Genomic DNA, 52243 nt, shown 5'->3' with positions numbered 1-52243 from the left:
ATTATGTGAGGCATTAACAAGAGTCTTATAGGAAATGTATATCAGGTACAATATGCCCTTCACACATTATGTATTCTCATGAAAATGCTCCGGACAGCGGTCAGATGTACGAGCTTTGCATTGACCGTAGTATTCACCTCCGTGTCAATTAGATAGGGTTAGTTCTTCGTTTTCTTTTGTACGTATTCACTTCATGATACTGAATCTTGATTTAAAATTCACAGATTAGATTTTCAGTTATATGTTTTCGCTTTGAAAGTACTTTATGAGAGCTTTCCATATTTTGTAAATACTTTGTTTCTATTTATGCAAATGGATTTAAAGCTTCCAGATGCAATAATTTTGTGCCCTCGGTGTGGATAAGTATATATATTCTTATTGCTCAAATATGCTAATGGTGTTGACTACCTGGTTTTGTTGAGTAGAAGATTTACTTATACAATTGTAATATGATTTCTGATCTAACATGATGCTTTTTCTGTAAGGTAACAAGTTGGCCTGTATAAAGTTTTAATATAAAGGATCATAGCTGAAATCGGGTGATGATTATTAGAAAAATTCCAACAATCAAATATGCGCCAACACAAATGCAGGTGACCAGAAATCACCACAAAAGCCAAGCTATGAATACGCATTATAAGATTACTTCTCTTCACTACTATAAGATTACAAAATCTGTTGTTGTTTGTTATATGATTTGGAACATCTGTCAATGTCAGAACAAATTTTGTAACAAATAAAAGGTCATATGTTTCAGAAAAAAAGACTATGCTTTTCCTAAAACAAAAACAAAATAATAATACAATGCTACCACTGTGTCAGTGCAAACGATTCATCTCAAAAACAAACAAAATATATACAACCAACTTATATATATATATATAATAAAATGAAATATAGAATAAAACAAAACAAAAACAAACAAAATAATAATACAATTCTATGCAAACGATTCATATCAGTCTAAAAGACTTTAAAATATCCAATAAACAAAATAACCCATATTAAAATTTCTGCTTCAGCTTACAAAAAAAAAGAAAAAAAAAATTCTGTTTCAGTGCATATATGAAAGACAGTTCATTAATATGTATATGATCAGACTTGAGTACAAATTTATGTGAAAACTACATTTTTTCCAATGGTATACACAAAATGTACATCACATTTTTGCATATTAGATCATTTATCATGTTTTGTAAGAACTAAGTTTTCCAAGTTAGAAAAGCAAAATATGTTATATATTTTTCTATCGATGCTAATAAACTTAGAAAATAAACTTTTATTGAAGACACAAAGATATATGTCTTCGATAAAAGTTTATTTTCTAAGATACCATAAATTTTTTTAAAAAATTTATAAAGCAACATAAAAACTCCGTGTTAACAACCAAACCATATATTTAGATTATATATCAAAATAACTAAATAATATTATAAAACCGGCGCCGAGCGCCGGCAAGCCCCTAGTATTTTTAAAAATAAAACGTTGTTGATTTTCATGTTTAAAATGTTTATTTACATTAAAGAGGACACACGCATGGCAGTGCAGTGCCTACACATTTTATTGACTTTGATTCCTAAATGCATCATTATCGCTTTTATTACTATTATACAAGAAATTGAACTTGTTATTTGTTTATTAAAGTGACATTGTTATATGTTTTTATTGGACATCTAAGACTTAAAAAACAACAAAGTGAAATTGTTATATGTTTTTATCTGACATCCAAGCTTAAAAAACAACAAAGTGAATGAATAAGGTACGCATGGCAGTGCCTGCCTAGTGCTTACACATTTTGTTGACTTTTAACTCGTAAATGCGTAATTATCGCCTTACTATTACATGAAAGTGAAATTGTTATATGTTTATTAAAGTCCGCGATCTATAATTCAATCATCCTGTTTGGTAAATGTATGACTTATGTCTGCTTCTGCTCATTGACTGATCGATTTTTTAAACTCATCAATTTCTTTGGTAAACAAATTTCAAATTAATTATAATATTTTGAAGCTGTAAACAGTCTAGTTTTAATACGAAAACATTGTCTCTATATATTCATAGTAACAACTGACAAACTTAGATCAAGAAAAGAAAATTAAATTATTGAAGTTGGACCAATGACAGTAAAAATTACGGCCTCTGACAAACTAGCATATATATATATGGAAGATGCTTTTTATAACAACGACCTATTATCAAATTATTCAAAAGACATTCCTCATATATATACAAAACTAAATTACTAAATTAGTTTATCATTTACATACGTATTAGTTATTTTTCCTATCTAAGTTCTCACATAAATTAATACAACAAGACAAAATTTGCCCTATGTAATTCACTTTTTCCTCAAATGAAAACTTTAAAATGAAATAAATATGTTACGTATCATTTGTTGTGAAGTGGGTTTGGACCGCCCGGAATTTTCTTAAGTGAAACTCCGTAGATCTGCTTGTACTTCTCGCCGGGGCTAACTGTTCGTAGCATTCTCTCACTGTGAAATCTTAATTGTCGGAACCGTTCTTGAAACTCCTTCATCGCCGTCGTGCTTGGTAGCTTGCGGCCTCCTGAGGAGAAATGAAGCCCGGGGAAAATAACGATCACAATGATTATAAACGATAATCTTGTGTTCCAAAGCTTCATTTTCTTTATTCCGGGAAGAGCTTTTTGTTTCTTGACGGACTTTGTGTTTATGTTAAGATGTGGATGAGTTAAGCTTAAGATTTGTTTAGTAACGAGATCTTGGCATGGACTTGTATTATATGAGAAGGAAACAAACAAAATTCCTATTAAATATTAGTTGTTTTGACGAAGTTGACCTTTCTTGACGTATAAGAAATACTGATCTTATACGTGTATAATCCAATGATTGTGTCAATAATTGAAGTAGCGGCGAAAAAATTAGATGATAGATGGATTTTTATATCCTGCAAGGATTTTCACCTACGTCACGTTTGCTTTTTTGTTTTAACCTATTGATGATTAATATCACTGCAAAAAGTGTTAACATAAATTAGTTCAGTCTCAATCTTTCATATTATTAGTTCAAAAAAAAAATGTTTCATATAACTTCATGATACATATTCACAATACAAACGATCCAAAGATTGCGTTATCCAATGAAGAGGATACAAAACTTTAATAATAGACTTTGAACGTAAGTGTAATGAGTTTATTTTTTCTATCTTTATAGTTAGTTTTTTACCGTCTTCGTGAAGCGTAGAGTGTACTTTATGTCATTTGAGACTTGAAAAACAAGAATTTGATGGTGCTATGATAATTTGGTTCGCTACAAGATAACCGAGAAAAAGAATATGTTTTGTAATTTGTGTTATTGTCAGTCATAATTATAAAACAATAAGCTCTGAAGTTACATTCATTTTAAAAATGGTTTTTTTGTTTAAATAAATTTAACATTCTTTCGAAAAATAAACAAAAAAAAAAGAGAAACAACAATTAGATCTAAGGGTATTCATGTAAATACCTCAACGGGTGGAGTGCTCGCGTTGGTCACTCCGGTTCGTCAATATCTTAATCACACACCATTGACTTGCGAAATAAGTGTTTTGGCACAATTGTTTATGTAACTTTTACAACAGGTTGCTTAGGCGTTATTCGTTAACATATCAGTTAAAAACTGCAAAACGTTGTCCAACAGCTATAGGTTTTGCCGGGGTTTTGTTGATCCAACTCCACTATTTTCGCCAACGGATTAGGAATTGACAGATTTTATCAGTTATGTTAACTTTTTCTGCTATATTTTATTTCATCCCAAAACAATCAGATTTTATTTTCTAATGAATCAAAACCCGGGTGATATACATATAAATTTATAATCATATTGCTTGTCATGATACATAATTTAAACTGACTTATTGTTTGTTTTATTTTTTGGTAAGTGGTTAACTTTATTTACTATAATAACAGTTTACACTTTGTTATATGCTAAGCAAATTGAATAAAGAGATTGAAACAGAAATTAAATCCATTTTGAAAAACATTAATGGTGATGATTGGTTCGACTGTGGCTTTAAAAATTTATTTGTAGATGTTTAGCTGTATATAAATTGGTTGTAGCTGTAAAGTTGTTACTCTAAACTTTTTATGCAGAGACTTTTGATGTATTTAAATTTGTTATAGCTGTAAATTATAGGCTGTAGATATTTTAAAATAAAATATATGAAACATTGTATATATAAAATTATTATTTTATATGAATTAAAATAATTTATATTAATATTTTTTTTATAAATTATCAAAATTTATTGTAATTTAAAATGTGATATGTAAAGAATATTTTTATTATTTAAATATCTTAATAATTAAAAAAACTCAAATTCAAAATTAAAATATTTATAAAAGTTTTTATTATGATTATATAATTTATTTGATATTGTAGATATTTTTTTCATTTTACAGATTCTACAACCTATAAAAAGATGATGTAGCATTTTTGCCTAAAATACATAAGAAAAAGTTTTGCTTTATTTTTTTTGTTGTAGCTTTAAAAATATAGCTAAAGCATGATTAGTAAAACTAAATAAAAACTTGATGTAGACTTTAATTTTTAAAAGTAAAGCTACAGCATGATTAGTAAAATTTAGTGATTTAAAAATAAATAAAGCTAAATTAAGGAGATAAAACCCAACCAATCACCCCCATTATTTTTTTTGTTATTTCCTTCTGAAAATGTAACTTTGTATATTTTTTTGGAAATGAGTTTTTTTTTTTTAATTTAGAAAAGATCTTTATATTAAGGTTCTTTCTCATAATACAATATTAAAAACATATGAAAAGTATTTGCCATTTACTTCTTATACGTGTCAATCTTGGCCATTGACGCATCAACAAATGCGTTCGATTAGATCACAATGCAAGAGATTATTCACGTTACAGTCAAGTGAAGGAGGAAGAAGAAAAGTGATTACAGACTAATAGAAAGAGAGAACTGGACTTATTCGACCCACGGCATAAGAAAGCTGAGGTTTGAATCATCATCATCGAGTATGTCCTCCTTACAATGTAAAATTTTCGGTTACAAGTTTTGAAATAATGTAATTATTTTAGGTTACGTTTTGTATGTCTGCAATAAAGAGGATGAGGATCAACAATATAAGTTCTGTAACGTAATTAACAAACAAACAAAACCAATAGTCTATAATGGTAAGAGAAGAGCTTTTAGTCTTTATAATGAATCATAAAATAAACCCACACTGTCATCGTAACAGCCACATGGTGCTTAGGAATGATCCTTTGAAGGTAAAAGAGTAGAAAAAAAAACAACTCAAGACAGATGAAATCTTCTAGACACACAAGAAGACAAGAAGTTGTTCTTTACCCTTTAAAAAGGCTAATCACCTTAAGGGAAAAGAGGCTGGTGTAGGAGTCCCGTTGTTTCGGGTAATCCCAACATTATGTTAAGATTCTGCAACGCTTGCCCTGAAGCTCCTTTCACAAGATTATCAATCTGCAACACACACAAATAGATAAGTACATTCTATTTCTATACACTAAGTTTATAGGAGATGATGGAGGGTTATGCCATAGTTTACCACTGAGATTATGATAGCTCGTCCAGGTATACGATCAGGAAACACATTCATGAAACAATAGTTTGATCCTCTAACATTGTGTGTCCGAGGAACAACTCCTTCCTCCAACACTTTGACAAATTCTTCATCCTACAAAACGTTTTCGAAAACATAAATAACTAAACAAAACTAGTAATTGACTTGGTGTACAACACAGAGTAAACCATCACCTCATAAGACGATTTTAACTGCTGGTGTAAGTCTTCAGTTCTAACTCCAGGAGCCATTTCCACATATATAGTCGATTGCATTCCGCGGATCTACTCAAACAACGAGGATTATTTTTGAATGTTTTACAGTGAAAACTGTAGAGAAGAGGCTTGAGATTGTTGTACCATAGGCATGAGATGCGGCGTGAAACTGACTGTTACTTTAGATTGTGTAACATCAGACAACCCTTGTTCAATTTCAGGAACTGCAAAAAACATAATTAAGAAACAATGAACTTAATATACATTCTTTACTCAACTGTGATAATCAGTTTCTGAATAATATACCATGGCGATGCCTTGTGACACCATAAGAAGAGATGCCTTCGGCTATCTCAGAGTACAGATTCGCCTCCTTAGCACCACGTCCTGATTGGAAAGATTATGTTAAGATTCTACTGCATTCATGTTTTCAATGGATAATGACCGCAAAGTAAAGATCAAACCTGCTCCACTAACACCAGATTTTGCATCGATGATTATGTTTTCATGTTTGATGAGATTTGCCTGCACCAAAACCAACACATTGTCTAGAGATGAAGTGAAAACAAGACAGTCTGATTAGAGGAAATAGGAAAAGAAACCTTTAGTAGAGGAACAAGAGGAAGCTGAACTGAAGTTGGGTAACAGCCTGGATTAGCCACAAGGCGAGCCTTTCTGATGTCGTCCCTTAGTAACTCTGTTAAGCCATACACAACTTCTTTCTGAACCAAGCAAGAGACCCAGTAAGTGTAAACATTATGAACACAAGAGACCAACAATCAAGAGAACAAAAGTACCTGTAACTCTACTGCCTTGTGTGGCTGACCATACCATTCTTCATATTCAGAGATATCACGCAACCGGAAGTCCTAGAGAAAGCATTCTATAAATAAGGCATATCACAGAAAGAAAGAATATATTAAAAAACCATTTCTTTAGAGCATTACCGCAGAAAGATCAACAATTTTTAAAGCGGTGGGAAGTCCCTTGATGATTTCCTGTGAGAAATACAAACTCATTTCCATTGGGCTACGAGAAGCTTAGGAACAAAGTTTGCAATGGGAAGAATCAAAAAAACAAAAAAAGGACCTGAGTTGTTCCGTGAGGTAAGCAGCAGAAGACAGCATCGACAGTAGAGAAATCTGCATCCTTTACTGAGACCAATCTAGGTAGTTTCTGAGGACAGAAAGAAAATGGTTTTAAGCATCTATACACCACACCCACAAAGTATCATTGGAACAGGTAGAAGAAATGAGTTATATACTTGAGCTCTGAGGTGAGGGAAAACGCTATCCATAGACTGGCCAGCTTTTCTATCTGCAGTCATCAGAGTGACACCAAAATGCGGATGGTTTGCAAGAAGCCTAACGATCTGCCATTCAAAAATAAAATAAAAAGCATCGTTTTGTTAGCAAGAAGAACCTTCTCCAAAGCAAATGTACACTGCTTAGAAGCTACCTAGACTGGATATATCACACATGAAACTTTTCAGTATTTCACATGTAATAGTGTAGAACCTTAAAACGGGTGACACTATAACACAGCTAAACTCACAGGTTTGCATATGTACAGTGCTTCAGCTAAACAAAGAGGCAAACACCTATAAAGCCACAAACTTGCAACAAAATGCATACCATTACTTAAGCTTTAATTCGTTTCAAAATAAAAAGATATCACTTAAACAAGCAAAGATTACAAATGAAAGTAAGACTTGAAACATAGAAGTTGAGAATGTACAAAACCGACCTCAGCACCAGTGTAGCCACTTGCACCAAGAAGACCAATACGAATATCCTTTTCAGAACTATTCGCTGAAACTCTGAAGCTCATCGAAGATGGCCTCTTCACTCGCTTATCCGCTACCACCCGTATCTTCCTTTCACCCTTTTGGGAAACAGAGAAAATTAATCTAAGCAGAAAGTGAACACACATTTGCATAATCAATATGGAAACTGCAAATACAAAAAAGGTTGTGAATTTGAGAACAAAAACCTTGGACCAGCATCCTTGTTCCAAGCAAACTGAACTCAATGTCGACAAGCTACTCATTCTCGATTGGTTTCTGCAACAATCAAAAGTCAAGACTAGATTTGAATAAGAAGAAGAGATTGATTTCCAAAATTGCATAACACATGTCTCTACAAACCTCTTAACTCTCTCGACGACAGAAAAAAAGAGAGAGAGAGAGAGAGAGAGACTATGCGACGAAAACCTAAAAACGACCAGTCGAACCCGCTTCTCTGTTCGGTCTGTGATTTATATATTAAACCGTTCAAAAACCCGGTTTTCTCATTTATTTTTATGATTGCTTTTCTAGTAATTCTGTAATTGACTTGATCTTGCAAAGAGAGAAACCAATAATAACACAAGCAAAGGTTTATAGAAAGCCAGAAACATGCTTACAAAAAAAAAGCCAGAAACATAGATAGACGTTGCAACAGTGACTAACTCTTCTGATCAGACATAAAATGTCGGAAAAGAAGCAAAACCGTGACTTTTTTTCGAAGATTTAAGCATCACTGTCTCAGTTTCTTTAGTCTAACACTTAACCAAAACGGCCAAACTTAAACGCCTTGGCTATCCGGGACGCAATCTACCGGAGAGTCATCATCTATATCGGGTTGTGACTGAGCTCTAATTAAAGCCTTCTTGTAACTGCTTGATCTTCTCAGCAAATCTTGTAGGCTCCCTTCAAACCTGTGTGTTCAAACAAGACATCTAAGTTTTCATGACCATATATAAGTATCAAAATAATACCACTAACTGGTCTCACTTACTTATTTGCTCCTCCAGCCGGATTGTTTCCTGTCCAAATCAACCATGGAAAACTTAGCATATCTGCTAGAGAAAGTAAGAGCATATTATGTTAGTTTGCGATTCATATGGTCGGTTACCTTGCAGCTTCCTAGACATAGAAGTCACATCACTATCATTGTCTGATGAATAATCTGATGGTGTTTTGGTGGAGACATCAGAAGTCTTTTTATATTCATCCTCTGACGAATTACACTTCTCAGCATTCTCAAAGAAATTTGTCTTCCTCTTGTCCACTGCCACCACCGGTTTAGAGCTTTTCTTCACCTCTTGTTTCTTGCTGCTGACAGTAGCTTTCACTGATCCACTGCGTCCACTCTTAACCCTTGACTGCAAATGACTAGCACCCGAACTAGCTGGTTGTTGACCTCTAAATTTTTTCTCTTTCGGTCTCACTGAGTTCAATGACCCCGCAATGGAACCGCTTGGATGAAGATCAAGCCCCTTCTTCTTCTTCTCCTTTTTAGATTTAGCTCCACCAGCCACTTGATCTTGCTTCTCTTTATTTGGGCTGCAACCAAAATTATCTCCCATATCAACCTTCCCTATTGGACTTTTCTTGGAAAGGCTATTATCCTCAGCAATCTCAGAACTTTTTTTCAAAAGTGAAGCATCACTCTCGGCATCTTTCTTAACTGGCGTGAATAATGCATCAGTGTCTTTAGGGTTGTTGATGAGAGGAGTCTCCTCAAGGGCAGCATTGTTTACCTCAACTGGCAATACTTGGGACTCTACAACTTTTGAAGAGTGTTTCTTCTTCGATTTCTTGCTTGATTTCTTCACAGTTGTGTCCACATTTCCCGCAGTTTCATCATTTTCCTGCAAAGAATCTAATACATTTCTGATAACATTATCAGTCCCTTCTCCATCTACGGCTTCGATAGCTTCAACATTCTGTGCACCAGAAGCAAACATTGTATCTTCTTTAGCTGGGGTCTTGGTTCTTTTTGACTTTTTCTTCTTAGTAGTCTTCACAGATTTAGCATCGTCAGCATCATCCATTTCAACGTTTTCGGTCTGAATATTCTCTGCAGCACTTGGTATAGCTTTTCCACTTCCAACATCGTCATCAGTCTTCTCAACCATCTCATCTCCTACACAAGCAATTACATCATATAAGTTGACCGAAACACTCAGTGTTATGTTAGTTCATACAAACCTCAAACAAGAGTCAACAATAACATTACGAGTTGATAACACAAACACTATTCAACAAAGAACGGAAAAGACCTTTCTGACTTGACTCTGCAAAGGTGCCTCCTGTCATAGGAAGAGATGCAGGAGTAGCGTCGACAGGATCTACATTAGCAGGAGTAGCGTCGACAGGATCTACATTAGCAGGAACTCCATTTATCTCATTCACAATATCCATTGAAGTTGTAATAGCAGCAGAAGATTGATTGATGTCATCCTTTGACCTCTTCTTTCGCTTTTTTTTCTTCTCTGTATCAGGTCTGGGTGTCAACCCACTGTTAGTCTCTAAAAGATTTTCTAGGCGGCTCGCTATATTGTCAGTTTCAGTATTATCTCTTCCCACATCTTCAACCGATTTCTCAACCATCTCATTTTCTACACAGAATCAACAAAAACATTATCAGTTAATGATAAAAACATTACCAGAATGCATTATGCATATATGAAAATAAAATTCAGTAACAAACTGGATTTACCTTTCTGACTTGCTTCTGCAAAATGAATATCAAGATTTTCTCCTCTTGAAATTGGAAGAGATTCAGGAGTAGCATCAACAAGATCTACATTTGCATGGACTTCATTTATCTGATTCACAACATCTCCTGAAGTTATAATAGTAGCACCAGCAGCAGAGGAAGACTGATTGATGTCATCGTTTGAGTTTTTCTCTGTCTCTTTCTCGAAATTGTTAGAGTCCAGATGAATTGCCGTGTGACTCTCTAGATTGTCGGTTTCAGTTTTATCTCTTGCTACATCGTCAACAGAATTCTCAGCCATATCATTTTCTACAAGAATCACCAATAACATTATGAGTTGATAATACAACCTATCCGAGAACTGAACGTAGATAGAAACGAGCTGAAATTACCTTGCTGACTTGCTTCTGCAAGAGGATTGCCTCTTGAGATCAGAAAAGATTCAGGAGTTGCCTCAACAGGATCTACATTTGCAGGAAGTTCGTTTATCTCGCTCACAGTAGCAGCAGCAGAAGACTGATTGATGTCATTTTCTGATCTCTTCTTTCGCTTTTTCTTCTTCTCTGTATCTGGCCTGGCTGTCAACCCACTGTTAGTGTCCAAAATGTTTTCCGAGTGGCTCACCAGATCATTGTTCTCCGTTTTATCTCCTTCCAAATCTTCCACAGATTTCTCCCCCATCTCAATCTCTACATAAAGTCAGAAATAGCATTACGACTTCACAGTATAACAAGAATCACTATCTATACCATATAACTTTTAAAAAGAGGTTACCTTTTCCTGTTGCTTCCGTAAGAATATCATCCAGTTTTTCTCTGGGTGAAGATTCAGAAGCAACATTTCCACATAACTCATGACTCCCATCAACATCAGTCGTAGCAGCAGCTGCAGCAGGAGATTGACTGACATCAACCACAGGTTTCTTCAGACTTGATTCTCCATCCAAAGTGTTCAGCTTCCTCTTCTTTCTCGTCTTCTCAACTACTGGAGTTTCCAAATCTTCTTCAGGAGTCTGGTTCTTCGTAAACCCTTCCAAAAGCAGAGAATAAGTTTCAATCTCCTTGTCTTTCTCATGATTGGGAGGTTTCTTCCCACTTTTTCCACCATCCGAACTTCTCAGCTTCCTCTTCTTTGTTGTCTTCTCAGCTCCCAAATCTTGTTCAAGAGTCTGATTCATAGTATATCCATCTAAAGCCAGACAATCAGCCGCAATCTCCTTGTTCTTCTCAAGGTCTGAACACTTTTCATCAGCATCCATAAGCTCAGCCTTGTCAACCACACTCACGGCGGCCTCGAGAGACACAAACCAGCAGTTATGACTGACACCCTCGAAAGCCATACTCAGATACATAGAATCTGGCAAGTGATAATCGAAAAGGAGACCCCTTGTATTCTGACGTTCAACCTGAAACAAAATAGTTGTTTACTAAACCAAAACATTCATAATATGAAAACAACGAAGACGTTACTACCTTAACCGCATAGACACTGATTTCTCCAAATTTTGGGAAACACTGATGATGCTCCTTGCAAAGTTTCTCTACATGCAAAACCACAATCATGAGATTCGATGGAGTGAGTATACAAGACGAGAGTAAGTGGGGTTCTCTCACCTTTGAAATCGGAGACGGTTTCATGGTTGTCAACGAGAATCAAGAGATGAGTGCCTAAGTTCGTATCTACATACACGCAGTTGAGCTCCGGCGATTCAGTTTCCGCCATTATCCAGGTTCAGGTAACGACGAAGAAGAAGACGAGCGCGGTGAGATATGAAGTGGTGGTGGCAGTCGAAAAGTTGTTTTAGGGTTTTTGATTTTTATGATAATAAGATGGTTTTTTAATAACAAAAATAATAAAATATAATAATTCCTCTGTTTTTTAATATAAGTTGTTTTAGAGAAATTTTTTTGTTTTAAATTATATATTGTTTTCAGTTTTTTATGTAAAATTTATTAATAATTAATATTATATAATTAAAGGTAATATATCTTCTATTTTTCTATTGGTTGAATTGTGGTTAGGTAAATAATTAATGACGTTTTTCTTTAAAAAATATAAAAAATTAATAGTTTTCTTAATCTACGTGCATAAATATAAAATGATTTATATTAAAAAACAGAGAAAGAATGGTTTCTTTTTGTACTGTAACATTTATTGGTTTTCTGTGATGACTTATTCTTAGGTCCATCCCTTAGACCATCTCCAATGTATTTCTCTATTTTTACCTCTAAAATAGAGGAACTCTATAATAGAGATGGGTTTTACTCCAATGTATTTCTCTAAAATAGAGATCTCTATATATAGAGCAAAATATAGAGGAATGCTATTTCTTCCCCTATAAATAGAGGAAAAAATAGCAATCTCTATTTTAGAGGCAAAAATAGAGATGGGTTGGAGTGATTTTGCCTCTAAATGCTATTATAGAGGTAGAAATAAAGGTGGGTTGGAGATGCTCTTAGGGCGAACCTCTAGATTCACCAACCAATATGATTGTTTTATTTTATATTCGATATCTTTTAAAAAAGGAAACAAAATATTGTCAAATTATATTATGTTTTTAAAATTAAAAGGTAAAAAAATAGTAGTAATTACAAAAAAAAATTTTACGTCATCAGCATAACATTAAACTCTAAATCATAATCCCTAAACCCTTAATCCTAAACCCTTGGATAAACCCTAAACTCTATGATAAATCCTCTAAATCAAAATCACTATACACTAAAACATTCAAGGGTTTAGGGTTTTAATGTTTTTTATTTAGAGTTTAGGATTTATCCAAAGGTTTAGGGTTTTAGTGTTTTTTATTTAGAGTTTAGGATTTATTCAAGGGTTTACGGTTTACCCAAAGGTTTAGGGTTTACCCAAAGATTTAGGGTTTAGAATTTAGGGTTTATGGATTAAGATTTAGGGCTTAGTGTTTTGTTGACAATGTTAAAAATATATTTTTTTTTTATTTTTTTTTCTGTAATTATTATCTTTTTTTACCTTTTTATTTTTAAAACATAATATAATTTGAGAATATTTTGTTTACTTTTTTAAAAGATATCGAATTTGAAATAATGAAATTCTATTGGTTGGTGAACCTAGAAGTTCATTGTAAGGAGTGAACCCAAGAATAACTCTTCTGTGATTTTCTAATAATAGCAATAGTTGAAAACATTCAACAATTAAAAATGACAATATCACATTTATATTTTCGAATTCAAAACTTAACATTTAACAAATAAAATAATGAAAATTAATAAATTTTGTATTCAACTCTTACATAACCCACATCTTTCACAGTCAATTTTGATACATTGGAGGAGATGATAATGTAAATCATCAAAACCCGGTTCGGTTTATTTTCGAATTGGAATACCGGAAATGCCTTTGAGACCCATCTTAACCGCGGTTTTACGGAACAAAGGAGGAGGTTTCTCTAAACCAATAGAATAACAAAACCGATTAGCTAACTCAGCCAACGTGGTTTTATCCCTACCGGTTTCTCGAACCGAATTGTAGTAACCCAGCCAAGCATGGTATGCTGCTTCTTTGATACTTGTATCAATCTTACCCATTGACTGATCAACCTGCTCACACAAAAACGATACTCATTATCAATGTCCGGTTAGAAGTACCAACACAGTAACAAGAACTCAAAACAAACCTCAAGTTTAAATCTTGAATCAAGATCAGGAACTGGAACTGGTTCAATTGGCAAATCTTTAAGCTCATCAAGAAAGTATCTCTCCCATGGAGCAATCAAAAGCAACCCTTTGCCTCCTTTGCCTTCTCTCCCGGTTCTACCAAGCCTATGTATATACTGTTCTCTATCACTCGGTATACCGACCTATACCAACAACATGATAACCAAGTTTTGATAAGAGATTGTTCTTGATATGAAACAAGTTTAGCCTGTGTGCTTTACCTGAATAACCAAAGTAACATCTGGATAGTTCATTCCACGGGCAGACACATCAGACGTGACAAGAATCAGTCTTTTGGATTCTTTGAACTCGTCTGACACACGTGTTCTATGGAGCTGAGGTTTTCTAGCGTGAATCTCCCTAACGTTTAGCTTCATTTCCCGGAGCAGAGTGTACATCAGTGATGTTACCATACCGGTTGAACAGAACACTATTATCTGAGAGAATGAAATTGAATAGTTGAGAATATTGTAAATGTTAGGACATGAGAAAGTGGTTGTTTACCTTATAATCGACTGTGTTGTTGATGTGCTCTTTCAAAAGATGAGGTACTAAGTGGAAATGAGATTCGTGTGGAGCAACAAGACAAGACTGCTTCACCTGAGAAACCAAAGAGCAAGAAACTCAATAACCAGACCCAAGAATCAGGCTTTTAAGACAAAAAAAAAAAGAAGAGTTTATGAGTTACCTTATCATGTGTCTCTACACAACCGAGACCAATTGTGTCGATATATGAGTGATCTCTTTTCAAAACAAGCTGAGATACTCGACGGACCTCTTTAGGAATGGTTGCAGAAAAGAGAAGAGATTGTCTTTGACGAGGCAAACAATCTATGATCTTTTCGACATCCCTCCTGAATCCTAAGTCTAGCAAGAGATCAGCCTCGTCGACTACAAACAACTTAAGCGCCATCAAACGTGACGTTATGTTAGACTTATTCTCTATATGATCCAAAAGCCTTCCCGGAGTTGCAATCAGTATCTGCAACAAAGATAACAAGATTAGCCACAACGAGTATAACACAAAGGAATCATGAGCGGTCAAACCTGGCACGGATCGGACTGTAGGCGTTGCTGGTCAAGTTTGAACCTGGTACCTCCAATCAGAGTCTGAACACCGATTCCTTCATGGTATTTGAGCAGAGCCTTGCCTTCTGCAGCTATCTGGCTTGCAAGTTCTCTTGTGGGGCAGAGGATAAGAACGAGTATTGGAGGAACTCTGTGAACGCCGTTGCTGATTTCCATAGCTTTCAGAACTGTTTCAATTGCAGGAAGCTGTTTTTCTCAATTTAACAGCGTTATCTAAAGAAACAACAAAAAGCTAATGCTCATCATATAGGAACAAGGGATTGTGAAATACCAAAAAGGCCATGCTTTTCCCTGTTCCGGTTTTGGCTTTGACCAATGCATCTTGACCTGCTTTACATAAAGAATGGTCAATTAAGCACAAAGAGCAATCAAGATACGAACAAGAAGGATACATACCCTCGAAGCACTCAGAGAGGGTGGCATCTTGTACTCTAGTCATCTTAACAATGCCAGAAGCAGAAAGAGCCTTCAGAGTCAAAGGAGATATACTAGACTCATCAAATCTGCAAAACAAAAAACCACATCAAGATCCAAACATGACGAACTAAAAGCCTTACACAGTGTGTTAACATACCTTCTTCCACTGTAAATTGAGTCACTTGGCTCTCCATCCACCTCCATTACATTTTCCACAGACTTTCTTTTACTAAGATCATCTCTAACGTCGTTGATATCCAAAGGAGGATAAAGCTCTTCATCAGTGACATTCCTTTGCACTCTTTTAATAAGTTTGAAATCATGGTTCCCTAACGACGCACTGCTCCCTGTTCTCCTCACATCCATCCACCCATTCATCTTCCCATCTTCCTCCTCGGAATCTTCTTCAGTGGAGCTATCGTTCTTCCTAAACTTCCTCCTCCCAAACAAACCTTTGTTCCTCATAACATTACTCACACTCTTCACTTTCTCCTTCTTACCAGCAAACCCAGAAGAAAAAGGACTCAAAGTATCAAACTTTTTAGAATCAAAATCCTCTCCTTCATCACAAGAACTCTCATTTCTCTTAAACCTACCTCTATGACTCATACTCGAAAAACCTCTCCTACCATTACCCATTACCATACTCCTCACATCAATTGGCGAATTTGACCGTGACCCTCCATGATTCAATCTCGGCCCTTGATTCGTTTTCTTAACAGGTCCATCGTCTTCGTTCCACAGATCCTCAGCTCCGGCTTTCATAAACCGATCAGCCAAGGATTTGATATGTTCTTGGGGACTCAACGGTCCGTGGCTCTGATTCGATTTCGCCTTTGTTTCGTTTGAATCGTGGTTTCCTCCCAGCATCTTGGCTCGGATCTCTGACCGGATCCGAGCCTCGTAGAGCTGCTTCTCTTGGTCTAAGAGCTTGTTCTCTTTCTCTCTGGCTTTCTTCTCGTGCATGCGTTTCCATTGCCACTTGTTGAGACCTCCCGGGAAGGTTCTGGGACCGCCGCCCATGTTACGAGAGAGGATTAGGCTCCATATGGATCCGGATCGTTCCCGGAGAATCGTTGAGTACATTTCCGGTGAGTGACGCTAGAAGAAAAGAAACAGAGTGAAGGAAGGTTTTAGCCTTTTTAGGGTTTAAGGTTGTAATTGTAAAGCGCTTCAGTGATGTTATCCGGTTTAGTTTTCATGAAAGAATCGGTATGTAATTGAACCGGTAGGAAAAATAATTAGTTATGCTATTGTGTCGAACCCTTGGCTGATCGGTTTTAAAAGAACCTATTTTGATGTCAATTCCTTAGTTGGTTAGCCTTTCCAGCCCGGTTTCATGAGACTTAGATCTCTAATTTAACCGGGAAAAACTAAACTGTTTGGTTATGTTTTAGGCATTAATTAGCCAACCAAAATCTCATTTACAAAGATTTTAGCAGTCTTTTTAACCTCACCTTTTTTTTTAACCTCACTTTCATTATCTCTGATGAATAAAACCTAGAATTTTGAAAAACTCCATCAAATTTTGATTTGTTAGTTCCATCTGTTTATAAGTTCATTGATTACATAGTAAAAAAGCATGAAGAGAAGTTGTTCTTGTGCCTCTCTAGACAGTCATCTTCCAAAACAATGGTTGTGGAGTGAATAAGGGAACATTTCAATAACAAGTAAAGAAAGAAAAAAGACATAATCAAGAACCATTATTCTGGAGTGTAAACTTCTGCTTACATCGTCACTGCCGCAGCCTATATAGCTTCACCCAAAAATTGTAATAGACAAGACATTACTATAGAGTTGCAGAAACAAAACAAACAAACATAAAAAGCTCGAAACTTTCACTCATTATTACAACTGGATCAGTGGAAATTCACTAGATTCGACAGAACCATAACCCAGAAACTAATTAGACAAACCAAATTCAAAGAATGAAGAGATCAAATGCAACTCTGAGAACTAAGATAGAGAGACAGGGAGGTCCTGTGTTTTAAAAGGCGATCGCCTTTTGCGCCAAGGCGCAAGGCGCACCGTGGCAATGGTCCCAGCGCCTCAGTCCTCTAAGGCGAGCCCTAGTTCCTCAAGGCGCTCGCCATGGTGCGCCATTGGCTTAAATATAAGCGCCTTGGTTCAAAGGCGCGCGTTTCCGTTAAAAAACTACTTTGACGGAACCCTTAAAACATCTTGGAACTCTATCACTACTTTCTCGACCATTTAAATATCCTTAAAACATAATGCTTAGATCTTCAGAGTTTTAGGTTTTGTTGGATTTGATCAATTGAATTTAGTTTTTTTTGTTTCAAGTTCTTTGTTTTGGTGTTTTGGGGTTTATATATCTGTACATAGCTGACTATATTAGTGTGCATGACTAACTTGTTGCTGACTATATTAGTGTGTATAAATAAGACAGTTTGGTATAGCTGACTGTACTAGTGTTATATACGAGTCTAGTCTATAACTATCCTCTGTATGTAACCATAGAAATAGTTACACGTCTGTAGCTAACACATACACTTCAAAGTTCTAACCTAAGAACATCTATCAATGCATATATAAGTTCTCTAAAGCTGTATATAACTAAACCACGTTTGAAAGCATTCTAACCATAAGGCGAGCGCCTTGTAGCGCCATGGCGCAAGGCGCATGGCTCCAACCTCCTCGCCTTAGAGCGCCATGCGCCATTTAAAACACAAGGTCAATGTCCAAACGTATACGTTTAACTCGTCCCAAATCCATTATTTGATTCCCTTACACAACAAGTACAAACAAAAAAAAAAAAGTACAAACAAAATAATCAAACAATCTTTTGATCCTAAGCTAAGAAATGTCAGCACGATCAAGCATATCAATCAAAGTCATCTTCCTAGGGAACCTAGGAGGAAGCCTCAAGATCAACGCATCCTCAATCTCAATCGGAAGATGAGTCGCCACAATCACAATCCCTCCTTTCTTCCTATGCTCCCCGATAACAAACTCAAGCAGCCTCACCCCTTCATCATCCAACGCAACGGAGGGCTCATCCAAAAGCCAAATGGGCCTATCAATCGCCAACAGCCTCGCGAGCTGCAGCCTCTTCCTCTGCCCCATCGACAGCATCCTCGACTTCTCCTTCACCAGCCTCCCTAGCCCCATCAGCTCCAGCGCCGGCTGCGCTTTCCCGATCTTGTTCTCCAGGAGCTCGAACCACTGGACGTTGTCGAGGACCGTGAACCTCTCCTTGATTGCGTCTTTCAGGGAGATCCAGTTGAGCTGGAGCTTGTACTGCTGGAAGATTCCTGACTGCGTGATGTCGTGGCCGTTCCAGAGGATTTCGCCCGCGGAGGGCTTTGAGAATCCGGCGAGCATTCGTAAGAAGGTTGATTTGCCGGATCCGTTGGTTCCGGTTAGGACGAGGGCTCCGCCGTCGTGGAGGGAGACGTTGACGTGGCGGAGGATCTGCTGCGCGTTTCTCATGCAGGAGACGTTTTTGAGGAGGAGGCGAGGGGTCGGAGGCTTCCATGGAGACATGTTTGGGGACAAGAAGAGTGTGAAAGAAGCAAACTGTTGAACGGAGCTGCTTCAGCGGCGGAGAGGACAGGATTCTCAAACAAAGGCGTTTCGTCGGCTGTGTTGTTATTGGGCTTGTTATGGGCTTTTATAAGTTCAAAGATTCTCAGAATTAGTTTTATGGTGTTGTTAGATTGATACTGGATCACTAGTAGCATTTTTTTTCCGCTGCATTTAAAAGCAAGTCAATAATAATAAGATTTAAGGTTGGAAAGTTATCGTCTGTTCCGTGTCTAATCTCTTGTAATTAAACTTCATTCCTGCGTCTTTGAGAAAATTATCCATCATTGATGATCTTTACTGGTTTTGTTCCTTAGTGTTGTGTATTTTATTTGGCTATGTTAAATCTTTTATAGCAATGTATTTCTCTACTTTCAGGTGACTCAAATTGTCTCTTATGTCCAGCTTAAGAAACCATTGACTCTGGACCCCATCTGTGATTATATATTGCTGAGGCTTTGAATAAATGTGTTTCTTGAGAAAGCACCCCAAATTGTATATGTAACTTACTTACTTCGGTTGTCTCATCTATGTGTTAAGCATGTATCTACGTTAAAAAGATGGGCAGTGCAATTGTAGAAGCTAAGAAAATGAAAATCCGCAAGAGAATTTATAATTGCATCGGTTCTCTATTGGTTGGAATATGACAATTCTGAAGCTCAGTTGTATGTGTTACGCATGTCTCTATGTTAAAACTCTTCTTTTTTTAAATGTTAAAACTCTGTATCCCATGTTTTTTTTCTCTTATGCTCTTACTTGAGAGCCTAATTGGGTATTGTGTTAGCTTGAAACTTTGCAGTTTTCTGATATTCTTCATTGTAATTTTTTTTTGAACATGAAAATAAGAAAAACTTTGAACCATTTCGCGATTTGTGTGTGTCATCCTTGCGCAGGGCCATGCTAATCTTCTCTGTACCGTTCTAATTTTATCGGATGTTCCAAAGGGACTCTTCATTGTAATCTTGAAGTGTCTTAACTAAGTATTCATATCTGGTTTAGTTAAACTCTTATGTTCATAACTGGTAATATCCATGAATTCATCTGGTATGTACCTGTCTACAGCATAAGAGTTCATCTCTATGATCATTCTATCAAAATATTTATGTATTTCAGGTATGATGCAGGTCAATGAGGGGCAAGGAAGCTTATAATCACTTAGTTTATCATTTCCAGCATAATGAAACATCCGTTCGCCTCATCAACCAAGTAAGAGGATCCACATCACTGTGCATAATGCACAGTTTCAAGATTTAACGTGATTATAAATCATGTTATTTATATTGAGAATATAGACTGTATATTAATAATTAGGGTAAGTTAAAACAACAAGCTTGAAGAGAAAGTAAAGTGCTTTGTCATGCACCACTTCTCTGATTATTTAGAGAAGATAAGAACGAAAAGAGAATTAAAACAGAAGCCAAAATGCTTTGTTCTTGAAATCACCAAATCAATCTGTGTGTTCAGATTCTCGACGATCTCTTCTAACAGGATTTTTGTCCTTCTTTCCCCTTGTTCCCCTCGCTGGTGCCTTCATCGAAGGTTTCTCCACATCTCCTGAGATGTCAAGATGAACGCCTGGATCATGAGTCTCGTACTTGGCGCCTATCATTAACGAGTTGTTCACAGCTTGGAAGTTGCTGTTAACAAAGGTGGTCAGAGAATCAAGCTCGTGGTCGCCATTTTTGTAGCTGTCTACATGGTTGTCGTCAAGCTCAGTCTTCATGGTGGCTCCAAGGTTGGTTCCAGAAAGCGTGATGACTCTGATGACATCTTCCTCCCCATTCTCCTGTTCTTCATATTGGCTCGGTCCTGCCTTGTCTGCTCCCATGTGGGTTAATGAGGATATCATGTTTTTAAGATCGTGGTCGAAGTGTTGTTGTCTCTTATGCTTCTCTGACTCGCTTAGCTTCATTCTTTATCTCAGATTTTTGTAACACTAAAAGAAAGGATGGGAATGCAAGTAATGCAAATATACATCTCTAAGTCTATATTTATAAAATATGAGAGCAAAAGCAGTGCCTTGTGTTGCAATTAAAGGATTGGGATGGAATAACTTTCAAGTGGGTTTAAGAATAACTTTTGGAGATTGACAAAAATGGTTAAGTATCATCATGATAAGATGTTGCATTTAATAATTTAAATACTTAGATGATGCATTGTGATCAAAACCGGTTTTGTTTTGCAGAACCTGAGGAGATGTCTTAACATAATTTTTCTTGTCCTTTTTCTTAACTAATGTGCACACTAGATTCTGCTCATGCGGAGTTTTGATAATTACATAGACATTTCAAACACAACAATTTAATGGTTTCATTTGGATTGGATCAGTTCGGTTAATGTCGAGGCTTAGATCGGGTTTCTGTTTTCTTTTTTTAAATCCAAAGTGGAATTGAATTATAAATAGTTTGGATTTGGTTTAAGTTTAAAACCAAAATTCCGAAAAATGCCCAAAAAGCTAAACTAAACCTAGAAAACTAGGAAAAAAACTCAGACAATTCAGGATTTTCGGATATCTTTTACTTATAAATATCAAAAAACCCTGAATTCGGGTAATTACTATTTTATTATATTTTAAATATTGAAGTACCCCGCTCGGTTTTGGTTTTTTGGGTTTTAGGAATCGATTGGGTTTGTAGATAGGAATTGATAGGATTTTTATCATGTATATGATATATATATATATCATGAATAATATTTCAAATCAAAAGGTTAAAGCTAAGTACTAATTGTATTTCAGTTTTAATAGTATAGATCTAAAGATAACATTTTGATTGTTTATATGTTGTAATTTATTGTTTCAAATACTCAATTCTTTTAGTTGATAGGAATTGATAGGATTTTTATCATGTATATGATATATATATATATATATATATATCATGAATAATATTTCAAATCAAAAGGTTAAAGCTAAGTACTAATTGTATTTCAGTTTTAATAGTATAGATCTAAAGATAACATTTTGATTGTTTATATGTTGTAATTTATTGTTTCAAATACTCAATTCTTTTAGTTGTTTTTTATATGAATGTATATGTACTTTGTAAAAATTTGTATATCTATATATATATATATATATATATCTAATATTATATGTTAAAATGGTGAAACTCTAATTTTATGTTTCTTATAGTTTAACTAATATAAATCGATTTTGGTATATATATTACTGTAATGCAACGAAGCTACATCTAATCTATTAATTATATATATTAGTAAGAGAATATATAAACTGATAAATGGGTCCATATACTATATTAATACATAAGAATAAGCCATAGAAATCGTGTAACTATATTTTGTTGACCAATTTATTAGTGCATGACTGTTTTTTTTTACACACTATTAACCTCTTTGTTTGTCCACTAATATGTTTAGGCATTTCATTTTCCATTCGAGCTTTTTTTGTATTTGGTTTGGTTATGGTTTTTAGTTTTCCAGTCGAAGAGATTTAAACACCGTTTGGTTATTTATGAACTTGAATTTGGTTTCGGCCTTGTTATTTTAGTTTTTGGTTGGTGCGGATAATAATGTAAGCAACCCGATAAAATATTAATTTGGTTCTGGTTTGGTTTCCGTTTTTTTTTGGATAGTTTTGAATAATTTGGGTAAAACAAATTTGGGATTTTTGTAATACAATATAGGATCACTTGGATAAGTTAAATATTTTGGATAAAAATATCAGGGTGCTTTTGTTATATCGGAAAATTGAGATAATTGTAATTATTTTGGATAAAAATTAATAGGGTTATCAAATGTTTTTGGATAGTTCGGTTTATAAATAATATTTTAAAGCACATAAACTTTATTTGGATAGTTTGGTTTTCAGTTTGGTTCTGATTTAGTTTTGGTTTTATTGTTCTAGAGATATAGGAACCATTCAAATATTTGTGAACATTGATTCGGGTTTTTTTTCTTTGTGTTTCAATTCGGTTTTATGTTCTCGACTTATCAAAATCCATTTGAACAATATATCTTGTATTTGATAAATTGATTTAAATTTATTTTTAGAATATATTTATAAATTCCCGATATTAGGATTATTATCATATTAAAATTGTTGCAAATAACAACTTAATAATTATAGAGTATTTTGAATAATTCGATGGTAATAACTATGAATTTTCATTAGATATTCTTGATAATATATAAATCAATATCTTACTATGTAAAATATATTCTTGTATTTGAAATATTTAGTAAATAATAAGGACTGGAGAGATATTCTTAAAATTTCTACATATTTTTTAATTTTCATAATCCCTCTTGAAATATATTCAAACTTTAATATTAAAGATCTCAATCTTGATCTTCTCCCATTTATTTTCAAAATATCAGATTTGTAATTTTAAAATGTTTTTAAAATGTAAATAAAGTTTTGGTTTATTTTATGTATTCTTATGGCTATATATAAAAAATACATTTATTTATAGTGTATACAGTCTATAATAACTATATTATTGATTTATAGAGTAAGGATAATGTTCATAATGGAGCATTGACTATTTTGAAAATTTTCCAAAATGTATATATTAAAATATAGTAGTATATAAAGTTATTTTAATATAGTCATATGTAAGAAAATAAATGTAACTATGTATTGAGATATTTCGTCAAATGCAAAATCTTACCGATACTCTTCAATACATAAAATACATAATCTATACTAGTACTCTTCAGTATCATAAATCTATACGTGAGATATTTTTATAATTTCTTGTTCAGTATTTTAATGACATACTTTAAACGAATATGCTAGTATAAAGGATTTAAATTCGTTCAGTAATGTTTTGTTGGGACTAATTTAGATAATATTTTAGATGACCCACATTAGTTAGTCTAATTTTTTATGACTAAAGAAACCGTAATGAAATCATAAATATATAATAAATCTCCTTATAATATGAATGTAATGTAGAGTATGAAAAAGAAAGAAAAATACTAAAAATTGATCAATTTAAAAAAATATGAATGTACTGTATTCCTGTTTTAAATAATTAAAATGATTTATAATTAATATAGGAGTGGCAGACCAACATTTAACCAAAGAATATTTTGTACCGAAACACATTTGTTTTGATTTCTGTAGACCAAATAAACTGAGGCATTATTGTTAACAAACCACATGATTTTAGATTCACTCGGTTTTGTTATTTATGTTTTAAGTAAACATATATTTTAGGCAGGGTTAGCAAAGTTATTAAAGGACAGTATATAAGTTCAGTGGTATTTTATGGTAAACATTAAAAAAAAATCAGAAGTAAGTAATAATTGTACTTCAGGTTTAATAGATTAGATTTCTGTTGTTGTTTTTTTTTGAGACCGTGAGTTTGAATTTATTGTTTGAAATTGATAACATTTTCTTTACTTCTTTTATTTAACATTAATTTATTATTTTGTTATAAATTATGAGAATTATTACATCTTTAACTCTATAACCTATAATTTTAGTTTATTTAAGAAAATCAACGCCTAATAATTTTATTTCCATTAGTCTGAATCATATTAAGGAGATTAGTAAATCTTAGTGTTTTAAAAAGCGGTCTAGATGGCCATTTAGATAGCGTTTATGCGATAAACTATATAAAACCCTGGTGACTACATTCTAGATTGCGTAGATAATTACAATATTGTAATAATAAATAATATATAATTTTTATTCATAAATTATGATAATTAATAAATTATAATATATAATCATATGAAAATAAAATAGCATAAATGTTATCATTTATGAAAATAATATTTAATAGAGAATTACATATATTTATTTTATTGTTATCTTTACTACGTGACCGGTCCGCACCCTGTGCGGACATAAGAACATGATTGGTCTGCACTCTGTGTTCTCTCCCGGTCCGTACCTCACGAGAGGGAACACAGTAACGTCAGTATGAAGAAACAGATATTGTGTGTATGTATAATTGCAACGTCACAAAATATTTTGTGTATTTACGAAGATACTTTCATTCAAAAAATGGAATAAATAGTGTATAGTTTTAGAAGTAACAGATTTTATATTATCATTAATTAGAATTGTATTGTATATGTTTCGTAATTCTTTATTTTAGGTGAATAATATTATTTTTCCATAAATAATAAACAAACATTTATGTAGACATATTAAAAGAAAATATAATAAAAATCAAAATATTATCCATAAATAATATAAATTATGAAGTACATTTCTCGATAAAGAAAGCAAATTCAATTAGAAACGTGCAAAAAATTAAATAAATTTTGTAAGCAATTTGACGGGTTAACATTATTTGATAAATTTATAAATTTTTAAATTTTATTGAACATGAAATAATATTAAATTGACATACCGTCATCGGTCTCCTAACTCATCACAACCCATATGGCAAATACAAAAAATAAATAATTGTAACAGTTTATATATTTTAAAATTTGTATTTGAAAAAAGTAGATTAAAATTACGTACCGTGACTACGGAATATTCTGACAAATTTGTTTGTATACAACATTCAATGTTTTTGTCTTCAGCTTCCCTTCTTTACCAGTTATTAGGATTTTTAATCGAGATCTCGACTTAAACTCTTGAAAGTGCAACTTTGCCTTGCATTTTGTAAGCATTTTATAAATTATTTTAAAATTATGATAAATTTATTCTTTAAACAACGATAAATAAATTAAAAATAATAGGCATAAACATTTTTGGATTTTGTAATATTTAAAATAGTTATTATATAATTATATTCGAACACATTTCATCAAGTAGATGATAAAACTATTATAATTATCTTATATAAAATTTCGTTCATTTTATTTTATAGGTTATAAATATTAAAAGTAATAAATAAAACATTATTAGTCTTTCAAAGTTTCAATAATTTCGAGAATAGTTTCCATAAATTGTTATTTGTAATATTCGTTAGATTATATGGCAAGTGATGTTAAACGTCAATAAGTTAAACAATTCTTCCATATTTGGAAAACATATATATATAACAATGACAAATTAAATGGTAGAGTATGTAAACACCTGTTTTATACCAGCGTGAGTTAGAACACCGCTGTATTTAAGAATCATAAGGGCCTCTACAGGTCTTTATTCTTCGCCTTCATCATCCCACTTCAGCGGCTTCGGTTGAACCTTCCTGTATATCCCTGAGAAATTTCCTCCATGCGCCATTCTAAAAAGTTCTCTGCTGTGAGAAAATGACATCATGAATTAAATAAAAAATACATAATGCTAGCTTACTTATAAGATTGTATATTCAACAAAATAAAATGATATAAGATAGTATTACTAAATGATACTATGTAATATTTTCCCGGACAATATTCAACAAAGAGAGAGAAAGTAATAAAGAACATCTTCAAGAACTGCTTTAACTTGGCGAAGCTTCTCAGCATGTTCAATCAAGGTTTTCTGGATCACTATCACTCTCACGACCTGGTTTACATATAAAAAAAGGAAGACCATATTGTCGTTATCAGTATTCAACACATGGAAAAGATAGACCATACATGCTTTTGGGAGACAAAACACAAAGAGTTGAGTTCAGGGTTCTAAAGATAAGGAGTCTTTGCGTCTAAACACATTTTTCATTAGCACACAAGCAGCATTGTCGTAATACCTTAATAGTATGAGAGAAGAGATTTGTGAATAATACTTTAAAGAATGAAAAGAGAATGTTTGTATTTTAAGACCTTGGGTGTCTCCTATATATATACAGTCGATTTATTCTCATATTAATGATTTTAATATTTTGCACAATAAATAATAAAATCGTTTAAAGAAAGATATTAAATGTGTATTGTCAAAAAATGATTTGCATATGATATGATTTTAACTTGCGCAAGTAATCCATATTAGAAAGGTAAGTTATTAAAAACAAACAACCTAATTAGAAACATTAAAATATTTTGTAAGCAATATAATAAATATGATATCAACATACGCAAGTTTACCGTTTGAATAAGGAAAGTTTTTAATATTTGTCTTAATTCTAAATATTGCCCAAGAGTAAACTAAATCGATAAAATTTAATGATTTCAACTTGCGTAAGTAATCCATATTGTGAATAAGTGATTTGCATATTTAATGATTTCAACTTGCGCAAGTAATCTATATTAGAAATGTAAGTTATTAAAAACAAATTTTGTCAATAATTTATTTGCATATTTAATGATTTCAACTTAAACGATATTAAATGTGTAATGATTTGCATATGATATGATTTTAACTTGCGCAAGTAATTCATATTAGAAAGGTAAGTTATTAAAAACAAACAACCTAATTAGAAACATTAAAATATTTTGTAAGCAATATAATAAATATGATATCAACATGCGCAAGTTTACCGTTTGAATAATAAGGAAAGTTTTTAATATTTGTCTTAATTCTAAATCTTGCCCAATGGTAAACTAAATCGATAAAATTTAATGATTTCAACTTGTGCAAGTAATCCATATTGTGAATAAGTGATTTGCATATTTAATGATTTCAACTTTCACAAGTAATCTATATTAAAAAGGTAAATTATTAAAAACAAATTTTGTCAATAAGTTATTTGCATATTTAATGATTTCAACTTAATCGATATTAAATGTGTATTGTCAAAAAAATGATTTGCATATGATATGATTTTAACTTGCGCAAGTAATCCATATTAGAAAGGTAAGTTATTAAAAACAAACAACCTAATTAGAAACATTAAAATATTTTGTAAGCAATATAATAAATATGATATCAACATGCGCAAGTTTACCGTTTGAATAATAAGGAAAGTTTTTAATATTTGTCTTAATTCTAAATCTTGCCCAATGGTAAACTAAATCGATAAAATTTAATGATTTCAACTTGTGTAAGTAATCCATATTGTGAATAAGTGATTTGCATATTTAATGATTTCAACTTGCGCAAGTAATCTATATTAAAAAGGTAAATTATTAAAAACAAATTTTGTCAATAAGTTATTTGCATATTTAATGATTTCAACTTAATCGATATTAAATGTGTATTATCAAAAAATGATTTGCATATGATATGATTTTAACTTGCGCAAGTAATCCATATTAGAAAGGTAAGTTATTAAAAACAAACAACCTAATTAGAAACATTAAAATATTTTGTAAGCAATATAATAAATATGATATCAACATGCGCAAGTTTACCGTTTGAATAATAAGGAAAGTTTTTAATATTTGTCTTAATTCTAAATATTGCCCAATGGTAAACTAAATCGATAAAATTTAATGATTTCAACTTGTGCAAGTAATCCATATTGTGAATAAGTGATTTGCATATTTAATGATTTCAACTTGTGCAAGTAATCTATATTAGAAAAGTAAGTTATTAAAAACAAATTTTGTCAATAAGATATTTGCATATTTAATGATTTCAACTTGCGCAAGTAATCCATATTAGAAAGGTAAGTTATTAAAAACAAACAACCTAATTAGTATGGGTGGACACTTTACCCGATATCTGAAGTGGCACCCGAACCCGATCCGGAAAACCCGAACTGAAATCCGAACCGAAGTAGCAAAATACCCGAACGGGTATTGAATAAGGAGAGATTGGATACCCGAACCCGAACGGATAATACCCGCACCCGATTGGATATCCGAAGATAACCGAACATATGTATAATTAACCTTATATTTTTAGTTTACATCTCTCATTTTATATAAAATATTTATATTGATACTACACATACTTTAAGTTCATATGATATACATACAATTACGAAAAAAATGATTTGCTACTCACTTAAAATGCATGTCAAGTTTTTTATTTAAAAAATTAACAAAAAGTTACATCCGAAATTAAAAAAAAATAACTAAATTAATGCCTTTTTAGTTTTAAAATGTTATGTCCAAATCTATTAACTATTCAATCTATTAAAAATAAAAAAAAATTAGTTAACTGAAAGTTATATTTTTAAATATAAGAAACTTGAGAAATGAAAATTTTAATTTTGTTTTTAAAATCTAAATATCCGAACCAGATCCGAAATAACCGAATCCGAACTAAAAATACCCGAACCCGTCCCGAAGTACAGAAATACCTGAACGGGTTCTACACCTCTATACCGAAATACCCAAAAATCTGAAATACCCGATCCGAACCCGAACGGGTACCCAAGGCTAAACTAAATCGATAATTATTATCCCCTAGCTATATATGGGCTTAACGAAATTGACAATAGTTTTGGGCTTGTCTTCATAAGTGATTGATTAAAATAAATGAAAAAGAAAAATTCAAAAAAACCAGCCAATAAAATTATAACGTTTTTTTTCTGAGAAGCTCTATATGAGTGCCACCTCAGCAAAAATCACTAAAGTGACTTCTCTTTTAATGTATAGGAGGATATATAAAGTTGACTTGTGTGATGCATACAGCCCTCCACGACACCAAAACAGGTTGGGGCTTTTTTTTTGACACGTATCGGCTTGGTAGGGCGTCTGTGTAGCCCACGCTCTCCCTTCTTTGCGAGCGCGTCGTGATGCTGACTCTGCTGCGCGTTTGTCAGACGAGGTTGGATTTCTGAAGATTTAGGCCCAAGTGTGACGAGAGAACTGGGTTTCCTTTTTCCGTTGGCCCATTAAAGTAGAAAAACTCATTTCCCAGAAGCTCTTGGCCTCCATCGTCTTCTTGACTTACCCTACCATCACCTTTTTGAAACCCGTCGAACTCACTCCTATCTTCCACTCCACCACCTTTTTGAAACTGTTAATTAATCATTGCAATAGACGATATCTTCATCCCGTCTACCTTCCATGTGTTCCCCACCAATTCCGACGACTATATATATGAGACCAGAAGGAGAGACCATAGCTCCTCACTATTTCGTTTCTCTATCTTGTGCTCTTATAGCAATAGTCTAAAATGGCAAATCCTCAATTGCTTCTGCTTGAGTTGAAGGCTGTGGTTGGTGTACAGAGACTGTTGTTGCGCGTCTCTGGGAAGCTAGGAATGTAAAGAAAGGTGGGGGGGGGGGGGGGAGCTTATGGGGATCGCTATGGTTCTGGTAAACCGAGAAGGTAATTCGATACCACTGAATCTGTGTTCCTTTTAACTCATCGGAGAATTTTTGCTTCCTAACACTACATTATCTTATACAAAATCGAGCACTCAGCTCAATGTTTTTTGTTTCTTTAGCTCATCGCATAAAATTGGATTTGTAACATTTGATTGTTTTCTTATTGTTGCAGTCCACGCTAATTAAGGGGACCAGCTGTTTATGTCTGTGTTTTTTGATGGTCTGGTCTCAGCTGTTGAGACGAAGGTGTTCGTCGCAACTAACGTCAATTATACTATAAGTTTGTCGGAGGTTCTGGTTTTCCTGAAATCTTTTTTCAAATTAATCAATTCCACTTACCAACTCCTGATTTTTTTTTTTATCTTTTCCCTTCTTACAGATCGTCTCTTCCTAAACAGTACGACAAAAACTCATTTTACCTTTGACAAATAATGTGTTGTTGGACAAAAATGCATTTTTACTTAGCTCTGCTTCTATGCAGTTACTTTAAGCTTTAGTAAAGGTGAACTAGCAGACTCACCAGTACTGGTTGTATAACACAAACTCATACGTCTTCTTGGGTCGATGAAAACCTACACCAGGTCAGATATCTGAAAGCCTAAACCTTTTTACGTATCACCTCCAAAGATTTAGTGTTAACCTCCATTTGTCAAAATTCTTCCGGAACCTAAGAGAAAAGGGTTTCACTTTTAACCCAAGAGAAGCCAATTATCATATATTGTATGTCAAAGATACCAGTGGGATATTTTGTTCTGGTTTGCTTATACTAGCAGCCATACTTTTTTCTTTAAGCTCTTTTTTTATCAATTGTTGTGCATAATTTGAAGGCACTGCATACTTGAGAAAAGCTGCATTATACAATGCAGCAAATGTTTTTCTGTTATCCCTATTATGTGATCCCTCTTATGTGTCACATTACTTATCCCTTGGTTGTTGACTAGGTGAAAACATGGTCCTATTTTTGAACACGTTCTGCAGCAGCATAAAGCTGGAGCTGGTGCACAAAGTCCAAATGCAATGCCATGAGGATGCAATTTTTCCCAGAAATAGTGAGGTCATGACCGTTAGTCCTCGCTGAAGGCACCATCCTCCATTTGTTTTGAAAAGGAATCTACTCAAAAGGACAGGTTAGTTCCATAACATTATGTGCAACACTTCATCAGGCAACCTGGTTTCAAACAAAAATTATTCGGTCTCAGAGCATTTGGGTTGACGTTTGTGAATGTTGCAGCCAAACCTTTGTGAAAAGCCTACAGCCATTTTCTTCTGCACTCTGCTCTGTATTTTTGTTTCTTTTCTACAATCAATAATTTTAGAGTTCTAACTATTCTATCTATCTTTAAACTCTATTGCTTCTGATGTTTTTGCTGCAGTCTTCTTTTACTGATGTTTTGGCAGTAGTATACATTTGATACTGTGTTTCCTTTTCAGTTGACTATTTGTTAGTTTCTGACTTTGTATATCAGTTTTAAGTTGACGATTCATGGTAAAGCATATTAGAAACTGCCTCATATAAAGTTAATTGGATGCTTTTTTCTATAAACACCAAGATCTGAGATTAAAATGTAATGTCTATATAGATTGGAAACAAAAATTACTCAACCTTTTGTAAAATTCCTCCGCAATGAGAAACACCAAAGAAAGAAAATCTAATCTTATGGGTCTAATCGGGTTGGGGAATAATAATGTTGAATCGTTGATGACCAAAATAGACACTGTAACATGAAATATAGCTATTATATTATTAAGAAGACAATGCACCTCCTTTTAACAACTATGTGAATGAAATCACCTTTCATCTTTGAGAAGAATGATCTCACTAGGAAGTAAATTTTCCATTTACAGTTTTATTCAGAAAACATGTCTAATTATATTAGATTTGAGTTTATTTTTTACCTTTTCAGTTTTTAGTGTTACGACATGTGTAAAGAAATGGGATATTGTATATTAATGGGATAAAGTAACATTTTTTTCTATTCTATTGTTCAAAATAACTCTAGGCATACGTTAAAAACAATGAGATCAACTTTAGAAACAAAGTTTTACTTCCATCATCATTCAATTTGATGAATACATGTACAGACAATTTGCGATTGAAAGACAATTGAGCTAAGCCTTTTATTAAAAAAAGAAGAAGAAGACAATTGAGCTATATCAGTAGAGTAAAAACCACATTGTCAAAAACCTTTTCCCTTTATAAAGATGATATTTGTAAATAAGTTTTTAAAAATAATGTAATTGAGAGATGTATAATTTATATTACATGTGTGAAGAAAATATGATTGAAGAGTTATATTTAGTTTGGTTCAGTGTATTGACTGGAAATTTTAGTTTTTATCATACTGTTTGTAATCGCTAGATTAACATAATCACCAAATTAATACAACAAATATTCCTTAAAGTAGAATGTTAACGTAATCACCAAATATTCCCTTCTCCTTATGTTTTCTTATTTATCAGTGGAATGTTAACGTATACCTCTGCTTTATATTAAAGGCACGTGTAGCTCAATGCATACAATGCTCTGTAAGTTGATCCAAAATCATTTGAATATACAGAAATACAGAAAACTGTTATGTTGTAGGAACTTTAACAGATTGTTGGAGGCTCATACGATGTCCTCACCTGATTGAAATTTGGTAGTAGACAGTGGACACTCTATTATGTAACTTATGAATCTGATCTCATTTAGTACATAGTGGCTCTGTGAGTTTTAGTGTTCATAATTGTTTGCTTGATAAAATATTACATTGTCAAATAAGTTATGCTATTTTAGTTGATAGTCTTCTGATTATTCTTACAGATAATTTACAAGAATACAATAGAAAGTGCTATGATGTTCCTAAAGTATCAAGACAAAGTTACGGAAATGAAATCGATGTTTGGAGTGAAGGGACTATTCCAATCATCTTGCTTTGTGGTGTGCCTCCTTTTTGGGCTGCTAACATATTGCTAACTGTTTCGTCCATTTAATTATGTAATTGATATGTTTTATGATTTTGTTATATTTACAATTAGGGATGTTAATTGTTGTGCCTATTTTCCGTTGTTATTTTCAATCTTTTACTTCATTAATTCACTCATGTGTGCAAAATAAAAGTGTGATCTTAAATTCATTTTAAATATGATCTTAGAAAACACTCATTAACCCACTCAACAGATCGTGTACATGTTCTTTGCTGCTAATCCTTGGAGTTTCTCTTTGAATTGGGCCGAGCTGTGTGCACACATATCAATTCAAAATGCAAACTTGCATTACCAACTTACAATTTTTTAGAAACGCAAATAACAAATAAAGTATGATCTTAAAAAACAAATTATAACAATTGTTCAACGTTAAATGTTAAATGTAAAAAAAATAAAATTTACAATATGATCTTAGAAAAAAAATTATATTTATTAGATTTAATTTAAAGTAACTTTAAATGTTTTATAAAATTAAAATGTATTTTAATATAAATAATTTTACTGTAAATTTATCCGCTCATAGGGCGGACTAACCCCTAGTAATTTATAAACGCGTAAACTGACTAACTAATAATCTAAACCTTCGCTTAATCGTTTTGGTTACTAGTCGCAGCGCTTACTGCTTTCTTGAACGCTGGTAAATCTATTTAACTAATGTTGTTAAATAGGTTCATCATCTTCCAAAAAAACTCTGAGGTAAATCCACGTTTTTGCTCCTATTATAACGACAACTTCTTGTCGTGTTGTAATGTCCGATTTTTAAAGAATCGACTGATCTAAAACACTTGTTGTCCTTGCTAACTCATCTAGTATTTTGTTTTAACAAAAACCATTAACAAATATATGTTCTAGCATATAAAAAGCATTCTTATTTTCCTTTTGTTTAATTTCTGCATATATATATATTATATATATAAATACATCAAATAAATTATTTATTTGTATGGTAAAAAATAGACAAAATTATAGAAACAAGCAAAAAAAAAAATCAAGGCTAGCAAAAATGACACTTTACATCTCCCACAACACAAACATGGTTGGAAAAAAATACTATCTTGTATATAAAATTTTCTATGAAATTCAAACAAAATTTAAACTATTCCTTTAATCAATCCATATACAGTGACAAGTGTTACAACGAGTGAATGATCGATACGCGGCTTCACCTCCAAAGATAACACATCTTCCCCCAATATAATTCCATTTGATGATTGTTTTGGCTTTACCTATAAAATTAGTTTTACCTATTTAACAATGCACTCTTTCAAATTCAATAATGAGTTTATATTTCTATATAAATCTACCTTTGCAATGATGTTTCCATGGACGTCTATTATCTGAAAAGCAAATTTGGGGTCAAATCTTAAAATCCAAAAGACTTCATTGGTCTCATCTCGAACTTCCCAATCTCCATCTCTAATACAAGACCTTTTGATCTTGACAAAAGGTTTTACTTCCTCAGTGCTTGACAGCGTCCCACATTCTCTATACACATACCAACTCCCAAAGAGCCATAATTTCTGCAAAAAAAAATTAACAATAAATATAATGATTTAAAGATATATAGAATTATTCATGTTTTATGATCATCATTAATATAAAAAATCCATTTCCACGGATGAAAACTGAATCGTACTTAGAGTTTTTATATTATGGTTGATTTAATCGTTTGATATAAAGTTTCTAAATGAATTTAAACTTTGAGCTAAAAATTTCAGCTAACTCTTTTTATATTCGTGTAAGGAGTAGCTTTGAGTTTTCCTCTAACTTCAGTTAAGTTTCTAGTTTACTTTCTGCATAAGAACCGGTTAATTAGTTTCATGACTCAAACCGGAATAAACCAGGGAGAAATGAAGAAGAAGAGCTAGAGAACCGGGGTTGATTATTTTATTTTCATTTTGAACTAGAGAATCTTTCAACTAACATTTTCGTTTAAACATTTTCATCAGAAATAGTTCATTAGTTACCTTTTTGCGAATGGTGAAAAGAATGTTTCCATGGAGATCCATGATGTGCACTTCATTGCTAGATTTGTCATAGTTTTCGACCCGGTACGTAATCTCTCCGTTGGAATTGTAAACCGTTAAACCATTGGTTTGATAAACCAGAGACTTCATCCAAACCGTGAAAGTCTCTCTCTCCGTACTCATGTACGGTGAAGAAACGCCTGCTTGAGGAAAAACCCTAGCCATGGTAGAAAGAGACGGATAGAAAGAAGAGAGACGAGAGATTGTATATATATCGATGTATTTTCAACAACTAATATTTTGAAAATGAAGTTGAAGAAGTCTTATACACCTCAATGATATACATTTATATGATACAATATGTAAGCCTTCTTTTACTTTATCTCTGTTTTAAAAATAATAATAATGAGGATCACTTTGAATTTGTCTAATTTTCTCCCAGTGCCTGATTCATGTCAAATAATGTACGGTGAATAATAATTTAATATTTGACATCGCAATTGTATATATACTTACTTATGACTTCCGTTTTGTTATAATATAAACATCGGATTTTCTTTTCTTATAATCGTTTCTAATCTATATATTTACAATTTTGTTTGGTAAATAAATCATATAACTTTATCTTTCACATGCCTCTGTGGAAGTAGAATCTACAACAAAACATTTTTTAGTTATTACCTAACAAAACGAAATTAAAATTAAAATGACATTAACTTTTGCTTTTGAGAAACATAGCACTAACATTACATATTAGGAATTAGGTGTTAATTCTCTTAAAGCCGAAAAATGTCAATTTCATTGTTTTGAAATTAATTTAAATCTCATTTTTCTATTAAATGTATTATTCTTATCACAACCTCCCACCGTTAGCTCTCATTTTCAGTTTGCTGTATTTTATGGAAATTGTTTTATGTAGTATTCTTTTTAGTCATCGTGATGTCATACAAAAATAAAGGTATATACAATTAAAAAAGAAGAAGATATATTTATCAAAGGAAGATACATTAAAATATGAACACCGCATTTCACAAGTATTATATGTTGATAGTGGACTTATCTGCGGGATGTCTTTAGTTTTGTATTTAATATATGAGTTCTTTTGTGAATGGTTACGTGCGATATAAGCAGAAAAAGAGTTAATTTGTCACTCAAGGTGATGAGACGAACATGAATAAGATAGCACCCCAAAAAAAAATTCTTAACTTCATCATTGGAATCGATTCAGCCCACATACATAATTTCTAGAGGATAATTAATCAGTCTTCTCTTGAATGACTCACAAAGTCAGTACGTCGACATTTGATTAATCTGAATTATCCTCCAAGTTTTAAAATTAAATAAATATTTATCATTCGGTATAGTGGGTCACACGTTTCGTTCCATTCCACACAAATTACACCCTTTTCAAAGTTTTGTTTATATTGGGCGACACAAGTTTAATACTTAGTACGTACGTGAATTACGTAGTTATTTATCACATACGGTTAAAGATAACGCACTCGTATCATTCTATAACATTTTTTCATCTTATCATTCTATAACATTTATTATCTTTCTTAAGAAGAAAAACAAATAGGATCATGCGCGACCGTATAAACTAATAGATTAAAGGGTACAATATTAGAAAAAGACCCCCACATGTACCCGTATTCAGTATGGGACCCTAATGTTTGACATCATTGCAAATTCAAACATTTAAGAACCTTATAATTAATTCGAGAGTAAGTTTGGGCATGTTTTGTCTCATATCTTTCATAAATAATGATGAAAATAGTTCTATCAATTTTCTCTTAAATGCTAAAGTGAGCTAACGATTAGAACACTATTGTTTGTTTGTCGGGTGTATGAAATTGTATTTAATTGTTTCATCGTACAATTTTTTGGGTTAACAATGAATATCATCTGCTTTTTCGGTCATTTAATTAACTACAACTTTGTGGTTTGCATTGCACTGGAGATTTATTGGTTCTTTTTGTGGTTAGATTGCTTTAAAGATGGTAAATAACTTAGTGATGGTCTTAATACTAATAATTAATTATGTTTTATTAAGTACGTTTAATGGAATAAATACAGTGAAACATTTTTGTAGCAACAAATATATAGAGAGTTAATTCTAAATAAAAATATTAAAAAAATTGCTAATGGCCGAACGAAATTTAGCAAAGCTGACAAACAAGCCCGCTAGATTTAGTTTGAAAGTTCTGAAATATGTGTAAAAGAGAACCCCCTTATCAAAGTAGCCATGTAAGAAGGTATAGTGGGCGTACGCCATTTGATGTAGCTCTCAATTTTCGGCTACAACAATTCGATGACACAAAACCTCTCAAAAAATTTTTTTAGTCTTTTGCAACTTCAAAAGGAGATATCTGATAAAGTAACTTGGATCAGTAGTGTTACGAATCCAAGAGAGACTTATTTTTCTACCATATAAATGTTTATTATAGTACATTAAGATTATATTGAGGAAATCATGCACGACACTATGATTAATATACAATTTAGATAAATATCCACAGTTTTGCACGTATTCATATTGGGACCTCTGTGTTTTACATCATTACAAATCGGGACTTTAGTAGCTTTTTCCAATAAAACTGAATTCCGAATTTGTGCAACTTATGTCCGTCCCGACCCTATCATCATAATCATCTAAATAGTCTACCACACCTTTTTGGTGAAAGGTTAATTGTACTCGTTCTTTTTCTTTTTTTTTTGTCAAACAATTGTACTCGTTCTTAGAGTCTGAATGGTATGCGCATTTGATGATATAAACCGTGTGGAACTAGAATGCAATATGGTCCACTAGCAGTTTATATGTTAAATGGGACAAGTGCAGTTTTGTAGAATATGCACTATGGGATAGTGTTTGATTGGTAACAAATAATTACGGTTTGTTAGATAAGTATTAAATATAAGGTAAAATACATTTTTTAACATAGAATTTTCTATTTTTAATTCAAATTTAAAAATTATTTTTGGTATTGAACTGGATGAATTTGACCAAATTTTTAACCATTTTTTCTAGCTAAATTTAAAGATGATCTTTGACAATGGCGGATAGGAAGAATGAGTTACAGTTCTACTTTTTAATATTAGGGGAAATTTTATGTTTACCACTTTCAAGGTACTACTTTTTATCTTTACCACCACTAAAGAGACATTTTAAAAAATACATTATTTATTAAGTGGCAAAAGACTTTTATATCATTATTATCTATATATATAATAAATCATTATTAAAATAAATAAAAAAACTAAAAAGAATAAAAAATAAATATTTTTTTTAATGGTTTCGAATTATACTTTTTCAAATTTGAACTTTTTATAAATTTTTCTGAATTTTTTATTTCGAATTTTTTTTAAAAATTTCTTTTTTAAAATCAAAAATTATGTTTGAAACTATTTTTTGATTTTTTTTTATATTTTAAGTATTTATTTATATATTTATTAGAATCCTAAATTTCACGTTCCAAAAATCTTACCCCACCCCACTCCTCAACTCTAAACTCTAAGTCTTAGATTAGTTAACCCGAGGGGTATATGTGTCTTTTGTCTTTCATTAAAAGTGAGGGTAAAAGTGATAGTGTAAACATGAAAAGTGGTACTATGAATGTGGTATTTGTGGTAATTTAAATTTTATGTTTATTACTTTAATGGTACTACTTTTCATCTTTACCACCACTAAATGGACAATGGACATTTTGAAAAATATCTTATTCATTAAGTGACAAAAGACTCTTATATCCTTGTTATCTATATAAACGTATATATATATAATCATTATTTAAATAAATAAAAATAATAAAAATAATAAAAATTATTTTTTTATGTTTTCGAATTATACTTTTTCAAATTCGAACTTTGTTATAAATTTTTTTTTTGAATTTTTTTGAATTTTTTTTATATATTTGTTTTTTAAATTTTCTTTTTGAAAATCAAAAATTATGTTTGAAACTATTTTTAATTTTTTTTTTATTTTTTAAATATTTATTTATATATTTATTAGAATCCTAAATTTAACATTCCAAAAACCCTACCCCACCCCTCAACTCTAACCTATAAGTCTATATTAGCTAATCCTAGGAGTATAAGTGTATTTTAATAATCATTAAAAATGAGGGTAAAAATGATTAGTGTAAATATGAAAAATGGTACTATGTAGTATTTGTGGAAATTTTCCAAAAATAAAGTATTATCATTATATATATGTAGACCGGTTTAATCCAGTTTTCGACTCTAATTTATACTGAATTATTTTCTGATTTACTTTGGTTAGGAAAATACATTGTACTTTACACTTTAATCAAATGAGGGATCATAAACAGTTTGAAAAAATATCTTGATTCCGTTTCACTAATTAATATGGTATCAGAGTAATGTTTCCAGCTCTCTTTGATTTCTCTGCAATCCAAGCTCGATTCTTTGCTTTCTTCACATTCTAGCTAGCTTCATTCACCTTCAATATCGATTCCCTGAGCTTAATTCTCTACTTGAAGCAAACTTCCAGACAATGGTTCATCAAGATTTCTACAACTTTGACTAGTTTGGGATTTGAGAAGTAATTTGGTGATCGTACTATGTTTGTCAAACATTTTGATAACGAGATCTTGGTGGTTTTGGTATATGTCGATGACATATTGATTTCCAATACAGATGATGAATGGGTTTCTGAATTGAAACTCAGTTGACTTCGGCATTTAAACTTTGTGTTCTTGGTATACTCCAAAGTTTTCTCTTGGCCTTGAGATTGCTCGATCTGAAGAAGGGATCTCTCTTTGCCAAAAGAAGTATGTCTTAGACTTATTGGAATCAATTGGCTTCACAGGTTGTAAACCACCATCCATTAAAATGGAACCAAACCAGAAACTTTCCAAAATTGATGGAGTCCTCATAAATGATTCAAAGCAAAACCGTAAACTAGTTGGGAAGCTTCAGTATTTGACCTATACGAGACCAGAATTACATTTTTTGTTTCAAAACTGGCTCAATACTCTTTTGCTCCTACTGATGTTCACTTTCAGGTTGTTCACAAGGATTTACGGTTATTAAAGGAAACTATTGGACATATTATTCTATGGGCCAGAGGCAAATTTTGATATAAGAAGATACTCGGATTCAGGCCCGTCTCAGTTGTAAGTGAGGCCATGTGCTGAAAAAGAAATTTTAGGGCCTTTTTAAGAAGAAGAAAAAAAATTTGGGGTCCTTTTCTTTAAGAAAAAAAATAATTTAAAACATTTTCGGGCCCTGTTCTGGACTAAAAATTTTCAAAATTGTAATGGACCCTGTGCAAATGTGCTCCCAGCACATGCACAGGACCGGGCCTGCTCGGATTCAGAGTGCTTGTCCAAATATACGAGAAGATCAGTGACAGGTTTTGCTATGTTCATTGGTGATTTTCTGGTATCATGGAGATCGAAGAAACAAGACACAATCTCTTGTATTTAAGTTGAAGCTGAATATAAAGCTATGTGTATGACTACAAAGGATATGATACGAATTGATAAGGTCTTGTATGATGATCTTCACGTTTCTCATTATTTGCCTACTCATCTCTATATAATACCGTTGCTCTTCATACTGCAAGTAATCATATTTTTCATGAAAAGACAAAACACATAAAAATGATTGTCATAAAGGGTATGGAAAAGATTGAAGATAGCTTCTTGAATATAATGCATGTGAGGACTGGAGATCAACTCGCGGATAGATTGACAAGGCTTTTTTTCCTTCTCCTTTTTGAGATCTGTTGGGCAAGATGGGTGTTAATAACATCTATGAACTCTCATCTTGAGGAGAATATCATTTTATATATGTAGATTGGTTTAATCCGATTTTACACTCAAATTTATAATGAATTATTTTTCTCGTTTACTTTGGTTTAGGATGTATAAATACATTGTACCGTGCACTTTAATATAATGAGAGATCAGAGACTGGTTGACAAAATAATTTGATTTTTTTTTACTAATAGGGGTTGCCGAGCTATTTTTTCACCAGAATTATCACATAAAATCAAATGTCTCTCGAAGTATGATCCGTTCTATGTATCCCTAAAATAATAGTTTCAGGCTTAATTCTCTACAAAACAATAGTTTGATTCACTAATTAACAAAATAAATTATTATGTATAAAGCTTTGAATAAAACAATAATACTTACTAAAAATCGTTTCTAATTAAGTCTTACGAGCTTGAAAACAACGTTTGGAAATTTTGAAAACCTTCGAATTTCAAAATAACACTATCCTATTATACGCATCGGCTATTAGATCACACGACTAATGTGTTTGAGTTCTGACGTATTACTCATGTTTATGATTAGTTTGTTGGGTTTCTAGGAGTGTTAACGTGTTTATAAAGGCAAAGAGGAACATAGTCATAGATGAAAAGATTTTTTAATTATGGAAATTCTGTTAAAGAATGTATTGTGTTGTTACCTATACCGACCTGGTTAAAATCCAATTTCAGTTAGGCGGTTAAGCCCAGTAACTAAACCATGTTACCTTCCAAAACTGACCCATCATATACCAATCAACATATAAAAAGAGAGAGACGGATAGATTAAGGTTAGGGATCGAGAAAGAAGAAAGGTCACCATGATGATAAGGCATAACAGCAGCAAAAAGACAAAGATTGGTAAGGATTCAAACTCACTTCCTCCCGATCTACTGATCGAGATCTTGAGTAGACTGCCTGTAAAAGTTGTGTCTCGCGCGGTTTTTCCTTGTATCCAAGCTATGGTCAACTATCATCAGCAGCCAAGACTTCATCAGATCGTTCCCGTCGCATTCGATTCAGCCACATCCACTACGTCTGTTCTACGTTGTAAATAACATAGAAAAAAAAAACGGATTCTACAAGTGGTTTTTCTACTCGTCACCATCAACAACTTCGTAGAGGAGGAGATTATATTTCAATCTTCTATCTCTCGTACCACGTGCGAGATTTGGAGTCAGTCTCCCAGCCATGTTCATTACGTCAATGGCTTGATAAGCTTTGGATATGGTGAGAAACAAATCATAACTAGCCCTAGCACCGATAAGACCATATACTTACCCAAAGTGAGATCAAGAAAACAAATCATTCGAAGTTATTTCGGATTTGATCCAGTGGAATCCCAATATTAATTAAGTGCTAGCAGTGTGCATGTCTGATAAGCTGGGTGACTACTCCAAAGTTCCTTCTTCTGAACATAAAGTGTTTACATTAATGGGAAGAGAAGGAAAAGTTGCACAAACATGGAGGATGGTTAAGTGTAACACTAGTCCTCATTGTCCTAAAACTAACGGTGTATGCATCAATGGGGTTTTGTATTATGTCGCTTCCACGGGAAAGAAAAAGATATCTGAATGGTTCTTAATGAGGTTTGATGTGAGGACCGAGAAGTTGGGTCTCCTTTCTCGACTATCCTGGAGGTTATACGATTTGGATCGTCTATCTTTGATAAACTACCAAGGAAAAGTGACCTTTGTCGTTCAAACTTGTCCCTCTAGTACTATATTTGATTTGTGGGTTATGGAAGATACTGTAGAATGGTCGAGGATTTGTGTCCACATTCCTTGGAACTTGTTGGAAATCTACAATAGACATCATAGGCACTATTTGTTGGACCAATTTATTAAGCCCAATGGCTTTAATAAAAAATTGGAAATGATGAAAAGAAATGGGCCTGCGGAAGTTAACTCAAGAAGCCTTTCATGACTTTAATGAAGGAGTTTTAAAAACATCCCACATCGGTTACATGAGGAGAAAACGAGCAGTATATATAAGTGTATACACTTACACTAGATTAAACGGCTCAGAGGAAGAGAGAGCTTCCCACGCGCGCGCCGCCGCCGTCCGGCCGGCTCGGCGTCGGCGTGACCTTAGACAAAGCAGCAGAAGAAGCTGAATGGCTTAGAAATTTTTTGGAAGATATTCCTATGTGGGAGAAACCTGTGCCAGCTATACGCATACATTGTGATAGTCAATCAGCTATAGCTCGGGCTGAGAATAATCTCTACAATGGTAAATCTCGTCACATCAGAAGACGACATAAAACCATTAGACAACTTATCTCAACTGGTGTAATTACAATAGACTACATCAAATCGGCTGACAACCTAGCGGATCCATTTACTAAAGGTTTGTCAAGAGATGTTGTTGCTAAATCATCAAAAGGAATGGGTTTAAAGCCTATAACGAATGAGGATGCTTGATTGCAACCTTACCTATCATGACTGGAGATCCCAAGACGTAGGTTCAAAGGGAAAACAAAACCAAACAGAATCTAACCAAAGCACTTGAGATAAGTAGTCTCTTCCCAGCTCCTAAGATGATAAAAGTGCTAACAAATGTGTGAAGGATAAGCATAAGCTTTTAATGATTCCATAGCTTCTGAGCGGAGTATTACTCAATACTTTTCATGGTCAATCACCTATTGAGTGTGAAATGGGGCCGTTTCTAGGAGAATGAATGCAAGGCTATATTCTCTAAGTTCACTCATGAAAACCAGGAATAGTTCAGGGCCACAATGAACACAATAGAGAACTAAGTTCTACGAGAAAATGAAGCTGCGTTATGCCTGTTGTCTCGGTTTACATAAAACACCGGTTGGTTCAAGACATCATGTTCACCTTCTGGTAAAGTAAACCCGACAGATATTAACTATGAGTGGTTCAAGGCTTAAAAATGCCACCAACTCAAACACAGTGAATTTTTCGCAAACACTCTCGATAAGTCTGTCTAGTCTAGTCAGGATTAGAATAAGTATAGTTTTTTTTTTTAGAGTCTATCGAGTCTGCATTTAGTCTGCATATGTCTAGAGTCATTTCTATTCATGTGGGGGATTGTTGGACCAATTTATTAAGCCCAATGGCTTTAATAAAAAATTGGAAATGATGAAAAGAAATGGGCCTGCGGGAGTTAACTCAAGAAGCCTTTCATGACTTTAATGAAGGAGTTTTAAAAACATCCCACATCGGTTACATGAGGAGAAAACGAGCAGTATATATAAGTGTATACACTTACACTAGATTAAACGGCTCAGAGGAAGAGAGAGCTCCCCACGCGCGCGCCGCCGCCGCCGTCCGGCCGGCTTGGCTCGGCTCGGCGTGGGCGTGGGCTTGGGCTTGGGCTTGGGCTTGGGCTTGGGCTTGGGCTTGGGCTTGGGTGGAGGGCCTTTGGCCCGATAAGAATTATTCTTTTTGGACCAAGTTAAGCTCAACACTTTGCCATTTAAAATCTCAAAAACAACATGCATTTTATTTTAAAACGACAAGCAGTTTGTCTATAAAATAAAAACGTCATGCAGTTCATCCTCTCGAGATATTTAAACGAGATAAGAGAGAGAGAGAGCGAGTCTTGGAGAATAAGTTTGTAACTTAAACTTCCCGAGATCTTTGCCAAATCCCCACTAACGTGCGCACGTTATGCAACAGTTACGGGAAGTCGCTCCTCGTCCATCCTTTTAAATACAACTCATCTCTCTTCTCATTTCTCCAACTTTTTCCGTATCAAAATCCAACAGCAAAAATCCCTCTGCGTAAGTCTATTTTGCGAGAGTGTTTCGTAGAGTTTATAGTTCGATAGGGCGATCACGAGTGAGGCGTGATTCGTCTGCCATGGTTTTATCCTGGGACTCTATATTCGTACAGTTCCGTCTCACTAACGGAGCGAATATTTTGAGTTAAGGAAAGAGATCATATCTCGACTCCATGTCTCTTTGCGAATACGATTTCTTATCGTTCTTGTATTCGTCTTTACATTCGTATATTTCCTTAACCTCGTTTCTTATTTTATCGTTTATGTCAGTCCGGTTTTCCGGCTTTTACACTATTCATACGGGTCAGATTGTTTTCTTTTACAACCATAGCGACGACATGTACGCTCGGTGTTTTGTTCTCTATTACGATCACAAGACGAATAGACTCATAAATAGGCGGTTGTCTTATGGTGCATAAGTAGGGTTTCAACCGGTTTCTGCAATGTTGCTTTCTTGTGATTATGTAGAGAATGTTATGTCGTTTAAAAAAAAAAAAAAAAAGAATAAGTTTATATTGCATGGGACTATATATTGTGCTCATTATATATGTTTGATTGACCGGAGGCAGAAACATGAAACATATAATGTTTTGTTTAGCGATGTCGTCGTGTCACATGAAGCTGTTCTTAACTTCACTCCAACTTTAGTTATTGCCAAGAACAGCGCAACTACACACAATTAAACAATTTCCCATGTCTGAAACAATAACGCGTTATAATTAAACTATGCACATTAATCCATTGTGATAATGATTTGATTTATTTATCACTCTTTCTTAAGAGTTTTGGACTAGCTAGTAAAAGTAAATTAAAATTCTAATTAGTTTGAAGATAAGTAAATCTTGTGCTATTTGGATCTGTGACCTTACATAATTCACTAAAATCAAGTATTATTCAATATTAGATCATTGTTTTTAAAAGAAAAACATCAACATTTTTACAATGGAATTTTATAGAATTTCACGAGTAAAAGTATTAGAAACAAAATCTAAAATAGCAACACTTAATTGCATTGATTTATAAGTTCAGACATACATTCATCTACAGGCTACAGCTAACATTGTTGACAAATATCATTAATCTATATGTATGATATGACCAAGTTCGCTACACCAAGACGTGCAGACTCAATTGATCATATACTACAATGAATGATTAGCTAAACGTGCGTGCATGTCTTTTAGAAAAACATATACAAAAATGTTACACACGAAAGAACACCCAAAACAACCAAAGAAGAAAAACATGCCTGTCTCCATCTCAAAGAGACGACCAAGAACATCCAAAAAAACAGAAACCGAGAAACCCGAGGCATCACTTAAAGATCCTCGTACCGGCTGTAATAGCATATGTTCGGTGTTCTCTAGTTCAATTCTCTATCGTGTTCCTCTCACGATTCTCTTTCTCTTCTTTATCTATCTTTGGTCAACTTCCACCACCGTTATCTCCGGTAACGTCGTTCATATATGCATCTCTTCACGGAAGCTCAACGATCTTTACTGTCTCACCGCCGGTACTCAGCCCGGTTTACATGTACCGGTCAGTAACTTCACTAATCCGGTTAGTGAAAACGTGATCAAAAGTGAAGAAGAGAAGAGTGTTGTTGTTCTTGGTGAAGGTGGAGAAAGAGACTCAGCCAGCTTTACAGTCGGAGCAAGCCCCGACGTCATCAAGAATGAAACTTCCACCGAAGAAAGAGGTTCCAGTCTTTATCAAGATTCTAAACCCGTCAATGAGAAGAATCTTGATTCGTTTCTTGTTGATTGGGATTCAGAGACCGGAGAAGAGCGATATCGATATATCAACTCCAAAGATGAAGACGAGGAGACTGCTCTAAAGGCCGTGGACAAGTATCTTAAAATACAAAGATCTTGGCTATCAACCGTGAACAACCGCAATAAACAAGGATCTTGCGAAGGAAAAGGTATCTACGTTTATGATCTACCGTCTAAATTCAACAAAGACTTGTTGGGAGAATGCTCGGACATGGTTCCATGGGCCAACTTTTGTAGCTACTTCAAGAACGATGCGCTCGGTGAATCCATTGAGAGTCTCGGTAAAGGCTGGTTTAGAACGCATCAGTACTCTCTTGAGCCGATCTTTCATTCTCGTGTTTTGAAGCATCCATGTAGGGTTTACGACGAGAACCTAGCCAAGCTCTTCTATGTACCCTTTTATGGCGGTATCGATGTTTTGAGATGGCATTTCAAGAACGTTTCCGAGGATATAAAGGATGTTTTAGCCATTGAGGTTGTTAAGTGGCTCGGATCGAAACAATCTTGGAGGAAAAACGCGGGAAAAGATCATGTGTTCGTTCTAGGAAAGATCTCTTGGGATTTTAGGAGGAAAAACAAGCTTTCTTGGGGCTCAAGTTTACTTGAGATGCAAGAAATGAAAAACCCTACGAAGCTTCTCATCGAACGTAATCCATGGGAAGTCAATGATATTGCTATACCTCATCCAACGTTCTTCCATCCGAAAACCGACGACGATATCTCAAACTGGCAAAACAAGATCATCATGAAACATCGTAGGAGCCTAATCAGCTTCGCTGGTGGAGCAAGACCTGGTAACCCTGATAGCATCCGGTCAACATTGATTGATCAATGCACGTCATCTCCGGACCAATGCCGGTTCTTGAACTGTACCAGTGGAGGCTGCGATAAACCGGAGTCGGTTATAGAGCTTTTCCAAGATTCGGAGTTCTGTCTTCAGCCACCAGGAGACAGTCCGACAAGAAAATCGGTTTTTGATTCCCTTGTAGCCGGTTGTATTCCGGTTATCTTTGATCCGTACACGGCGTACTATCAGTACACGTGGCATTTACCGGAGGATCACCGGACATACTCGGTGTATATAAACAAAGAAGATTTGAAGGCAAATAAAGTGAATGTGATTGAGAAGTTGATGGCAATGAGTCTAAGGGAAAGAGAGGATATGAGAAGTTACATTGTTCATGAGCTTTTGCCTGGTTTAGTCTATGGTGATCCTAATGGTAAGTTTGAGAGGTTCCGAGATGGTTTTGATATTACTATTGATAGTTTGCTCCGTATGATTTCAAAAAAAATTGTAAGTTGATTTTATATGAATCTAACTATCATTTTCAACTGTAATTTGTTTATCTGAATATTGTCAAGAATCTCAAATGATATTAATGTGACTTCTTGATTTTTTAGAGAAAATTAAAACCTGTTTTTAAAATGCCTCATGCATGCCTAGTGGTGACTTGTGAGTAGATAGGTTCGTAGGATAGATTACAAAATAGGATATTTAGAGATAATGGCCGGTGTTGTTCTGTCTGACTAAATGGCCTGTGTTGATAACTGTATTTTTGGATCATCAACTTCTCAGCAATGACATTGACATTGGTTTGAATTGGTTCTGCTTTTGTTTCACAAATCCGAACTTGTTCCTCTAACGACTAAGCCGGTTATCAAGATAAACAAGCATTGCCTCATGTTTATAAAACACCCGAGTATCATAATCCACAAAACAGGTCAATCATGTGATAAGAGAATCAAATTTACTGAAACAAATACAAATGTGGTGAGTTTTTTTTTGGTTCAAACAGTTCATTTCACCAATGCATTGGTACAAAGCTTTTAACCTCAGACGAGATTATACCACATAAACAAATAATGCAGTCTAGCAACAAGCTGAAACACTCATTTAGATCCAGCTCAACCTAACGTACATTATTGTTTTTTTCAACCACAATGGGATGAATCACTCTACAACTCGAAACGATTCACCTCTTAGACCTCCTAAATTCTACCACTAAGTAACAAGACTACAGCGCTATTCCTAATTCTCCTAAGATGAACTACAACATATGACTCGGAGCAGCTGGTACCACAAGATGAGGGACTGAGTAACACCTAAACAGGTCCATGTTCTAACCAAAACCCCATTGATTAAAAATCAAAGACAAAGGGGGTGTTGACCAAACTGATCCAGTCTGAACCAGACAAGATAAATCCAATCCAGAACTCAGGATAACACAAGAAATAAATAAACAGAGAATTAATCGGATAAATAGTCAAACATCTCCTTAAATAACCTGAAGAGAGAAGGATTCTGTTACATTACAATGTTAGAAGGAACTCAGAGATCTGTCTCAATCCTCTGAGATTTCTGGTTTTAACATTCCCAGATAAATCTACATTACAACAAAGATATTTACAGCACTCACATTCTATATGCTGCTGCTGCTTCAATAACTAACGAAGGTAGTGGTAGTAAATAGGAAGAAACATCAATACTGTTTCGTTTTTGAATCATCCGCGAGTCAAGTCAATATCAGTGAGTAGGTTTCTGCTAGAGTCAAGTGATCTGCCTGAGCCTGAGACTGAACCTTCCCCTGAACCAGGCCATCCACTCATTCCCTGAGCTGAGAAGTCCTGTGGCGTCTCATGAGCTTCTTCTGGTGCATTAGCTGGTGTTGGCTCCATTTCGCTGTTGTCGTGCTCTTCCTTTGGTTTATTCTCTTGTTTGATAGTCTTGTTAGTGTTATTAGGCTTCGCAATTCCTCCGTATACAAAACTACAAGCCACCACCTTCAAATAACAAACAATGTTTTTCTTTTAGTTTCAGTCTTTAAACCATTAGAGAAAAGGGATTCAAAAACCTGAACGAGGCTGGCTGCAATAAGCATTCCAATCCCACCGCCAAGAACATGACCTTCAGGACCAGAAAGAGAGACACTCAAACCGCCTGTCCTACTTTTGGGTCCACCACCTTCATTCACCAAGTAAGATCCGCCTAAACTTAGAATCTCAAAACGTCCCTAAACACACACACACACAAAGGGAGGTGAATATAAAGAAATATCAATAGTTTTCTATGTTTTGAGTTTCTCCAGTTTAACAGAATGAATGATTTTTGAAACCTCGAATGTTAAAGAAGCCTCTGTTGTAGCGGGTTGACGTAGAGTGACTGAAGAAACTGTTCCGGTGCCTGACATTACACAAAGAGCCCGAGGTCTTTGCTGTGAGAACGCCATAACTTTCGAAACAACATCCTGCGAGGAAGGTACAATGAGAATCAATTTTCAGACTGTTAATAAACATTACCATTGGATTGAGATGAGTTTTTAATAGAGTATACTTCTCCTGCTTCCACACTGATGACATGAGGTGCAAAAGCAAGTCCAGCTGAAGTGTTCATCCACTCACCTAATGTAATAAACAGATGTAGACCCATTATTGACTAAACACCTTCCAGAGACTAATTATTTATCTAAACACAGATTATACCAAACATGGATCAGCCAAGTTACTAATTCACAGCTTAGCACCTAAACAATCAATGTTGTGTAGCAGTAACAAACAGATCCAAGCTCATGTTCTTCACAACTGACACTAAAAGAGCTTAAGGTCTCAACCAAGATTAACCACACCAATTACTAATCTAAACACAAGTAGAGTTTTGAAATGAACACAACATACTCTAACCTAATAACATAATCATAAGTTCTTGACAAATGTAAGATAAAGAAGATCAGACCAAGATTAGCCAGACGTTGCTTCCTTCCAGTACCAGGAGGACGACCTCTGGCTCGCTTAGGAGCATTTGGATCAGTCACTGCAGAAGAGTCCTTAGCTTTGTTACTCGCAGAAGAAGAAGAAGGCATGGGAGAAAGCCCTAAGGAGACTTGACCTTCAGGAGCATACTTCCTCGGCCGTCCACGTTTCTTCTTAACCATCGGCGTCTCCATCATTGGCGGCGGCTGCTGCTCCACCGCAACAGAAGAAGACATCCCCATGTGAATGCTGTGTCCGAAGTCAGAGAGTCTGTGGTCGGCCATGGGGAACTGAGGTCCCGGATTGTTGGCCAAAGGGTGGTGAACGTTAGGGTTAGGCATAGGCCTCATCCCCGGCGGCGCGTGAAGTCCACTCGCGACCTGGGAAGGAGAGAGATTCGTGAAGGCTCCTCCTCCTCCTCCTCTCTGGAGATAGTAGTGAGAGCCTGGAAATGCCATTGCTTCTCTCCCGTCCATGCATCTAAGACCTTTTGAATTACTTGAAAGATTGAAACTTTATGAAACCCTAATTGCCCAAATTAGCAAAGAGAGAGAAAGTAGCTCTTTCCTAATACTGTTACAGTCTACTGAGAGGAAGAAATCTCAAAAAGAGAGAAAGAAGCTAGATTTTGATTTCGAAATCTAGGGTTTCTCAGATGAGCAACGCAAATGCACATCAGAGGAGAGACAACGGATTTATCATTTTTTTTTAATATATAATAAGAAATGGAGATTTTGAATTTTTTGAGGCCTTCTCTGAAAAGTTTGGAAGACTGAGGAAGAAGAGAGGAGAGAGTGACGACGAAGACGACGACCATTGTTTTCTCTTTATATATTTCTCTTTCTTTAATTGTTTTTCTTTTTAAAAACTTTAATGTTAAGTTGGTTTGTTTATGATTTTATTTTTTTAAGCATATGAACTTTCTTTGTTGATTTTTAATGTCACATTGGACCTATGACTGAATTAAATTTTTTTTGTCATTGAGTCTATATTCATTAAATATTTATTGCTTATTATCAAATGATATTTAATGCTTTTCATGTACAAACCATATTTTAAGAAAATAAACTCATCTCGTGATAATTATATGCTCATTTTTGATGATATACAGTATGTGTACAATTAAGATAATGATATATAATAATTTTCTTACAAAAGAGCAAATAATAATATTTTTTGATATAAAAATATAATTTTCTTACAAAAGAGCAATACTTAGTTATGTAATAACCCCCCTTAAAAATTGTCTCATTTATTTAGTAATTTTTTGTATTTATACATTATGTGTTCTGTTATATCCGTTTGTAGTTGATTTAAAATATTCAAAATGTTCATTTCTCATGATTTTTATTTCTAAACAAAGCTACTTTTATTTTGGTTCTTGAATAGAAAATAGGGATGTGGTAGAGAGATAGATGTGTTGTTGATTAAAGAGAAGAGCCAAAGAGTAGAGAGGATCTCTCTTTCTCTCATGTCTATGTCACTTTGCTATTTCTTTCTTTGCTTTGGACAGTGAGCCCTCTCTCCTAACTTTATTTTGTTTCCATTTTTATATTCCCCTTTTTCATTTACTTTTTAATCTATATTCTTTTTCTTTCAAAAGTTTTGAAAGTGATTTGAGAAAATATGCGTGATAATAATTTAAATTCCATCTAAACTGAAAGCTATAATGCATTTAATACCCGGTGGCTAAAAGAACCCGACCAAAAACTTCCAATCTATCAATAAATAGTGCTGATTCATAATTTGTATCTTTAAGATTTGTCTTAGGCTACGAATAGTAATAGCAGGAGTGGTGCGGAACAAGCGGTTTAACTGCGCTGCAGTTTTAACAGTTATAAAAACATATAGATATAGGCTTCGAATGTTTACAACCGCTCCGCCCCGCACCGTAGTTAACAGTAACAAAAATCTCTACATATACCATATATCTATACATTTTTATAATTATTAAAACCGTACCGCAGTTAAACCGTTTGTCCCGCACCGCTCAAACCGCAGTCACCATTCGGAACTTATAGTATATGTAGAGATTTTTGTTACTGTTAACTGCGGGACGGGACGGGATGATGGTCACTATATATCTATATATTTTTATAACTGTTAGAACTGCACCGCAGTTAAACTGCTTGTCCTACACCGCTCAAAAATCTATCCAGTTTCTGATTAATTTCATCATAAAAGTTTAATAGTCTTTCCTTAATCTTTACACTAACTTGTATTGTCAAAAATATACACTCAGTTA

At 33.9% G+C, this 52243-nt stretch overlaps 8 protein-coding genes and 1 non-coding gene across 10 annotated transcripts; 1 reads left to right on the top strand and 8 right to left on the bottom strand.

Moving 5' to 3' along the window:
* Nucleotides 1-5161: 5161 nt before the first annotated feature.
* Nucleotides 5162-8030, bottom strand: LOC106366522 (probable N-acetyl-gamma-glutamyl-phosphate reductase, chloroplastic). 2 transcript variants are annotated; one of them, XM_013806133.3, is made up of 14 exons: nucleotides 7929-8030; nucleotides 7775-7844; nucleotides 7529-7666; nucleotides 7047-7154; nucleotides 6872-6958; nucleotides 6730-6780; nucleotides 6580-6651; nucleotides 6385-6504; nucleotides 6247-6307; nucleotides 6089-6169; nucleotides 5927-6006; nucleotides 5762-5851; nucleotides 5553-5681; nucleotides 5162-5467 (listed from the first exon to the last, which is right to left on the bottom strand). In XM_013806133.3, exons 2-14 carry the CDS (start codon nucleotides 7829-7831, stop codon nucleotides 5360-5362), a joined length of 1182 nt encoding a protein of 393 aa, XP_013661587.1. In that variant the 5' UTR covers nucleotides 7832-7844; nucleotides 7929-8030; the 3' UTR covers nucleotides 5162-5359. The 2 variants fall into 2 exon arrangements, with proteins under 2 accessions (XP_013661587.1, XP_013661586.1); XM_013806132.3 differs by lacking the exon at nucleotides 7929-8030 and having other exon boundaries at nucleotides 7775-7909.
* A 113-nt stretch (nucleotides 8031-8143) lies between these two features.
* Nucleotides 8144-12081, bottom strand: LOC106366521. The gene is made up of 9 exons (XM_013806131.3): nucleotides 11880-12081; nucleotides 11739-11806; nucleotides 11041-11671; nucleotides 10659-10955; nucleotides 10267-10575; nucleotides 9827-10165; nucleotides 8677-9690; nucleotides 8560-8587; nucleotides 8144-8479 (listed from the first exon to the last, which is right to left on the bottom strand). Exons 1-9 carry the CDS (start codon nucleotides 11986-11988, stop codon nucleotides 8347-8349), a joined length of 2928 nt encoding a protein of 975 aa, XP_013661585.2. The 5' UTR covers nucleotides 11989-12081; the 3' UTR covers nucleotides 8144-8346.
* A 1352-nt stretch (nucleotides 12082-13433) lies between these two features.
* On the bottom strand, nucleotides 13434-16610 carry LOC106366519 (probable DEAD-box ATP-dependent RNA helicase 48). Its single transcript, XM_013806128.3, has 9 exons — nucleotides 15619-16610; nucleotides 15441-15547; nucleotides 15316-15371; nucleotides 15003-15230; nucleotides 14644-14937; nucleotides 14460-14555; nucleotides 14177-14392; nucleotides 13916-14098; nucleotides 13434-13838 (listed from the first exon to the last, which is right to left on the bottom strand). Exons 1-9 carry the CDS (start codon nucleotides 16545-16547, stop codon nucleotides 13608-13610), a joined length of 2340 nt encoding a protein of 779 aa, XP_013661582.1. The 5' UTR covers nucleotides 16548-16610; the 3' UTR covers nucleotides 13434-13607.
* Nucleotides 16611-18157: 1547 nt separating this feature from the next.
* LOC106366518 (ABC transporter I family member 1-like) lies at nucleotides 18158-19313 on the bottom strand. The gene has a single exon (XM_013806127.3). It carries the CDS (start codon nucleotides 18963-18965, stop codon nucleotides 18276-18278), a length of 690 nt encoding a protein of 229 aa, XP_013661581.1. The 5' UTR covers nucleotides 18966-19313; the 3' UTR covers nucleotides 18158-18275.
* Nucleotides 19314-19851: 538 nt separating this feature from the next.
* LOC125578894 lies at nucleotides 19852-19952 on the bottom strand. The gene has a single exon (XR_007316971.1). It is a non-coding gene; the product is annotated as a U6 spliceosomal RNA (small nuclear RNA).
* Nucleotides 19953-20260: 308 nt separating this feature from the next.
* BNAA09G12530D lies at nucleotides 20261-20985 on the bottom strand. The gene has a single exon (XM_013803879.3). The coding sequence runs from the start codon at nucleotides 20914-20916 to the stop codon at nucleotides 20452-20454; it is 465 nt and encodes a 154-aa protein (XP_013659333.1). The 5' UTR covers nucleotides 20917-20985; the 3' UTR covers nucleotides 20261-20451.
* Nucleotides 20986-33904: 12919 nt separating this feature from the next.
* Nucleotides 33905-35834, bottom strand: LOC106356570 (protein LURP-one-related 4). The gene is made up of 3 exons (XM_048739762.1): nucleotides 34954-35834; nucleotides 34291-34506; nucleotides 33905-34212 (listed from the first exon to the last, which is right to left on the bottom strand). Exons 1-3 carry the CDS (start codon nucleotides 35176-35178, stop codon nucleotides 34078-34080), a joined length of 576 nt encoding a protein of 191 aa, XP_048595719.1. The 5' UTR covers nucleotides 35179-35834; the 3' UTR covers nucleotides 33905-34077.
* Nucleotides 35835-43704: 7870 nt separating this feature from the next.
* Nucleotides 43705-48332, top strand: LOC106362825 (xyloglucan-specific galacturonosyltransferase 1). Its single transcript, XM_013802666.3, has one exon. It carries the CDS (start codon nucleotides 45650-45652, stop codon nucleotides 47552-47554), a length of 1905 nt encoding a protein of 634 aa, XP_013658120.2. The 5' UTR covers nucleotides 43705-45649; the 3' UTR covers nucleotides 47555-48332.
* A 180-nt stretch (nucleotides 48333-48512) lies between these two features.
* Nucleotides 48513-50810, bottom strand: LOC106366516 (AT-hook motif nuclear-localized protein 5-like). Its single transcript, XM_013806126.3, has 5 exons — nucleotides 49982-50810; nucleotides 49583-49650; nucleotides 49365-49496; nucleotides 49104-49262; nucleotides 48513-49032 (listed from the first exon to the last, which is right to left on the bottom strand). Exons 1-5 carry the CDS (start codon nucleotides 50472-50474, stop codon nucleotides 48754-48756), a joined length of 1131 nt encoding a protein of 376 aa, XP_013661580.1. The 5' UTR covers nucleotides 50475-50810; the 3' UTR covers nucleotides 48513-48753.
* Between the last annotated feature and the right edge of the window lie 1433 nt (nucleotides 50811-52243).

This window comes from Brassica napus, chromosome A9, assembly GCF_020379485.1.
Source record: "Brassica napus cultivar Da-Ae chromosome A9, Da-Ae, whole genome shotgun sequence".
In the NCBI taxonomy this organism is placed as follows: domain Eukaryota; kingdom Viridiplantae; phylum Streptophyta; class Magnoliopsida; order Brassicales; family Brassicaceae; genus Brassica; species Brassica napus.
This window is presented reverse-complemented; position numbering and strand designations above follow the sequence as displayed.

Bases quoted from the DNA above. Each gene is read 5' to 3' on its own strand.
- LOC106366522 (XM_013806132.3), bottom strand. From the start codon at position 7,909: ATGCAATTTTGGAAATCAATCTCTTCTTCTTATTCAAATCTAGTCTTG. The intron at 6,652-6,729 runs GTAATGCTCTAA...TGCTTTCTCTAG, and splicing joins AAATTGTTGATCTTTCTGCG to GACTTCCGGTTGCGTGATAT. The intron at 6,007-6,088 runs GTATATTATTCA...TGTTTTTTGCAG, and splicing joins TGTCACAAGGCATCGCCATG to TTCCTGAAATTGAACAAGGG.
- LOC106366521 (XM_013806131.3), bottom strand. From the start codon at position 11,988: ATGGCGGAAACTGAATCGCCGGAGCTCAACTGCGTGTATGTAGATACG. The intron at 9,691-9,826 runs GTCTTTTCCGTT...TTGCTTGTGTAG, and splicing joins TGCAGAGTCAAGTCAGAAAG to GAGATGAGATGGTTGAGAAG. The intron at 8,588-8,676 runs GTAACCGACCAT...TGATTTGGACAG, and splicing joins TATGTCTAGGAAGCTGCAAG to GAAACAATCCGGCTGGAGGA.
- LOC106366519 (XM_013806128.3), bottom strand. From the start codon at position 16,547: ATGTACTCAACGATTCTCCGGGAACGATCCGGATCCATATGGAGCCTA. The intron at 15,372-15,440 runs GTATGTATCCTT...TATGTAAAGCAG, and splicing joins CCTCTCTGAGTGCTTCGAGG to GTCAAGATGCATTGGTCAAA. The intron at 14,393-14,459 runs GTAAACAACCAC...TCATTCTCTCAG, and splicing joins ACAACACAGTCGATTATAAG to ATAATAGTGTTCTGTTCAAC.
- LOC106366518 (XM_013806127.3), bottom strand. From the start codon at position 18,965: ATGTCTCCATGGAAGCCTCCGACCCCTCGCCTCCTCCTCAAAAACGTC.
- BNAA09G12530D (XM_013803879.3), bottom strand. From the start codon at position 20,916: ATGAAGCTAAGCGAGTCAGAGAAGCATAAGAGACAACAACACTTCGAC.
- LOC106356570 (XM_048739762.1), bottom strand. From the start codon at position 35,178: ATGGCTAGGGTTTTTCCTCAAGCAGGCGTTTCTTCACCGTACATGAGT. The intron at 34,507-34,953 runs GTAACTAATGAA...TTTTTTTTGCAG, and splicing joins TTTTCACCATTCGCAAAAAG to AAATTATGGCTCTTTGGGAG. The intron at 34,213-34,290 runs GTAGATTTATAT...CTAATTTTATAG, and splicing joins ATGGAAACATCATTGCAAAG to GTAAAGCCAAAACAATCATC.
- LOC106362825 (XM_013802666.3), top strand. From the start codon at position 45,650: ATGTCTTTTAGAAAAACATATACAAAAATGTTACACACGAAAGAACAC.
- LOC106366516 (XM_013806126.3), bottom strand. From the start codon at position 50,474: ATGGACGGGAGAGAAGCAATGGCATTTCCAGGCTCTCACTACTATCTC. The intron at 49,651-49,981 runs GTCTGATCTTCT...TTATTACATTAG, and splicing joins GCAACGTCTGGCTAATCTTG to GTGAGTGGATGAACACTTCA. The intron at 49,263-49,364 runs GTTTCAAAAATC...GTGTGTGTTTAG, and splicing joins AGGCTTCTTTAACATTCGAG to GGACGTTTTGAGATTCTAAG.